Source organism: Camellia sinensis, chromosome 15 (genome assembly GCF_055761805.1).
Source record: "Camellia sinensis isolate YWXY chromosome 15, ASM5576180v1, whole genome shotgun sequence".
In the NCBI taxonomy this organism is placed as follows: Eukaryota; Viridiplantae; Streptophyta; class Magnoliopsida; order Ericales; family Theaceae; genus Camellia; species Camellia sinensis.
The window spans coordinates 11,498,344-11,570,432 of record NC_138975.1 but is presented as its reverse complement, the minus strand read 5'-3'; the positions used below and the strand labels follow the sequence as shown (position 1 = coordinate 11,570,432).

The 72,089-nt window shown below is 34.2% G+C and overlaps 2 protein-coding genes and 1 long non-coding RNA gene across 5 annotated transcripts; 1 reads left to right on the top strand and 2 right to left on the bottom strand.

The window, feature by feature from the left end:
• The first annotated feature begins 13,862 nt into the window (after positions 1-13,862).
• On the top strand, positions 13,863-30,669 carry ALDH7B4 (aldehyde dehydrogenase 7B4). The gene is made up of 15 exons (XM_028252586.2): positions 13,863-14,090; positions 15,044-15,130; positions 15,298-15,429; positions 15,693-15,765; positions 16,229-16,251; positions 16,339-16,402; positions 17,253-17,298; positions 17,532-17,712; positions 18,137-18,313; positions 18,422-18,586; positions 19,552-19,692; positions 19,822-19,919; positions 20,251-20,400; positions 30,139-30,213; positions 30,299-30,669. Exons 1-14 carry the CDS (start codon positions 13,956-13,958, stop codon positions 30,191-30,193), a joined length of 1,527 nt encoding a protein of 508 aa, XP_028108387.1. The 5' UTR covers positions 13,863-13,955; the 3' UTR covers positions 30,194-30,213; positions 30,299-30,669.
• A 4,970-nt stretch (positions 30,670-35,639) lies between these two features.
• Positions 35,640-36,253, bottom strand: LOC145812702 (uncharacterized). Of its 2 annotated transcripts, none has more exons than XR_014356166.1 (2): positions 36,011-36,253; positions 35,640-35,903 (listed from the first exon to the last, which is right to left on the bottom strand). It is a non-coding gene; the product is annotated as an uncharacterized LOC145812702 (long non-coding RNA). The 2 variants fall into 2 exon arrangements; XR_014356165.1 differs by having other exon boundaries at positions 36,007-36,171.
• Positions 36,254-58,184: 21,931 nt separating this feature from the next.
• Positions 58,185-59,158, bottom strand: LOC114262882 (uncharacterized). 2 transcript variants are annotated; one of them, XM_028203310.2, is made up of 2 exons: positions 59,019-59,158; positions 58,185-58,943 (listed from the first exon to the last, which is right to left on the bottom strand). In XM_028203310.2, the coding sequence occupies exon 2, from the start codon at positions 58,913-58,915 to the stop codon at positions 58,388-58,390; it is 528 nt and encodes a 175-aa protein (XP_028059111.2). In that variant the 5' UTR covers positions 58,916-58,943; positions 59,019-59,158; the 3' UTR covers positions 58,185-58,387. The 2 variants fall into 2 exon arrangements, with proteins under 2 accessions (XP_028059111.2, XP_028059110.2); XM_028203309.2 differs by having other exon boundaries at positions 58,185-58,926.
• Between the last annotated feature and the right edge of the window lie 12,931 nt (positions 59,159-72,089).

Here is a 72,089-nt window from a genome sequence, read left to right as displayed (position 1 = left end):
CCAATAGAACTGACGCCAAGTAGAGGTACATGTGATGGAACAAGGATGAGCCCAACCCAAAGGCCCAATGAAAATACTATAAATATGGGATCACCCATCAGAGAGAGGCAGGTGAGAATTGTTGTGCTTAATTTAGAATATAAGTAATCTTGAGCGTAAAGACTGACTGGTCCGTCGGAGTGCTAATTCCGGCACCCCCGACCGGAGTGTTTATTCCTTTTCAGGTGACTATCAGCGGATCACGAGCGTCCCCCAAGATCAGAAGAGTATTTCCAAACCACTTCTCCACAACTGGCGCCGTCTATGGGAATACTCAAGCATATTCATGACGGGCGTGACAGAGGACCCTCCAATAGTCATTGATGAAACCACGCAAAGAGACGACATCACTCCACCAAACAGGCTTGGACCGGACACTATCCTCGTAAGACGCGCTCTGAACTTTGCCTCACCCTCGACTCCAGAGCATGAAGCAATGCAAGCGATCATGGAACAGGCAAAGCAAAACGAACAAAGGTTGGAGAACATGATCGCAGAAAACGAACGTCTTCGTGAAGATTTGGCCTTGGAAGTGGCGAAGTCCAAACAAGCTGTACACCTAAATCCGGAACGATCTCCGAAGGCAGGTGGTCGACAACCTCGAGCCTGACAGGACGACACTGATAGCGACTCTGACTCGTTATCCCCGAAGCCTGGGAAGAAGGGGCGACCTGAAACTACCAGTTCTTCTGAAGAAAGTCCCCATATAAGGCACAAGCGAAGAAGGAACAGTTCGGACGAGGATCAACACGGCCCATTCGTACGACAAATCGCAAAGGCAGTACTACCCAAGAAATTCAAAGCACCGTCATTCACCTTGTACAACGGCAAATCAGATCCCACCGACCACATCCGCCACTACAAGCAAGCCATGACATTGCATGCAGACGACGAGGCCCTCATGTGCCGAATATTTCCCAACAGTTTGGGACCATTGGCTGTCAGGTGGTATTATAAACTGGAGCCGGCTTCGATCAAAACCTTCCACCAATTACAGAAATCCTTCAGGGCCAGATTCATCACTAACGAGGTCCAGCCGAAACAAGCCGACTCTCTCTAGGCAATGCAAATCCTGCCAGGAGAAACACTAAGAGCATCTTCGGCGCGATATTGGGAATGCTTTAATCTTGTTAATGACGCTTGCAACGACTCCATAGCCATCACCGCCTTCAAAATGGGATTATATCCGAATAGTGCCCTCCGCAGTTCCTTGACTAGAAGACCCCCCAAAACGGTCTGGGGGTTGATGAAGAAAGTAGAGGAATATTGCAAAGTAGAAGATGACGCCTTGCGGGTTAAAACCGGACACATGGCTAACAAAACGGCCCCTCCTGAAACTGCTCAGCCAATAAGTTCCGTACCACCTCAGAGCCCCGAACCACGACAACGGGCTAAATGAGACAAGAAACGGGATTCTCGCCGATCAAGCGATCAATGTTCACACCGAGCAAACAAGCAACTTCAAGTTGATAGTAGGCACACAAAGTGCGTCGACAAGAAATATACAGAGCTGTCAGAGCTAATCAGCTCGGTTATGTCCAAAATCCAACATCTTTCGTTCTTCAAATGGCCGTCCAAAATGGTAGGACCTCCCGATACGAGAAGGCGGGATAGGCGGTGTGACTATCACAAAGATCACGGCCATGATACGGACAGTTGCTATGCTTTAAAAGACCACCTTTGAGGAATTGGTGCAAGACGGTCGGCTCCAGCAACATGTCCGAAAGAGCGCAATCAAAACAGTTGCCCTTCGGCAGGATCCACCTCCGCTCGGCGTCATTCATATGATATACAGCCTTCTAACGCCTTTTACCGTACACGCAATTCAGTTAGCCCCCCAGAAGCAACGCGCACCGACGAAATGGCCCCACGAAGCTCCGAGTATTATCTTCGACTATTCTGATCTTATCGGCATCACACTCCTCCATATTGATCCATTGGTCATTAAATTACATGTAAACCGATTTACCGTTGAACGCGTCCTCATAGAGCTGGGGAGCACTTCGAAGGTTATATATTACAAGACCTTCATCAAACTTGACTTTAACGAATCAAACCTGTCTCCGACTCCTCATCCATTATTCGGCTTCAACGCAAATCCAGAGTACTCGTTGGGGAAAATCACACTTCCCGTTCGAGCGGGCTCCCAAACAGTGGATGTGGAATTCGTGGTCGTCAAGCTCCTTTCACCGTATAATCTCATCATGGGGCGAACTTAGTTACATACTATTCAGGCCGTCCCAAGCACCTATCATCAGCTGCTACGCTTCCCGACCGAACACGACATTGAGCAAATCCGTGGTTCCCAACAATCCACACAAGCATGTTATCTCATTCCTGGAAAGACACCAACGGAGTCGCAGGTCAACTCCACTGAAGTGCCGAGTCGCAAGTCAACTCCACTGACGCCACGGAGGCCCTAGGCGATACCAGCAGCAGCTTGCCAAGTCACATAATCAACGCGTTCAGCTGCGTCGCTACACCGGGAGAGTTGATCCTGAAAGCACTTTCGGATGACAAGAAACCGATTGATGGAAAATTGGGTCCTAACTGAGATGGCCATTATCGGATAGATTCCATATCGGCTTAGAAATATATCAGGAAGGAGTCTGCCACGGCCCTAGAACCCGACGCACTTGCAGAAATTATGTCATTAAACCCAACTTGTGGGGAATGATCCTAGTTCTAAATAATTCGCCATGTACACATTCCACTTTTGAAATGCAAGGATTCTTGTTGAAAAGTTGTAATCCCACCCACTGCAAAATATAATTAAAAAGTGCTATGACGGAAAAAAGCCTCCGGATTCGGAGCGCCCTTCGTGGATATTACGATTGGCCAACTAAAGCCTCTGGATTCGGAGCCCCATCGGCGCATGACGTCTTTGGGCCAAAAAAGCCTCCGGATTCGGAGCGCCCTTTGTGGATATCACGATTGGCCAATTAAAGCCTCCGGATTCGAAGCGCCCTTCGTGGATATCACGATTGGCCGACTAAAGTCTCCGGATTCGGAGCCCTATCGGCGCATGACGCATTTGGGCTGAAAAAGCCTCCGGATTCGGAGCACCCTTCGTGGATATCACGATTGGCCGATTAAAACCTTTGAATTCGGAGCGCCTTTCGTGGATATCACGATTGGTCGACTAAAGCCTCCAGATTCGAAGCCCCATCGGTGCATGTCGTCTTTGGGCCAAAAAAGTCTCCGGATTTGGAGCCCCATCGGTGCATGTTGTCTTTGGGCCGAAAAAGCCTCTGGATTCGGAGCGCCCCTCTTAGATATCATGATTGGCCGACTAAAGTATTCGGATTCAGAGCGCTCTTCATGGATATTACGATTGGCCGACTAAAGCCTCCCAATTCGGAGCCCCATCGGTACATGATGTCTTTAGGCCGAAAAAGCCTCCGAATTCGGAGCGCCCTTCGTAGATATCACGATTGGCCGACTAAAGCCTCTCAATTCGGAGCCTGTCACGACCCAAACATGCCTCTATGGGTTTAGCACCGTAACCGGCCAGTAATTCGAGATTACCGAAGGCCTGCTTAACAGTAATACAGAGTACAGGGGCTGGCGGAAGCCAAAACAGTAATTAAAAAATATCCAATGAGTTGTGACAGTCTGTATGCAAAAAGAATTTTCATAACATGTTCACATTCAGAACAAAAACAGTATATACATACATCATTTACAAGCATTCAGGTTAGGGACCAAATCTCCACCACAACAGTAGAGTACAAATATCAATCAGTCTATACATAACTAAGACAGATAGGGTGAATCTAAGACACCCCAAAAGCAGCCTTAGCTTGAACAGATCTGGAACCTCGAAGTGAGGCACAAAGGTTGGCTTGACAAAACAAGGGCTTAGCCTGACGCTTCTAGCAACGGTCCGGTGCCTGAATACCTACATATATATATGAGCAGTGAGCCAATGCCCAGTGAATAACATATGCGTAAAGAGGTTAAGAATGAATGTCCTTTCAGTATTGAAAATAGTCATTTATCAGTATATCAGTCCTTCAGTGTGTGGCTCGTATTTCATGCCATAACAGTCATTCAGAAACTATAATAGTCATATGTGGTACATCCAATAGCAAAACAGTACAGTAAGTCTTAACAGACCGACCAGTCAGTTGATGGCCATCACATCAGTAAACAGTAGTGGTTCCAAACATGGGAACCAACAGAGATCTCTGTGACAGTAGCAGTACAGTACAGTAGCAGTAGATTGCTATGGATGCCACGAATACTGTTCATAAATAGGACAAACATTCATTCAATAAGAAATATCATTTCAGAAAGCAGTACAGTTGTTCATTCAAAAAATATTCATGATTGAACATATCTTTACAACATTGTTACTCATAGAGTTCTGAGGTACAGATAGGCTAGTGAGCATCCTTGGATGCCAACCTTACACTATTACAGAATGAACACACACTAAGTTGTACGCTTGGGAAACAATAACTTAGTCCCTATCTTTACTCGGTGTGGTTCTATAGCATTATCCTCATTAAGATGCCTTAAACTAGGCCTAGGATGGAATGAGGATGCAAAGATACACTTTAAAACACTTTTCAGAATTTTTAGAAAACAGGGGGTCTCGCTCGAGCGTGGCTTTCTACACTCGAGCGGACATGTAGACAAAGGATCTCCGCTCAAGCGTGACTTTCCTCGCTCGAGTGGACTGCAAAAGTACTGGATGCATGAAATTCACGCTCGACGGGCACTCGACCCCCGCTCGAGCGTAAGACACAAGTCCTCGCTCGAGCGTGCATTCCCTCGCTCGAGCGGACTGTAAACACATGCAAAGTACTGGATGCACGCATTTCACGCTTGAGCGTCACTTTACTCGCTCGAGCAGACTGCATGAACTCAGAGTGTACGCTCAAGCGTGGATCCAAAATCTAGAATTTCCAGATTTGTCTCCAAGCATGGAACTCAACATTTAAAGCATCAAATTCGATCCTTTTGGGCTAATTTTCTGGAAAACACTTTAAAACTCATAACATAACATGTTTTGAAGATCAATTTGTAAAATCAAAGCCCAAGGGTGAGTCAATTGAACCCATTTTCAAACAAAACTTCAAGAACATGATGAACATGCAACATGCATGAATTCAATTGAAATCAAAGCTTCCAATACAAGAACAAATGAGTCAAAACTTCCAAAAACATGATGAATTCATAGACCAAAGCTAGAGTATAGACATGCATGAAAGAATTTCCATGAAAACAACCTCAAAACTCAACAATGTGTACATGCATGCATGATTTAAGCTTCAATTTAACATGTTAGAACCATTTCTAGACTCTACTCACCAAACTTCCATGAATCATGCAAGACACAATTTCAATACAAATTCAAGAAGATGATTCTCTTATCTTAGATTCTCAATTTCAAGTCTAGGAGCTCAATTATGCAATCTCTCTTCAAAATCTTCAAGTCTCCAAGCTAAATTTGTTAAAATCAAGTTTTTCCTCTCACTCTCTCTCTCTAGTCGGTTATGGTTCAAGAATGGCTAAAGAAATGTTATAATGCTAGCATATAGAGATCAAATAAAAGGCTCATGAACTAGTCCACTAAGTGGCAAAATGGTAATTAAGCCAACTAATGTAATTCAACATTATTTAATCCAATTTAATTATACCAAATCAAATTTCAATTAAATATACCATAAAATCACATAAATTCCAATTAACATAAAACATTAATCGGTTTCAGATTCGGCCGCCGATAAGGCCTTTAATTTGCAATTTAAAACATAAAACATGAACAGATCATTCAACAGTCAACAGATAGAAATGCTCTTAAGCTATACACTCAATCAATCAGTTCAGGATTTCAGTCAATCAGTCATTTAACATGCTTAATCATAGATTAGCACTAATCAGTGGTGAGGGTTGTCACAGAACCCTATTGGCGTACGGCGTCTTTGGGCCGAAAAAGCCTCCGGATTCGGAGCGCCCTTCGTGGATATCACGATTAGCCAAAAAGCCTCTGGATTCGGAGCCCCATCGGCACATGACATCTTTGGTTGATAAAGCCTCCAAATTCGGCTGACCAAATAAAGTCCCGCCGGGTGACGCTCAAGGGCCGTATGAAAAAAATGCTTAATTAAAGCAGGGATATGCAAGATGAGCCAGCACAACCACATGAATAAAACAAAACGTGCCAACATTCGAGCATTACAACGAGATAAGATGCTTAATCAAAATAAGATGCTTAATTAAGAAAGAGATATATAAACTTTTAAAATAACACATTTTATTCGATTAAACAGTAATTACAAAAACGCAATCCGCGTTCATCCTCACCCTTCTCAAACTTTGAAGGTGAACACCGAATCCGCGTTGGTACAGCGGCAACACCGAATCAGCGCCCGATGCTCAGAGAGCATCCGCAGCTTGAAATGCTTTGATCTGACCACGCTTGAATCCACGATGTTCACACCAGTGAGACAATCACCCTCGAGGTGGAAAGCTTTGACACCATAGACAACGTCAAAGCCAAGATCCAGGACAAGAAAGGGATTCCCCACGAAAACAGTAAAACTCAACGGTCGCGGTGCTACGTCGGCCTCATTTCTCGATCGCGGTCGGGGTGATCTGCTTCGACAACTTGGGGGCTGACGTTTTTCCCGTTCTTTGAACGCCCTACCTCTCGCACAGGTGGGTTCTCTGCTACAATTCATTGCAGCATCAAGCTCAGCCAAAGTTCGAGCTTCTCCTCTGCTGATTGAAGGAAACTCCATTCGACATTCACACTTATCTAACCCCATGCAGCGCAATTGTTTTAAATCGAGTCTAAACACAGTAAGTGAAGTTACTGGCGCAAAGAGTCCAACGCGATTTATCTCTAATCCTTGCAGTGACCCCGAGGCGATTTCATTAAACACTGAACTCCAAATGACGGAAGCCGATCGATATTGGCCACGACCATTCCATGTACTAATTTTCGGTTTTTCGAAGTTAAAATGGCCCAATTATTTAAACGATAACTAAAGATGGGCTGACAGTCTCCGGATTCGGAGCCCCATCGACGCACGACGTCATTAGGCCGAAAAAGCCTCCGGATTCGGAGCACCCTCGGCGCGTGACGTCTCCGAAGTCGAAATACACGCGTGCCGAGTAAAAATTACAATGAAACAAAGTTGAAATAGGCAAAATTGAAATAAATAATGTACTATCCAAATTAGATTGTTCAAGCCGTATAAACGTAATACGTGCACACGTTCAGAATAAAATGTGTACTAATATAAAATGCGTAATAAGTGCATTACAAATTAAGAACTAAACATTTTATTAAAATCAGCTAATAAATACATAATTTCACTTTCAATCTACACAATCATTACAAGGTTTTCTTCGGTACGACGGCTTATTCATCATCACTCTTCTCAATTTCGAAAGCAGAGAAAGGTAAATCATTCTGTTGGTACGACGAAAACTCCGAATCCAACCCTGTCGCCTGGAGATTTTCAGCTTGCCGAAGTGCCTTGATCCAACTGTGCTTAAATCCACGATTTTCACATCGGCAGACTTCTTCGGTGAGTTTCTCCTTGGTCTTCTGAATCCTGACCTTTCGGCCGTCGTGGAAGCCTTTTTCATAGGCCGTAGCCCTCATAGTCTCAATCACGAACATGCTAGCCGTATTACGATCGGCGATCGCATCACTAATCAGCCTTTGAGTAACCCTTTCTTCGACAATCGGGTTGGGGGGGCTGGTTGCTTGGGGCCCGGCAGACTTGATTTCCCTTAGCTCATGCTCGGCCTTCTCGGCGCAAGCTTCTAACTTCCGAATGTGTTCGTCTCTCTGTTCTATGTCGCGGCGAGTGGCGCGGAGACGCATGCCGATCTCATAAGCTGTGTACAATCCCTCACCGCTCTATGAACGCCTTCACGAAACACTTCGAAGTCTGGCCGCCTTACCATCGACTGCTGAACTTCGGGTGGAAAAATCTGTCGAGCAAACTCGACTGCCACATTTGGAACTCGACTGCCACATTTGGATCTCGAATGATCGAATCCGTCTCTATCGAAACTCAATGGGCGAAGAGTCGCGTTAGATTCCCTTCTAGGACAAGGTTGATGAGACTTACGTTGTGGCTATTTGTCCCTCCTAGGCGACCTACTTCGACGACGAGGAGATTGGTGTCCCTCCCCATCCCTCAAAGTCCTACTACTCGTGCATGAAGGTTCACCGCTTCGACTCATGGCACCTCCCAACTCAGTTAGCGTCTTTGCTTCACCTCTACTGTTGAAGAAAAGCTTATTTGACATTCACACTTGTTTAATCTTCTTCCAAAAGCTGGACTAAGTTGCTGACTGAGCACATAAATAGGACTCTCGTTCACGAAGTACACGCCCATTTATTCCCTATGAGGGCAGCACCTCCGAGGCAATCTCATTAATATTGAAGCGTCAACAGCCCAATGCCGACTAAGTCATATGTCCCAATCGCCCCATCCACCACTGATAATCGGCGTTCTACGATCATGAACCAGCTGGGGCAAAGGCAGATTCATTAATCTAGATGGCTTGAGTGCCCCAGCCGTTTCACGAATTGATTCTCTATAAGATTCATACGTAACATGTTAATCAGTGTTTTACGTTCATGAATAAGCTGGGACAAGGGCAGATTCATTAAACTAGATGGCTTGAGTTCCCCAGCCGTTCCACGAATCAATTCTCCAGCACAAGATTCATAAGTAACGTGTTAAGCGGTGTTCTACGATCATGAACCAGCTGGGGCAAGGGTAGATTCATCAATCTAGACGGCTTGAGTGCCCCAGCCGTTCCACGAATTGATTCCCTACAAGATTCATACGTAACGTGTTAATCAGCGTTCTATGTTCATGAACCAGCTGGGGCAAGGGCAGATTCATTAAACTAGACGGCTTGAGTGCCCCAGCCGTTCCATGAATCGATTCTCCAGTACAAGATTCATAAGTAACGTGTTAAGCGGCATTCTACGATCATGAACTAGCTGGGACAAGGGCAGATTCATCAATCTAGACGGCTTGAGTGCCCTAACCGTTCCACGAATCGATTATCTACAAGATTCATACGTAACACGTTAATCGGCGTTTTATGTTCATGAACCAGCTGGGGCAAGGGCAGATTCATTAATCTAGACGGCTTGAGTGCCCCAGTTGTTCCACGAATCGATTTATCTGAACAGTAGTCATAAATTTATTTTGTTTATGATTAAATCAGATCCCTAATTCTAATCGACTGATTAAGTCTGCCGTCTCACGTAAACTTGACATTTTGTCATAACTGTTGATTTTCCTAATTATATACTCATACAACAAACAATACGAGAAATAATGTGAGAGCATATAAAATTTTCATTCACAAATTGGGCACTAGCAGTGGACATTTTACATATGAAAATCCAAAAAACACGGAAGTCAACTAACAAAAAGCATACATTGCAATTGAGTAAAGCCTAACAAATCTAGAATGTCACCCAAATCAAGTCTCAAGATCAGACTCAAGCGGCTCAACGTCCACTTGCTCGTATGGAATTGGCATGGCCAATGTAACTTTAGTGGCAGCAAGGGCTTTGAGTCAATCGTGTCTGAATCCCCGATTCTCAAATTTGGGGACCTCTTCTACGTAGTCAGCAAAAGCGGCGCTCTTCCCAGCCTCGAACGCCGCGGAAGCCTCAGATTCGGCTTTTTTTTTTTGCTTGCTTCAACCCTTCCAACTCGGCCTCCAGTTTTGCAAGCGCCTCTTTGGCTAACTTGAGCGATTCCTTGCTCGCGTTTGCCCTCTCCTCGGCGTCAGACCTGAGTTGATCAGCAGTCGTGGCCCTTTCCTTCTCAGCCTTCGCCCGTGCACTTTCCATTGCGGCCCTTATTGCCTCAAACTCCGCCCTGCTCCTTTGGCCATCAACTTTCGATTGCAAACGGCCAATCCTTTCAACAGCGTCACGCTGGCGTCGGCCTAATTCGGCGATCCTTCCAATTATCTGCAAAACAAAGGATCGTCACATTCCAAGAAACATCGAATGTAAACCAAAAGATCATCACGTTCCAAGGATAAACACTTACCAAAAAGGCCGATTGAGCAGCTAATGCTACCGTTGCCAAGTCCGGCTCGGCACGAAAGGTCGCTATGTCAGCCGGTAAGGAGACCGCGGCAGCCAAGCTCAATGCCATAGCTAGATCTTTCAAAGCCTACACTTCGGAGGAGATCGACATGGTTTTTATCTTTGGTTCAATGATGAAAGGAGCAACCACAATCGACTTCTCTAAGCGTGGCCGCTTATCAATAGGGCCATTTTCGGAGCCGCCCTTGTCCTCGGCGCTTCTTTTTTCGCCTCGATCCTCTAAAATAAACAGCTCTTCTGTAATCAGGCGCTCGACATCCTTTTCCGTCTCGGCGACGACAACCTGGCCCGATTCCTCTACAACAGTAGGTTGAACAGATTCAGTTGGACAAATCCGGAACGGATGGCCTCGGTCTTTTTCAGGCAGCCATGCATTCGACGTTCCTCTTCCGTGCCATCTGCGTAAGATTTTCCCCAGCCATATCTTCAAAGTAATCGCCGAGAAGGTCTCCTAAGTTCGAAAAAATATCTTCGAAGGCATCCCCTCGACCTGATGTAGACGGAGGGTCAGAATAGCTCAATCTGGCTTCCTCAAAGGCCCAATTAATCGCTTCGTCAACTTTCACGGCTGACCGGTCTGAATCCTCAGCGATTAGTTCGGCCACTTATTCTTCCGTGTGTTCAGAATCAGATGACTCTAAACCGATCTACCTCAAGTTTTTGAAGCTGGGGAAGATGAGGGCAGCAAGTTGATTGTCGCCTTGCGCGATCGGAATGTTGTCTGCCGCCGAGAACGTTGTGTAAGTCAGCTCGTACTGCAGGAGAATGTGGGCTGCCCTCCCTTGTTTTCGAAGGTTTGGACGACCGACGAACTGTAGTGCGGTTTTGATTTCTGCGAGCACGACGTCGTCGTCTGAAACCAACACTTTCTTCAAATCCCTGCCTGCACAAAACAAAACAATAAGATGAACATAGTGCCGAATACATATACATGCAAATATGAAGCCCAAAGTGATCTAATCGGCCACCTGGTTCGCCTTTTTTCCTCGACACCGGGTCTAGACGATCTTCACCTTCGCCGAACTCCCAGTTGCCGCGAACAACGACCATCACGTCGTCGACACACTTGCCAGAACTGGCGAGCATAGTCACTATGTGATGATCAGTATCCTTAGTTCTAAGAAAGTAACGCCCTAGCCGGCCAGTAGATTTGGTAAGGGCGTAACAGTGCCGAATGGCAGGAATACCTAAATTGGTCCTAAGATGACGATTTAGTTCTACGATCCCCATTATGATACGAAAGAAATTGACGTTGGGCTGGGAGGGGATCAGACCCCAGTATCTAAGAACGACCCTCAAAAGTGGGTGAAGAGGAAAGCGAACTTCGCCCTCAACAATTGATAAGAAAGTAAAGACGATTGTGCTCTCATTTTCCCTCTGCATATCAGTGATGCTGTCTACCAAAAGTGACAAATGGACATCATCAGGGATGGAGAAATGGCGTCGAAAGCCAGAGATTCGATCCGCCGAAAGGAGCTCTTTTAGATGTTTTGCCATTCTTTTTAAGCCAAACCCAAGGATTACGGAAAGTTAAAAGCCAATAAGGAAGCGGGATCAAAAATGAAGAAGAAGAAGACTTACAGGTGATAAAGCGAGAAACGAGTTGTAGAAGTCGCGAAGAGATAGAGTTGCACTAGAGGGCGAGCAAGATATTTTTTGAACATTCATGACATACACTCGAAGAGGCCATTTCAAATCATATTAAATGGAAGCAATGTACGAAGGGGCGGGAAAGCGTTACGATGACTAAGAAGCGTATGCGCATTCTGACACGCATTGGGAAGAGGGTTAACCGCTGAATTTTTGACTTCTTAGGATAAAAGCCAAACACGCCGACTAACTGATGATAGCAGGGTGCTTGAGAGGCAATTGTGGGAGCCTGATTTTATTAGATCCATAGGGACGGATGAACGTGTCCGGTCAGAAACGTAACCTGTATTCGGCATATACCCCAGCCAGTTAAGGAGCTGAATAAAATAATCAGTATCCCAGCCAATAGAACTGACGCCAAGTAGAGGTATATGTGACGGAACAAGGATGGACCCAGCCCAAAGGCCCAAAGAAAATACTATAAATATGGGATCATTCATCAGAGAGAGACATGTGAGAATTGTTGTGCTAAATTTAGAATATAAGTAATCTTGAACGTAAAGACTGACTGGTCCGTCGGAGTGCTAATTCCGGCATCCCCGACCGGAGTGTTTATTCATTTTCAGGTGACTATCAGCGGATCACGAGCGTCCCCTAAGATCAAAATAGTATTTTCAAACCACTTCTCCATAATATTATATTATATTAGATAGACAAGAGAATAAATTGGACTTTTTAAATCATATCCAAACCTATGAAATATTATATAATAGGGGATGGTGGTATTATATATTCTCCAATTTTAAAAATATACAATCTCATAATATATTATATACTCTTTAAATTTTTTTTGCAAACATAAGATATATAAACCCTATATTATATAATATCCAATTCCCCTATTTATATCTCACCTTTTATGTAGCCTAAGTTTCTCCGCGGAGCCAAACAAATGTGGCTTGAACCATCTTAAGAAACTGACAGATTCATTAGAGTCCTCTGCTTTTACGTCTCTACTGTATATTGGGGGTTAAGAAACTGACAGATTCATTAGAGTCCTCTGCTTTTACGTCTCTACTATATATTGGGGGTGTTTGTAAAGAAAAAAAATAACTTCGTTTAGGTTAAAATTTACAAAATATTAAAATAAATTAAAATAGTTAATAAAACAAAATATTACATCAAATTCATAATCATTTTTTTTTTTTCACAAATATCACATTCAACCACAAAAAAATAAAAAATGCTAGAGGTCCTAAATTTTCTACCAAACAAATGACCAAATGTTTCACATGGGTGTGGGGTCCACAAAATTGCGGACCCCACATCTATGTGAGACATTTGGTCATTTGTTTGGTAGAAAATTTGGTATCCCTAACATTACCCAAAAAAAAAACGAAAATGCTAGAGGTCCTAAATTTTCTACCAAATAAATGACCAAATGTCTCACATCGGTGTGGGGTCCACAAAATTGCGGACCTCACACCCATGTGAGACATTTGGTCATTTGTTTGGTAGAAAATTTGGTATCCCTAACATTATTCCAAAAAAAGGAAAATGCTAGAGGTCCTAAATTTTCTACCAAACAAATGACTAAATGTTTCACATGGGTGTGGGGTCCACAAAATTGCGGACCCCACATACATTTGGTCATTTGTTTGGTAGAAAATTTGGTATCCCTAACATTACCCCAAAAAAACGAAAATGCTAGAGGTCCTAAATTTTCTACCAAATAAATGACCAAATGTGTGTGGGGTCCACAAAATTGCGGACCTCACACCCATGTGAGACATTTGGTCATTTGTTTGGTAGAAAATTTGGTATCCCTAATATTATCCCAAAAAAAGGAAAATGCTAGAGGTCCCAAATTTTCTACTAAATAAATGACCAAATGTCTCACATGGTGTGGGGTCCACAAAATTGCGGACCCCATACCATGTGAGACATTTGGTCATTTATTTAGTAGAAAATTTGGTATTCCTAAAATAAAGAGTACGAATTTCTGAAGGAGCTCAACATAAAAATTTTACCAAATATAAAAATTTTAACCTATTAAAATAGGCAAAAATTAAAATAACCTACCAAAATAGCAATTTCCCAAACGAAGCGATTATTGTATGCAATAATTATATAATTCCCACTCTCCTCTCTCTTTTTCTCTCTCTCCTTTCCACCTCCAAGTTCACTTTACAACTTCGTATACCCAGAGATGAGTTTTTCAAAGAAAGAGTACGAATTTCTGAAGGAGATAGGCGTTGGCCCTAACAACCTCGGATGTTACGTCAATGGCGCTTGGAAGGCAAGCGGTCCTGTCGTTACCTCTATCAATCCCGCCAACAATCAGGTTTGCAATTACATTTTTCCAATTACTTTCAACAATTTGCGATTTCTTTTGTTATTTGATTTTGTGCATTTCGATCGTCTGTATGTTAATTGTTTCATTGTTAAATTATCAAATTGATTGATTGATCTAAAATTGAGAGATGATCCCTGTGTGAAATCAGCTCGCAGATCGTATGTAGTTTTTTTGTTTGTTACTCAACATTAGAAATTGAAGTTTGAGGCTACAATAAAAGTATTATGTTGCGATTGTTCAAGCTTGAAGTGATTTTCTAGATATATTCAAGTGTTGAATTCCGTTTTTGTACAAATTTAAGTTCGGCTCCATTTGTTTCAACCTAAAATATTTTACACAGAAAAATGTTTTTGTTTTTGTTTTTATTTTTTGGCGCTTGGTTAACACATGAAACAAAAATGTTTTAATGGCTAAAAGAGAAATTTTGATTTAATAAAATATTATTTATGAATTTTTAGTGAACTAAGATATTTATTTGAAAAAACTAAATGTGTTGAAAAGGCAGTGAGTGGGAGTCAGTTTGTAAAATTGCCTTATAAAATTTTCAAAAGCAAGTCATTTAAAAAAAATATATATTTTAAATGTTTTACTTGCTTTTTGTTCAACCAAAAAACGAAAAATGTGTAAAATATTTTTGATAAAAACATTTTATGTCAAAACAAACAGAGCCTTAGCGTGTGTCTCTCATGTTGATTTGTGTGAAATCAGCTCGCAGATTGTATATAGGTTTTTTGTTTGTTGCTTTTTCTTACGGTTTTTACCTTAACTAAGCTGAAAATTGCTAGTGCTTGTCACTACATTAGAAATTGAAGTTTGAGGCTACAATACAAGTATTATGTTGCGATTGTTCATGCTTGAAGTGATTTTCTAGATACATCAGGTGTTGGATTGTGATTGTTTGTAAAAATTTGACATAGTGTGCATCTCTCATGTTGTTTTAGGTTATTGCTGAAGTTTCTGAAGCTTCCACTCAAGATTATGAGGAAGCCATGAAAGCTTGCTCTGAAGCCGCAAATATGTGGATGCAAGTGAGTTTGTCAATTCACCGTCGCAATTCAAATTGTTTATTTTTTGGAATTTTCTTGTGATTTTTTTTTAATTGTAAGATTTACTGATCTTAAAAGTGTGAAATAGATTCATATGGTACTGTATGTATCCAGTGAAAAAAATATTCACATTTTCCCCTTTTTGTCAGATTCCCGCACCAAAGAGAGGGGAGATTGTTAGACAGATTGGTGATGCACTGAGAGCCAAACTTCAGCAACTTGGTCGGCTTGTATCACTTGAAATGGGAAAAATACTTCCTGAAGGAATTGGGGAGGTTCAGGTGTGCTATTTTACTTGTAATGTTATGTGAAATAGTTTATCAGTGGTTGATCATCAGCTAATATTGTATTAGCTAAATGAAGGCCATTAGATAGGGAAATTCGATTCCATATACTTCTTTTAGTGATGCAATTGCTTGTAGATAAACCCCTGCTTGTATTTATGTATTATGCGATATCATCACCTTTCATTGAATTTCTTGAAATTGGTTTATGTAAAGAGTGAAGCATGCCTGTTTATAATTAAGAAGCATTCTTACTGCAGGAAATTATTGACATGTGTGATTTTGCTGTGGGGTTAAGCCGGCAACTCAACGGATCAATCATACCTTCAGAACGTGAGCTCAAATATTATTAATCCCCATGTTTGAATATATAAATTAGAAACAAATGCCATCTTCCTTTGGTGGTTCTGAAGTTCTTCGAGTTTTTTGTTTATTATTTTTTGTGTGTTTCCGTAATATACATATATTTAAATTTATTTGTTTTAGTTCAACCAAAAGGGGGTGACCATGGTTTAATGGTAAAACCTTGGCCTAATAATCTTGAGGTTATGGGTTCAAGTCACGGGGCAACCACTTTGTGAATTATGCCAAAGTTTAGGTGTGAACCCAATCTTTTCTCTCCCAAACACACATTAATGTGTACTAATTGACCCTTTTTTTTTTTTTTTTTCCAGTTCAACCAGAATGTGAAGCTTTGCTAGATTATTCTGTCTGAACAATAAACTGATATTTGAAGTTCTTTTCTTCAGTCCTACAGAAATTTATACTGAAATTATGGTTGTTACTTTGTTAACAGGTCCAAATCATGTGATGCTGGAGGTGCGCTGAGTTTTAATATTTTGGAACTTCTGAAAGAATGTATAGACCCATAACAGTTTTTAATGTTTTTCACACTCTTGTTCACAGATGTGGAACCCTCTTGGAATAGTGGGTGTAATTACAGCTTTCAATTTTCCATGTGCTGTTCTTGGTAAGCTTTATTCCCTTTCTTAATTAATTGTCATTTAGTTTTGTGCTGGGTTGCTTCATTTTCTTGTGAAAATGAGATCATAAAAGGTGTCATTGTTTGGGTCTTGATTACTATGGGACCCCCAATAGGGTGGTTTAACTTGTGGAACCCTATCCAGTGGGTTCTTAACCCACTAAGGTGAAGAATAAAGGTCACTGAAACATTTTATCCTAGCTTGAGCATAATCACTGATATACCTCAAATGGTACTCCAGAGCAAGCAAGGTAGGATCATAATTCTGCATGCTATAGGAGACAATACATTTTCTTGGACGCATTTTTCTTTCTGTAACACAAAAAATGCTTCTTCATACCAATATAAGTTGAGTGTCTTCATGAGGGGAGTGTTTATTTATGGCTGAATATCGCTTTGCAGCTTAACAATTGAGAACAAGGATCCACATCTCTCTAATAAAAACATTTTATGACAAATATATACATAGACATATCTTATAGGAACATAAACAGTTATGCCATTGTTTAGATTTTGTAGAGTTTGTGTATGATGCTCTGTTTCAGTGCTGAAGTGTGATGCTTATGTTTGTCATCACTAATTGTAGAAATCTGCCTTTCTTCAAGCCTGTGAGTGTTTTCCTATAGTATGGCACATATTTTAAGGAATTTAATCTTTGGCATTCATGAAATATAGTCGAACTTTGTTTAACCAATAAACTTTCGCATAATAATTTTTTATTTTGGTTTATCTTTCATGATGTCAAATATTGTCACCAATTTATTTTGTCTTGCAATAATTGATTAAATTGTATTTCACCTTTCTATGTTTTGACTTTTATGTGTAATGGGGTTTTTAGGGTGGAATGCTTGCATTGCTCTAGTCTGTGGTAATTGTGTAGTTTGGTAAGTCCATAACCATGACTATTTAATTGTGTCAAAATGTACTACCTGCAATGGGGGTTGCAATGTTTTCTGCTCTTTTCTTTCTAGGATGAGTTTTTCTTTTCCTTCACACATAAAATCAAGTTCTTATAGTCATCGAGTGATCCCTTAGATTGAAGCAAGTTTTAATTCCTGTGTTACCTTGGATTAGTTGTTTACTGCTTGTACTTTTGTTACTTTGTGATGAATTATAGGAAAGGCGCTCCAACAACACCTTTAATTACCATTGCAATGACAAAGATAATTGCTGGGGTTCTAGAAAAGAATAATTTACCAGGTGCCATTTTTACTTCTTTTTGCGGTGGTGCTGAAATTGGTCATGCTATAGCAAATGATACTCGCATACATCTGGTTTCATTCACCGGAAGTTCAAGGGTACTTATCTCCTGTGCCTTCTCTTGAAACTATGTTTTATAGAAGTTGACAACCATCATCATTTGTCTCTTTCTGTTTCTGTACGAATTGATTCTGACCTCAATTTAGAATCACCCATGTTCTCTGTCCTAATCTGGCTACAATCTCAACCTCTTAAGAGATAAATTGATTCTTTTCCCCATGTTAGCCTTCTTTAAGTTAGATGTTCCATGTGAGAATATGTCTTGGATTTTGTTGGTAAAAGAGTTCAGTGGCCCGTTTTTAGTGATAATGAGGTAGTTGAAACAGTTTTTGGTTATACATATTTCACTGAAACTTATTTAAGAAGCTTATGTTGCTTCCTACTTATCACCAATCTGTACTTTTTTATGTCAGTTGGATCTGGCTCTGTAATTAATTTGTCTCTTGATATACTCAACTGTAGGTGGGTCTCAGGGTTCAACAAACAGTAAATGAGAGATTTGGAAAATGCTTGCTTGAATTAAGTGGAAACAATGCTATAATTGTCATGGATGATGCCGACATCCAACTTGCTGTTCGCTCTGTTCTTTTTGCTGCTGTTGGCACAGCTGGTCAGCGTTGCACTACATGCCGTAGACTGGTAATAAATATATTTGATTCTTATGGTAGTTTGCTTTATTCACATTACTCAGAATCAAAGCTCTTAACGTTAATTAACTTTTTTCTTTTCTAAATTCTTGAAATGAAGATACTTCATGAAAGTGTATATCAAACAGTACTTGACCAACTACTCAAAGTATACAAACAAGTTAAAATAGGAGATCCTTTAGAGAAAGGTACCTTGCTTGGGCCACTACATACTCGTACTTCAAGGGAGAAGTTTGAGAAGGGAATGGAGATCATCAAATCTCAGGTATGTGTTGTCTCTTGTAGCCCTTTCTTAAACTATTACCAAAAACTGAGGCACTGTCTTGTCAGCATCGTAATTTTTTTTTTCTTTGATAGTTTATTTTTGTTTGTCAATTAAAAAAAATAGAAGGAAGTAAAGTGCATTGATGCATTTGTACTCAACTTTTAGTAGATATACTAAGGCCTCGTTTGGCATGCGGGTGTTTTAGCTAAAAAGCCAAAAAGTTATTAAAAAAACCAAAAAGCCTATAACTTATACAAAAAAGTCAAAGATTCCCCTTTCTTTCTATTTTTTGCATATCTTTTCATAAAAAATCAAAAAATCATTCCAAACATACTAGTTTCTTTTATCTCATATTTTAGCCAAAAAGTTACTAAAATAACCTGTTTCTAAACGAGGCGTTAGAATTATCACCTTGATTGTTTATATTTTGCTTTGCCTCGTATCCTGATGTCAGCTTCTCCCATCTCTGGGGCAACTTCAATACCCCTCCAAAACAGTCACAAAATAGTCATTTTTATTTTTTTTATTTATCTATATTTGATTGATATATATATATATATATATACACAACTCTATTACAAGATTTAGGATTTTTTATGTTAGCAATTTGTGTAGAAAAAACATGGGTAGTTAGAATGTGTATAGATTTGAGTGTCCAAGTTTCAGAGACAATGTAAAATGTGCTCCAATCTAATCTCAAGTATGATTGCATGAGCATACTGTATTAGTCTTGGGACACAAGGTGGTGTTTTGCAAATGTCACCAAATTGATCCAGAATGACCTATGCTTAGCCATGTGATGTGACCTTATGAAAAATTATAGAAATGGGCTATTTAGGTAAAATATAAGATTCTTGCAGCACTTCCAACTGGTCCTGCAATTGTTGTTCTCCTGACTGTTTTCTGGTCAGATTTCTCAACTGTTGTGGGTGTAAAAATTCACTTCATTGAATGATATTTTGCAGGGTGGGAAGATCCTTACCGGTGGTTCAGTTATAGAGTCTGAAGGAAACTTTGTGCACCCCACAATAGTTGAAATTTCTCCAAATGCTGCTGTAGTGAAAGAAGAACTGTTTGCTCCAGTTCTTTATGTTATGAAATTTCAGGTACCATTTTGAGATGTGGGGTTCAAATTCCGTAATTGGATGAGCTGCTTGAATTTATGTTCCATTCCATGTTAGTGTCACTGGCATTCTTACAAATTTCTCATTTTGCAAACCATACTCTTTGTGCAGACTCTAAAAGAAGCTATTGAAATAAACAACTCAGTACCTCAAGGATTAAGTAGTTCTATATTCACTCGCAAACCTGAAATTCTTTTCAAATGGATTGGGTGAGTATTTTTACCTCATGGACACTAGGTTCAACTTGGTTCTATTTTGCTTGAATAACAAAAATGGTGGTATCGGAGATGCTAATTTCTCAAATAGTGGTTTATTAGGTCGATTTTGAAAATTAAGAGTCCTGTTGATTATGTAATTTTAACATCTGCTAACATAAAAACAAGTTTTTTTCCCTATAAAATTTGATGGGCTGTGAAATTCTGTTAGAAATTTTGACCCTCATATGGTATTTTTCAGACAGCCTAATGCTCTAGACTTGTGTAGTCTCTTCCATAATTGTCTTTTTGGTAGTGAATCCTCACAGGGTTTCAATTGGTGCAGGCCTCTAGGAAGTGATTGTGGTATTGTGAACGTAAATATACCAACAAATGGTGCTGAGATTGGTGGTGCTTTTGGTGGTGAAAAGGCCACAGGTGGTGGCCGTGAAGCAGGGAGCGACTCTTGGAAGCAGTACATGAGACGCTCGACTTGGTAAGTGCAATTAGCTTCTCAAGTTTAGTTGTCCTGTGTATGATTGCTGACACTAAACCTTTTCTTGGAAAGGAAAGAGAAAAGGAAAATGGCATCCTTCTTCAAATTTCCTCCTAGGGTAGTGTCTTTGTAGCTTGGATATCTGAGGGGTTATTTAGAATGATCTACATAAGTATACTTTTTGACATTTTACGAAAAAATGTGTAGAAAAGTAGAGAGGTGATGCGACCCAAACTATGAAGCATGGGTATTTCGAAAAACATGCCGTATTCGTACCGGGTACTTATCGGCATATGGTACTTCGTATGGTACTTCTTAGGAGTGGTCGCGGTTTGGATTTGGGCGGTTTGTGGATCGGTTTGGACCCACCTCACCTATGCGGTTTGGAGAAAAGTCAATCCACAACCGCCCGCAGTGCGGTTTGCGATTTGTGCAAATAGGGTTCGCGGATGTGCGGGCAGTTGCAGACGGTTTTTCAGATTGACTTTTTAAAAAATATATATTTTTGAGCCTTTTTTTTTTTCATTTTGTAAATATTTATTTTGGGCCATTTTCCCCTCCATTTTCTAAAATGTTCCAACATTAATAATTAATGAATTAAAACTTATAAAATTAAAAACACAACAAAATCAATTCCTAACACAAATAAATCATTCAAAATCCTAAATCAAATCATAAACTAACACAAACACATCTTTCAAAATCCTAAATTAGATCATCAATCACATTCACTAGATACTTACTACCCAACAATACAACTAAAGTGAAATCATTCAAAATCCTAAGTTTACCTAAAAGTAATTCTTCATTAGTTTTTACATTCATCCAAAATAAAATGCAATGAGAAAAAAAAAATAAAAAATAAAAGTAATTCTTTATTAATTTTTACATTCATCCAAAATAAAATGCAATAAGAAAATTTTTAAAAAAAAAAATTGTTTTCAAACTTTATTCAATTCAAATCTATAAAATAAAATAAAAACATTTGCAAGATCTCAAACTCCATCATGAATCACATCCAACTTTCAAAAATTTTAACTCCATGCATTTGGCTGATGAACGTTGCACAAAAACAAACTGAAAAATATTAATTTTAATATTCAATCTTCATAATTTCTTTGACAAAAAAAGTCTAAAAGAATAAAGTAATGAAAAGATAAACAAATGTCTATATATTGCATCTCAATATAGTAAGAAAATGTGTTGAGTATATGAAAAATTTACCAATGAGTAAATGGATTAGAGTTCAATTATAACATCAACATTATAAGTTGAACTTGAAGATGAACTTCACTCCAAAGTACCTAATTAGGAGTCAACAAGAGAAGATCAATGAAACTTACATTAGAAAATAAACAATACAAATAAAAATGAAGATAAATAAATTCTCAAATTACCCGAGTCATATTGTTCAAATTCCTTCATATTATCCATCGCCTTTCGAAGAGAAATTGGAACTTGGAAGGTTGCTTCGAAGTCAATTTTGAGTATATACAAGAGCTTCAATCATAGAAGCCCAGAGTGAACTACGAAATGGGTCAATAATATGCCCCCGGTACTAAAAGCGGACTCCGATGCAACGGTAGAAATAGGCATGGCCAACATATCCCTTGCAAGTGGCTATAACACTCTATATTTGGTTGCATTCACCTTCCAATAATTCAAAATCTCAAATGTTTGATTCTTTGCAAAATGTTCAACATCGGACAAATATTGTTCCTACCCCGACTTAATCCACTAGTGCATCGTCCCTCCAAATAGGAATTAAATTGGGAGTCAACCAAAGAATAGAGATCATCATCTTCCACCATATTCATAACTTCACTCACACTTGGAAGTTTTTCATTTGAAGGATAAAGTATGACATAATGGCTATACAAACGACTCAAACAACTTTTGACCTTGTTTACCATATCTTCCACCTTCTTATTATTTTCCAGAAATAAATTTGAAAAGCAAAACTCCAAGTATGCCAATTTTTTAGTAGGATCAAGAACAACCGTAACGGACAATAACAAATTGATCTTACTTCCATCCCCCCAATACATGCTAAACTTTTGTTTCATAGTCTTTGTCATCGTGTTCAAAGTATCATCCTCCTTTAAAATTAATTGATTAATTTTGTTTTCAATAACAAATATTTCTTTGTAAAAAGCATTGGAAGTAACAAAGAGAGACGCTGAAAACTTCTTAGTTGTAAGATAAAATAATTTAAAAACCTCAAAAACAATCTACATTTTTTCCAATCCAACTCATTCGGACTTCTCCTTATGCCACCATCAACATCCTTAAAATAAGTTTCAAAATTGGAACATCCTTAAAATAAGTTTCAAAATTGGAATTCACAAACTTCAAGCAGTTAAAAGCTTTCTCATACTTTTCGGCCGCCTCCAACATCAAATAGGTAGAGTTCCACATAGTTGGTACATCTAGGCATACAAGAGCTTTTGAATCAAGTTTGAGTGTGGCCGCACGCTTCTTAAAAACATCATCGCTATGAGGAGAAGACCTTACATATTTCACCGCAAGTCTAATGTTGGCAATAAAATCGATCATTTCTTTCAACCCATCACTCACAACGAGATTAAGAACACGTGCACAACAACGCATGTGAATAAACTCATGTTGCAAAATAGTCCCCTTTCAATCTTTGATTATCGTTTTCAAATATTGAATGGTAAGACTATTAGAACTAGCATTATCAACTGTTAAGGTGAATATGCTATTAATGTTCTACTCAATCAAACACGACTCAATTTTCCTACCCAATATTTCTCCTTTGTGATCTTCAACTTGTTGAAAATTTATGATTCTTTTTTGAAGTTTCCAGTTATCATTAATGAAATGAGTAGTGAAACACATATAACACAAATTCTGAATAGATGTCCAACTGTCTATAGTAAAGCAAATTCTACGACCCTTAATGGCATTCTTTAACTTATCCCTTTCATTCTTGAATATGTTGAGCACTTCTCTAGATATGGTATGACGTGAGGGAATTGGTGTGAATTTGGATTGCATGACATTACAAAATCTTCTAAACCCAACTCCCTCTACAAATCTAAATGACAACTCATCAATGACAACCATCTCCACAAGAGACCTTTTACAAGCATCAAAATGAAAAGTTGTTGCTACAACCCTAACACCCTCTTTATTTTGTTTCGGTTTAAGATTTAATATTTGTTGACCATTTGTATCCTTATTTGGATATTCTTTACAATTGGGTGTATGACTTTTCAAATTGGTATTCTCATGAAGTTTAGAGTCAGCCAAATCAGTGTTTTTAAAGGCTCAAGACGCACTAAGGCGCTGAAGGTCTCTCGGGCCTAGGTGCAAGGCGAGGCGCGGGCTTTATTGAAGTAAGGCACACAGTCTTCGTAAAAAATAGAAAAATTAGCATAGACTAATCATTCATAGTATTAAGACAATTTTTAAAAAAATAAAAAGTAATCAAGATTCAAGACAAAATATAAAATAATTCTCAAAGCCATGAAAGTGCATATTACATAACATTTCAATTTTCAAAGATTAAATAATCCACATTCAATAAAATAAAAATAAAAACATAAACACTAAACATCCAAAACATAAATATCCAACAAATACTAATATACGTCTTAACATTTAAAAACATCAATATCAAAAGAAAGGGTAGGTTGGGTCGGTGTCAGTCAATCATCATCCTCAACATCAATGGCAACATTTTCTTCTCCATCAGTTGATTTATATCCCTCAACATCTTCCTCTTCTATGTCATCTGAGCCCGCTTCCTCTTCATCTATTAATTGAAGTGGAGTCAATTTTGATGATTTAGATATCATCGGTTGTGCCTTTGAGCGTGAACTTGTTGCTCTACTTGCATGGCTACTTTCTTCTACTCCAGAAGCTCTAGCAACAGTGGCCCACATCAAGCCGTCATCATCATCATCAAACACAGGCTCATTATCTTCATCTGATTCTCCATCCATTCTCCCAAGCAACCACTCATTGCTTTCATTAATATTTTGCAAAGATATGGGATCAAGAGTGTTGCGCATGTCATACCTAAATCTCAATGTTTTATTGTATTTGACAAACACTAAATCATTGAGACGTTGTTCCAATCTATTTCTTTTCTTGCTATGAAGTTGCAAGTATTAAAAAGATATTAAATTCTATATAATGAGAATAAAAAATATTTGAATTGAACAAAAAATTAGTTAGAATGTTAAATACTCACATGTTCGAATACACTCAAATTTCGTTCACAACCCGATGAACTACATGTTAGGCTAAGGACTTTTATGGCAGAAGTTTGCAAGTTTGGAGTATAAGAACCATATGATGCCCACCAATCAGCTGTGATAATCCACTAGTTAGAAATAACTGTTACCAAGTATTGAGTTTTACTAAAAGTATTACTAAAAATAAACTCTATGAGTCTATAATATATTACCTGGTACTCTTGTATTGCTTTGCTTAATCGCAACAGACTTGCCAAAAAGACTTTCAGCCTTCATATAAATACTTATCTCATTAATGATCAAATCTTGAACAGTGACATCTGGGACCAACCTTTGCATGCATTCATAATACCCATTCATCACTTCATGATCTTTTTGCACCTCTAACGCTTTTGGGTAAAAGAATTCTGGGTTAAGAAAATGCGCAGCTGCATGTAAAGGCCGATGCAATTGGACATTCCATCTTTTGTCGATGATTTCGAATATTTCATTATACTTCTCTTCTTTATGATCAAATGAACTTGCAATGCATTCTTTTGCCCTATCCATTGCCTCATAAATGTATCCCATGGGAGGTTTCTTCTCGGTATCAACCAATCTAAGCACTTTGACAAGAGGACCTGAGACCTTAAGGGCAAACACAACAGTATTCCAAAATGAAGGCATCAACAAAGTTTGTGCCATTCTTTTACCCTGTGACTCCTTTGCCCATTTGCTTGAGGTCCAGTCTTCGGAGGTGACCATCTTTCTCAAATTGTTTTTTTGTTTATACATCCTAGACAAAGTCAAAAAGGCGTTTGCAAATCTAGTTTTTGCAGGCTTGATCAAATTCTTCAAATTTGTATAGCGCCTCATCATGTTTAGCAACGTAAGCCGATTGTAAATGTAGCCATGTACTGCAATACCTCTTTCAAATGTCTTTTTCAATCTAGGTATCTTGAAAATATCTTCTAACATCAAGTCCAAACAATGAGCAGCACATGGTGTCCAATACAAGTGTTCATACTTAGCTTCCAAAAACCTCCCTATAATGTAACAATAACGAAGAATTATTATTTTCAAGTTTTTAAATTTTAAATACAAAACAAACTATAAATAAATAATTTTGATGTAAGAAATGAGGAAATATTCTTATCCGCCAACACATTAGCTGCAGCACTATCAGTGATAACGTGCACCACATTCTCTTTTCCAACTTTCTCCACAAACTTGTCTAGTAATTTAAATAGCTTTTGCCCATCCTTTGAATAGCTAGAAGCATCAACCGATTCAATAAACATGGTTCCTCTTGGACAATTAACTAAAAAGTTAATCAATGTCCTTCCTCTCTTATCAGTCCAACCATCAGCCATTATGGAACACCCGTATTTCGCACAATCCTCTTTATGATTCTTCATCAAATATTCAGTATGTTTCACTTCTTTTTTGAGTTGGGTAACCCGCACTTCATGGTAAGTCGGTGGCTTCATACCAGGACCATATTGGCCAATGGCTTCAATCATTGGGTCCAAAACTCTCATAATTTACTGCATTAAAAGGAATACTAGCATCATACATCCACCTTGCAAATCTTTGCACTGCCCGAGCTCTCATTTTTTTTTTGTAATGGTCATTTGCATCAATTTTGATTTGTTTTCCTTTTGCTTTGTCTCTTTGATTTTTCACCACTGATTCAGGATTGGGTGTGAAGTAAACATTCATAGGCCCTTTTCTCTTTGGCATTTTTTATTTGGATTTGGATTTGGATTTGGATGAACCTTGGCTACTACTTGTCAACTTACGGTGTTGATTGACATTGATCTCAACGACATCTTCATCTTCCATGTCCATGTCATCGAAATCAGGCAACATGTTCATTTCTTCTTTTTGTGTCTTTTTTTTTTTGCATGAACTCTCTAATCTCTTCTCTTACATGAGAATGACACTTCGGGCAAGCAGTGACATTCCTATAACCTCCCACAAGGTGTTGTTTCACCCGATAAACACTTCCATTTGATACTTTACCACAAAAATTAGACTCGAACTTGTTTAAATTGTTCCCCTCTACCAAATGGGCATATTGCCACGCCGGATCTTTTCTATTACTTTCCGATGTCATTTTCTACACAACAAATTTAATAAATGGAAAACAAATTTAATCCCTAACAGATAAAGGAAAAAAAAAAGACCAATACCACATTGTATTAATTAATTATATGTGAATAATTAATTATTTGTAATTTTTTTTTCCGTAACAGATAAAAGAAAAAAAATATCAATAGCATATTATAAATAATTAATTATTTGTGAATAATTAATTATTTGTATTTTTTTTTCCCTATCAGATAAAGAAAAAAAAAGATCAATATCATATTACAAATAATTAACATATTACAAATAATTAATTATTTGTGAATAATTAATTATTTGTATTTTTTTTCCCTAACAGATAAATTCTTCTCTTACATATTACAAATAATTTTTTTTTCAATAGCATATTACAAATAATTTTTTTTTCCCCTAATTTTTGTAATTTTTTTTGTAAATTCTTCTCTTACATTTTTTTCCAGAGACTTAACTCAAATAATTGAAAAAAAAGAAAAGAAAAAGAAGCAGCAAAACAGAACACTGAAGAAGGAGAGAAAGGAAGAGTCAAAAGCAAAACAGAGCACTGACGAAGTCGAAGCCCCTCCCCAAAAAAAAAGCAGAACTGAAAGTCAAAGACGAAGAAGAAGGAGAAGGGGAGAGAGAGTCGAAGTCGAACAGACCTGCGAAGCCGAAGTCAAAGTCCAGTGTCGCTGTCGCTGTCGCTGTCGCAGTCGCAGTCGAAGTCCAGCTCCAACGTCTAAGTCGAAGTCGATTGCGAGGCGAAAGAGGAAGACACGACTTCGATTAGGGTTCATCTGAGTCGTATTTGGCTCATATGGTACATGAGTTGTAATCCTCTGTGATTACGAGCCATTCGAACACACCCCTACAACCGTTAGATCAGATCTACCTCTTAAACAATCAGTCGCGCCTAGGCGAGAGCCTTGCGCCTCTCTTGCCTGGTTCAAGTCGCTGCTAAGGCGCGCGCCTAACTAAAAGCGCCTCGCCTGGTACCTGTTTAGTCGCAGGCAGTGTGCCTCGCCTCGCCTCGCCTTGCACCTAGGCGCGCTTTTCACAACACTGAGCCAAATACTCTTTCTTGCAATATTTTCATACGGTTCTACGTTTTCCATCGTCCCTATAACCTTATCAGAATGATCCCAAACTGTGGATGGTGTTCTCCCTCCTCCGCCCTCACTTTCTCTTTAGGGATCTAGGAGGCTTAGGTTTGGGTTCAGCTAAAGGGGGATTCATTTGAAAATTAGAGGATTCTGGAGGTAAAAGATTGATTGCGGGAGATTCAACACTATCCTCCATTTAAACTGGATTACAAAAATTAGAATGAAAATTAAATAAGAAGTAAATGATAAATATAAATAAAAAAGTAACCAATAGATTCAATGTTCTGTACAAGTCTACAAAGAATCTAAACAAATTCAATTTCAGATTCAATTGAATAGAATCTAAACAGATCTAATTAAAATTCAATAACAGATTCGTAAAATTGCCGGAGAATGTTCAATAACAAATTCAATAACAGATTCAATGTTCTGTACAAGTCTATAAAGAATCTAAACAGATTCAATTTCAGATGCAGTTAAACAAAATCTAAACAGATTCAATTTCTCCTCTAAATAACAGATTCAATTTCCCCCAAGTACAAAGATCAAACCCACCCACCACATCACCCTCTAAATAAAATTCAATAATAGAAAACTCTCCAAAAAAAAATTAAAAAAAACAAAAAATCAGAGATTGCCTAAAAAATTAAATTTCAGATTCAGGCCTCGTTTGACAAGTGGCTTTTTAGCCAAAAAGCCAACAACCCATACCAAAAAGTCAAAGATTTTCTTTTCTCTCTACTTTTTACACATCTTTTCGTAAAAAGTCATCCCAAACATACTAGTTTTTTTAGCTCATATTTTAGCCAAATAACCAAAAAGTTACTAAATTAGTCTGTTCCCAAACGAGGCCTCAATTAAACAGAATGTAAACAGATTCAATTTATGTACAAGTTTATGAAGAATCTAAATTGATTCAATTAAACAGAATCTAAACAGATTCAATTAAAATTCAATAACAAATTCATAAAATTGCTGGAGATAGGTTCCTTTGCTAGACATCTAATTGCATAAAAAATAAATACTCAAATCAACTCAGAGATCTATTGCTACATATCTGGTTGCATAAAAAAAAATAAAAATTAAGAGACTGAGGAGAGAGATAGACAGACAAATCTGATTGCCTTAAAAAAACATCAAAGATCGGGGAGTGAGACAGAGACAGAGACAGAGAAACGCTTACCTGAGAGTTGTCGGAGAGAGAGTCAATCTTGCGAAGGTCGATCGGTCGCTCCACTAGTCGCCACACAAGAGAGAGAGAGAGAGAGAGAGAGAGAGAGAGAGAGAGAGAGAGAGAGAAAAAAGAACGAGAGTGAGTGAGATTAGAAGAGAGGCTGCGCACGGAGAGAGAGAGAGAGATCTGATTGCTTAAAAAAAATCACAAATTGGGAAGAGAGAGACAGAGACAAAAACAGAGAGACGCTTACCTGAGAGTTGTCGGAGAGAGAGTCGATCTTGCGAGCTGCTCTTAGATGTTTTGAGAGATCAGGGTTTCGATTGGTTTGTACTTTGGCTGGGCAAAAATATCTACATAGATGGAATATAGATGAACGGTCCAGGTTATTTCAAAAAAAAAGTGTGGGCGGGTTGTGGTGGGTGCGGGTCAAACCCACAACCTGAAAAATTGATAAATTTCAAACCGCATCAGACCTTATTGTGTTTGCGAAACCGCCCATAGGTGTATGGGTTGTGCGGGTCGGATAACCCGATGTTCAGCCCTTGTACTTCTACATACGTACCGGATCAAGTACATGAAATACGTACCCGAACTTTTTCTTTTTAATTTTTGGCGTACCCAGACGTACCTAGCATATACCCAAGCTGTATTGTACATCAGTTGAAACAATTTTTTCTTCTACTACAGATATAAAACTCCTTTCACTAGTTTTTTTTTTTTTTTTTTTTTTAAATTTTATGCTTAGCCTGATTTTAAAATTAAACTATTGTTTGTAAGTTATTTAATATATTGACATTTAATTTTTTTATTTATACTTTTACTTTTAGCATTAAATGTTATAGGTTGGATCTTAACAAATTAAACCATTTAATTAATTTTTGTATTATTCTAAATTAAAAAAAAAAAAAAATTTACAAGCGTACCCAGCTGTTCTCGTATCCTATTTTTTTTTAGATTTTACCTTATTGACGTACCCTTATCATATCAGTACCAGTACTTGTACCTGTACCCATGCTTCATAGGATCCAAATAAGTGCATTTATCTAAATAAGTGTACTTATATCAATCATACCAAACAATCCCTAAATTTCATTAGAACAAATTGTATCTGTTTTTTGTGCTGACCTGGCCATTATATTCCTTGTAGCACAATCAATTATGGGAGTGAATTACCATTGGCACAAGGAATCAGCTTCGGTTAGCCCCTTCGACTTCTGATAATGTATGTTGGTAATTATTTATAATATTGTAGTTTTTTCTTCTATGTATTTTTGGTGCTCATGGTGGATTTCTATTTTTACATGTAGAATCACAAGATTGCAATTGCCAACTTCAACGGTTTGAGCTGATAGGAGAGCTTTGTCAGGTTGGGTATGATTCTGATTGTAGTACCCTGTACCAAAATAAAAAAAATGCAAAAAATTAATAAAGAAAACAATTTATATTGTCATTTTGTGTGGTCCTTGTTCATTCTTGTTGGGGAGCTTTCTGTTTAATTGCAACTTGTTGAACAGTCCTTACTCTTTAATTACCTGTTGCTTGTTCTATACCCGTGTCCATGGGGACAAATTATGGCATAGGAGAGCTTTGTCAGGCTGGGTATGATTCTGATTGTAGTACCCTGTACCAAAATAAAAAAAATGCGAAAGATTAATAAAGAAAACAATTTATATTGTCATTTTGTGTGGTCCTTGTTCATTCTTGTTGGGGAGCTTTCTGTTTAATTGCATCTTGTTGAACAGTCCTCACTCTTTAATTACCTGTTGCTTGTTCTATACCGAGTCCATGGGGCAAATTATGGCATCAAGGGGTGAAGAGATTCCAGTTCGTGGTTAGTGGGTAAGGCCTAGAACCTTAGTTGCACAAATTGGGGGTGGGGGTGGGGGCGGGGGTGGAGTGGGTCATATAGAAGTTTCTAAAGTTATGAATGCCGATGAGAGTGTGTGTATATATATTTTGCTTAGTTGTAATGTGTTAAAAGTATGAAAAATATTAGAAACTGTCTTACTTAAGTATAAATAAATATTATGAGAATATAATCTACTATAATAAGTTAGTTGTTTTTATTTTGGTTTTTTTGAGATTTGTATGTTTTTTTCTATCTTTGTTGGGAGCGAATTTTTTCCACGACGAGAGTTAGTTTCTTACAAGTTTCTTACTTTGGAGTACGGAATCAAGTTTCTGAACAAAAAATGTCACCTCAGTAGGAGTTTCTGTCATGAGCATCCCGTGCGTAATGTTAGACATGAGCAAGCAAGACTAGTATCCTTGTGACCATTTCGTATTTGCTTTTGTTCTGTAACAGTCCTGTGGATCAGGGATTGAATGCCATGGTTTGAAACCAAGTACTTGAATTGGATCAAAAACAGGACATGGCTTTTAGAGGAAATGTTTGCAGAAACTTAAATTATGGAGCTGAAGCCTCAGCTAGGCCATCTCCCTTCTAGTATTTGCCCAGCCCCATAGATCAGTGTGAGTGATGAAAGCTGAGTACTAGATAGATGGAGGGATCCTTCTGAAAAATATGGTAGGAGAGAGAGGGATGACATCCATGCATGGAGAGAAAGGTGGGCCAACTTACTTGAATCAGATGCCAGTGTGAGGACAAAGGAATTGGTAACTTTCCATGTTTTGGCCCCCTACAATTTGGAGGTGAGTGGTGCTAAAAATTTTGGAGGTGAAAACAGTTGCTTTTGTCTCAATTTGAGATTGTCTTCGTCTGAAAATCAATCTTACTTTCCCTCAAAAGTAAACATCTCAATTAATTTTTTTAACTTTAGCCACCAAACTACGAGACTCTTGTGGTGATTCTGCCGGAGATAATGGAATCACTCAAATATCCTATCAATTACGAGTATGCCCTATTCTCAACCTAGTTTAGCATGCTATAATGCATAGGAGAGATACACCGGAGTAGAGAACCCCCCAACTAAGCTGAGGAAGTCCAACCATGTGGTGGTGATTGGAAATTTTGTTTTGAGGGAGGAGGACTGAACTCCTTGGAGATTGTCCCAATCGATAGGAGTTACGTCTATATGACGAGCATGTATAGAGACTGGGATGTGAATGGACGATGGAAGAGATGAAGTGGCATCCACGTGGCTTACCACAGAGTCTACGTCATAGACGGGGACATCTATAGACTGGGATGTGAATGGTCGATGGAAGAGATGAAGTGGCATCCACATGGCTTGTCACATAAGCACGGGCCTATGTATCTATAGTAACGTGTCGGCAACAATCTCTATATAATAAGTTTTCTTTCTTTGATTAAGAGATTGAGAGACAAGAAGGAGGCCAAGTTGAATAGTTAGTCATTGTGGGGGGTTTGTGATTGAATTTTCCTTGAAGTTACTAAAAATATTGATTTTAATGAAACTGAGGGGGTTTTGCCCATTTTAAATCTAATTTTCTTTTTAAATTTTTTCTTTTAAAGTTTTGTGAAGTTACTTGATTAACAAGGGAGAGAAGTGGATATTCTCACCAGCTTGGTTGATATAGACACTATTAGAAAATTTTAACAAAATTAATGATATACAAACATATTTTTTTAATATAGAATTATGTAATTTTTTTGTGATCTTTTCATTTATGATCAAAACACTCGTTATTCTGCTCATAATTCCGAGATTATGATTAACATGCTATTTTTGAAATTTTTTTTTTTTTGTTGGTATAAATTTTATGTTTAGAAATTATTTTTCTTAAAATGGTCATTGATTATATAAATTAAATAGCATCTAAACCAACTTGTTGAAGTTGAAGGTTCGAAGGCGTTTACTTTCTTGCATTTTCCTTGAAAAGTTGTTTTTACCTAATCTAGTAATAAATAAATGCCATTAGTGTGCCCCACATTTGATGTGGCTGATTACTATTCACTTGATAATTTATATGGAAAACAAACAGCAATGACTCGCTCTCTTTTGTCATTTTCTGTATGTCAAGTCAATGCATTCTAATGCGTCACATGTCTCCAATCACACCAACGAATTGCAAAATTGTGAAATCTAGAACATGAATAGAAAGTGGTTACTTTTTTTTTTTTTTAATATTTTTAATGGAAATGCGTGAGACCCCAGTGGGGTGCTGGGGTCATGCCTGATTGGTCAAAAAAAAAAAAAAATAGTTTTTCTTTTTTTTTTGTTTTCATCCATTGCCAGCCCTCCACGTGGAGGGGGATGCTGGGATGCTTTCCTGCTGCGGGTCTCTGGACTCTATTTTTAATTGGGACAAAATTAAGGCTCGGTTTGATAAACTTCTTAAATTATAATTTTACTCATTGATTTAAATGTGATATTTGTTTTGAACTTTTAAATCATAATTCTACATCTATTTCTTAAAATTTAATTCAAAACATAATTATTACTTTTCAAAATTCATAATCAAACACATAATTTAAAATTTTTTTCAGAACTCAATTCAAATCAGTATTTTAATTTTTTTAAATATTTTTAATATTTAAGTAGTTTAAAAATATTTTAATTTTGTTAAGGTTTTAAATATTTAAATATGTTACGATTTTTAAAATTTTTGAATTTTTTGAATATTTTTAAATATTACGATTTTAATTTTTTGAATTTTAAAATATGTTATAAAAATAAATTCAAACTCTATTTTATAAAAATATTTTTAAATATTTTAATTTTTTTGTTATGTATTTGGTTACGATTTGAGTGTAGAGTTGTGAAAGTAGTATGGAGTTTCGAGTTATGTGTTTAGTTATGAGCTTTAAAAATAATTTTTTAATTGAGTTTTGTTTTATGTGTTTGGTTACAATTTGAGTGTAGAGTTGTTTTTAAATTTAAAATATTAAAATTTAAAATTATTTAAATTTTTTGAATATTTAAATTATTTAAATTTTTACGATTTAAATTTTTTGAATATTTATTTTAATTTTTTACTTATTAATTTTTTTAGATTATTTAAATTATTTAAATATTTATGATTTAAATTTTTTGAATATTTATTTTTAAAAAAATTATTTCCTTTGTAGTATTTTTAATTAAAAAAATTGATTAATATTATTTTTTGTTAATAATAAATTTTTTTAATTGAATTTTAAAAAGAGTTTGGTTATGAGTGTTAATCAGAATTTTCAATAGTGTGAAAGTAGTGTGTTTTGTTATGAGTTATAACAATTTGAATTAAGTTTTAAAAACTCTTTTTAAAACTCATAACCAAACAAATTTTCTTACTTCACATGTCAAATCAAACTTTCAAAACTCAATTCCACATACAATTCAAAGCTCAATTCAACGCTTTATTCAAAAATTATAACCAAACAAATTTTTTACACTCAAATCATAATTCCACAACTTACAAACTTAAAATACAACTTATACTCTTAAATTATATTGATAAAATTCTACCAAACACAAGTCATTTTGTGATTTGAGTCATTTACGTTTTACCCCTACACTTAAATAACAAAATACAATGTTGACACTGTTATGGAAGGAAAAGGAGGTGGGAAATGCTGCTACAAGTGTGGGAAAGAGAAGTGGTAGGGAAGGGAGAGGAGGCTACGAAAAGGCGATGGATGTGTCGATGGAGAGAAGGGGATGGCAGCAGCGATTGTATGCCAAGGACCGTAGATGGGCAATAGGAGTGGTGGAAGGGATGGGAGGTGGCAATGACGGTGGCTAATAGGTTAGATTTAGGGTTTAAGATTGGAAAAGATGAGGGTATTTTAGTATTATTAAAAAATTAATTATATGAATTGGAAAAAAAAAATCAATAAATATTATTTTGCTCTTAAGATTATTAATAAATTTTATCAAGTTTCAATATGGATAACTAAGTCTTATTTGTGATAAAAGATTTCCAAAACATTCATTGCTCCATGATGGTATGTCTTATCTCAATTTTACCTTTCCTATTTAATATGAACAATAATGTTATAAATAATTTTAGCTTGATTAAAACTTGAAATTTTAATTGTAAAAATGATTAATCTTATAGTTATAATTTTGTTTATGAAAAATCATTTAATTTAAACAATCAAAAATAATTTAATTATAAAATTTCTGATAAATTAAAATTGCTTATGAAACTTTTTGTGTCAATTGTAATGAAAAAGATAAAATGAAAATAAAATATACTATGAACAATTGAATTTTTTTTTATAACAATTTATAATTAAAAAAATAAGATTTGTTTGTTAATATTGAAACTTGATATAATTCAATAATAATTTTCAAAATGAAATAGAATTTATTGATAATATTTTCATTGTGATTTATGATTTTTTTTAAAATAATTTTCGAAACCAAATATTATTTTATTAAAAATATTTATAAAATTGTTGTTCATATAATGAGGGATAAAATTGAGATAATATCAGCAATGAATTTTTTGGAAATATATTATGAAAAATAGAACTTAATTGTCTATATTAAAATTTGATAGGATTTGATAGTAATTTTAAGAGCAATTTATGACTTATTGGTTATTTTTTCAAAAAAAAATAAAAATAAATTAAATACAGTATGAACAATCTCAATACCCTCTTTCACCCAAAATAAACGGGGCCTTAGATAACAGTCAAACTGTGTAAATAGAAGCACTTTTTTTTTATTTTTTTCCTCAAAGTTAGAGTTTATTGATTGACAAAAACAGATACATGAACACTCGAACAATCAACGACCGTAGCCCGCAACAAACTGCTGACTACCAATTAACAACCGTAAGTCGCGACATACTGTAGCCAACAATCAACAGACACAAACACAACCCTCCATAGAGAAGGAGAAAATCCTCCCCAAAGGAGAGAAAATACACAAAAATAAAATAAAAAAAACACACAAAAAAACACACAGAACAAAAAATCAAATCTGCACAATCCATAGCATAGGACCGAAAAGCAATATTGGTGTCGGCCTCAGATCTGCAACCCACAGAGGTGGTGGAATCCTGAATGATAGAAAGTCTCAGATCTGAGGACAAAATACCAGATCTGAAAAGAAAAGGAAAAAAAGAAAAGAAAAAACAAAGTCGAGAAACAAAAGAAACCTACATACACCGAAAGGAAAAGAAAGAAAACGGGGAATCAAATGTCATCGCCCGCCTCGCCCTGCACGACATCAAAAGAAAACTAAATAAAACCAACCTTTCAATTAGTAGAATTTTAGAGTGGTTATAATTCTAATCACAAAATTGTGTGAAATTGCACTACAATCTTGATTCCATTGATTTATATATATATATATATATATATTTATATAGGTATCTATATACATATAATAATTTTTTGTTAGAAATTCTTTCTCCAGACGTCTCATTTTATGAGGAAATTAATTTAAGAACGTGAAGGGATTGTGAAGAACTCTGTCGGGGTTGTTAACAACTCCGTCGGTCCCAAGTCTGGATTAAGGAGGAGGGTTGTGTGTTAGGTAGCCGACAGTCAACAAGTAAAAAAAGCCTTTTGGATCCCTTATGAAAATAAATTCTACTTTGAATCGTTTAAATGCTAGGTCGTTACCCTCAAGTAACGCGTTGCGCTTGCCTCCGGGTGTTTCGAAAAGTGAGCAAGAGGTGCCGTATCGACGCCTGGGTGCGGTGAAAAATAAAAAAAGGTTTCTGCGTTTTTCTAGACAAGCACGGGTAAAGAAGCTAGTCCAATACTACAGGTTTAGGGTAGCCACTTGGAATATAAGAACATTAACTAGTAAGACGATGGAATTGGTAGATGTTATGATTAGGAGGAGAGTTAATATAGCTTGCGTACAAGAAACTAAATGAACTGGTGAGAAAGCTATGGAAATTGAGGATACCAGTTTTAAATTGTATTATAGTGGTAAAGACAGACGCATGAATGGGGTAGGAATCATAATTGCCAAGGGTCTGGTGGAAAATGTAGTGGCGGTTATTAGGAAAGTGGATAGGATTATGTTAGTTAAACTAGTTATTGGAGGGAATATAATGAACGTTATTAGTGCATACGCCTCACAAGTAGAATTAGATGATCAGACTAAGAGGGATCTTTAAGAGCAAATGGATGAGATCATACAGGAGATGCCCGTAAGCGAGAAACTAGTTATAGGTGGAGATTTTAATGGCCATATAGGCATAGATAAACTAGGCTATGAAAGGATGCATAGTGGATACGGTTTTGGTAACAGAAATGAGGCTGGAGAGAGTATCTTAGATTTTGCGTTGGCTTCTGATCTGGTGGTGGCCAATACTATGTATAAGAAGAGGGAGAAACATTTGATATCTTTTAAGAATGGGTCAGTTAAGAGCCAAATAGATTACTTCTTAGTGAGAAAAGTGGACCGCCTAAAATGCAATAATTGTAAGGTGATCCCTGGAGAGAGCCTGACCTCTCAACATAGGATTTTGGTACTAGATTTATGTTTTAGAGGGCAGTACCAAACTAGGAATGATGGTAGGCGTCATAGGATGAGATGGTGAGACCTAAAAGGGGATAAAATAGATAATGAAGGTACTTGGGACTTGAAAGATGATGCTAACACTGTGGAACTCGATGACCAATTGTATGAGGAGAATCTTAAGGGAAGTGCTTGGAGAGTCGAAAGGGACGGGACCCAACAATAGGGAAACTTGGTGGTGGAGGGAAAAGGTTTAAGCGATAGTTAAGGCAAAAAAAGAGTGCTTTAAAAAGTGACAGAAAGATAGAACTGAGAAAAACCTTAAGAGCTATAGATTGGCTAATAAGGAGGTCAAAAAAGTAGTGAGAGAGGCTAAGTTGAAAGCTTATGATGACCTATACACTAGACTGGATAGTAAAGAAAGAGAGAGGATGATATACAAACTTGCTAAGATACGGGAGAGGAAAACAAATGATTTTAATCAAGTTAAGTGCATCAGAAGTGAGGATTCTAAGGTATTGTTGAAGGATGAAGAGATTAAGAAAAGATGGAAGAACTATTTTGAGAACCTATTAAATGAGGAACATGGAGGTACGACAACAGGGGAAGAAATTGCTAGTAATACAATAAACCAAGACTATAAGTTTTATCGCAGGATTAGGAACTTGGAAGTAGAGATTGCACTTAAGAAGATGAAATCAACTAAGACTTTAGGACCCGATGATATCCCTATTGAAGCTTGAAAGTGCTTGGATAAAAAAGGGGTTGCTTGGTTGACTAGGTTGCTTAGCAAAATTTTGTTGACTAGGAACATGCCAGATGAGTGGAGGAAGAGTATTTTAGTGCTAATATATAAGAATAAAGGAGATGTCTAGAATTGCAACAACTATAGAGGAATCAAGCTAATGTGCCATATAATGAAAGTGTGGGAGAGGGTGATGAAATGCCGATTGCGAGATATAACAGAGGTGTCAGAGAATCAATTTGGGTTTATGCCGGGCAGGTCAACAATGGAAGCGATTTATCTTTTGAGGAGAGTAATAAAAAAGTATAGAGAAAATAAAAGAAACATTCATATGGTGTTTATCGACCTTGAAAAAACATAAAATAGAGTGCCTCGAGATATAATATGGTGGGTGTTAGAGAAGAAATGAGTGACAAAAGGTTACATTGATGTGATTAGCGACATATATGAAGGGGTGGTGACCACTATTAGATCGCTTGCTGGAGAGACAAATGAATTTTCTATCACTGTTGAGTTACACCAAAGATCTACCTTAAGCTCTTATCTTTTTGCTTTAGTTATGGATGAGTTGACGAGAAATATTCAGGATGACGTGCCATGGTGTATGCTTTTTGCAAATGATATTGTGCTAGTGGATGAGACTAGAGAAGGAGTTAATACAAAGTTAGAGATTTGGAGAAAAACTCTTGAATCTAAAGGGTTCCGGATAAGCAGAAGTAAGACAGAGTACATGGAGTGTAAATTTAGTAATAGTAACAATGAAAGCAGAGGAGCAGTAAAGATTGAGAACCAAGAATTGCCTAAGTGTGAACATTTTCGTTATTTAGGGTCGATTATCACAACAGCGGGAGTGATTGATGCAGATGTGGCCCATAGGATTAAGGCGGGATGGTGTAAGTGGAGAAATACATCTGGGGCACTATGCGATAAACAAATACCCACTAGACTAAAAAATAAGTTCTATAGAATGGCTATTAGACCAGCGATGTTGCATAGGACGGAGTGTTGGGCAACCAAGAACCAACATGTAGATAAGATGAGTGTGGCTGAAATGAGGATGCTAAGGTGGATATGTGGCAAGACTAAACAAAACAAGACAAAATTAGGAATGAGTATATTCGGGAATGGGTAAGAATAGCACCGATAAAAGATAAGTTGAGAGAGAATCGATTGAGATGGTTTGGTCACATTAAACGGAGACCAACAGAGGCAGTAGTGACGAGATGCGATACTGTAATGGTAGAGGGGAGTATTAGTGGACGGGATATGCCTAGATTAACGTTGGTTAACGTTGTAAATAGAGATATGGATCTACTTAATTTGACTAACGAAATGGCCTTTGATAGGGCAGCGTGGAGAAGAAGGATTTATGTAGCAGACCTCATTTGATGGGACTTAAGGCTTAGTTTGGTTTGGTTTGGGAAGGGATTGTGAAGGCTCTAAGATTTATAAGTTTCTTCAAATTATACATATTAAAATATAGAAAAATTAGTAAAACATTCATCTTTAATTTTGTGTAGTAAGAGAGGTCTAAGATATATTTTTTTGTATTAGCTAAGGTCCTTCAACATTTTCACAGAGAAAATTCGACTCAGAAAAATTTTGTCCAACTCAAAAAAATTTTACCCGACTCAGAGAAATTTCGGAGTTTCTCTAGAATGATCAAGGAGAAATTTTGAAATTTCTCTATGAAATTTCTCTGAGTCTGGGTGAAATTTGTCTAAGTCAGACAAAATTTCTTAATCAAATTTTCTCTGTAAAAATGTTGAGGGATCTTAATTACTATAAAAATATTGTATATCTTTTATCTTATAATCTTAATATTCCAGATCTTAAAAAACATTCCCCTTAAAATATTTGAAGGAAGATTTGAAATTTTGGTTTCTTCCTAAAACAAAAAATAATGAATTCAATTTATTGTTTGAAACAATTTATTTGGAGGAAGAATAAAAATTTTGATTTCTCACTAAAGTCGATATAAGCGATTGTTTATCAATTGACATTAATAAGGCCTCGTTTGGCAAGAGGCTATTTTAGCCAATTAGCCAAAAAGTTACTAAATTAGCCAAAAAGCCAACAACCCATACCAAAAAGTCAAATATTCTCTTTTCTCTTTACTTTTTGCACATCTTTTCGTAATTAGTCAAAAAGTCATACCAAACATATAAGTTTTTTTTACCTACCTTTTTAGCCAAATAGCCAAAAAGTTACTAAATTAGCCTGTTCCCAAACGAGGCCTTATTATTAAATATCATTTAGGTAGCATAAAAATATAGGGGAAATATAATAAACAAATAAATAATGAAAAGTTGAAAAAAATAATTGCAAACTTTTGAAATTACAAATGTTTTATGCATTTGATCGTATAAATGAGTATTGTGTTTTTATAAATTTGTAATTATTTTTTTTATTTTTAACTTTTTGATATTTTTTCAAAAATATATTTTTTTTTTCAAAATTTTCATTTTCATTTGATTATTTTATTAATTTTTAACATACATCATCGTTAATAATAAATTCTTTATTTTATACTAAGTAGAATTTTATAATTATTCTTGTGATTTGATTCAATCCCACAAATTCTTCCCAACGATATAAACTAGGATCACAATTTGACCCGAGCAGAGAGCGACGCCCACGTGGTGATTATCATACAATTAAAGGAGATTCATGCACTGAGATGAGAACACAGACATAAAAATAAATGAATAATAATCATTGAACACATTTACAAAAGACAAAAATAAATATTTTTATTAATTTGAAAAAAATTGTATGTTAACAAAAAAATATATTTATAAAAAATATAAAAAAAAACTCAGTTTATTTATCTCCTAACTCATTTTGTGTTATTATTATTATTATTATTATTATTGTACATATTCGGTTCTAATGTATAATATCGAAAAAATTTACCTTGTTAAAAATACCAAATATATGGAAAAATTAGAATTTTTCCCCACAAATTAAATTTTATAAAATTAATCTTTATTAGATGAAATTTTCATTAAAAAAATTGATTTTAAGTAAATTTCATCGTTTTAATTTTAAAAAAGAGTGAATTACACTAACAATCCCTATAGTTTGGGGTTTATGTCATTTTGGTCTCTAACTTTTTAATTGTAATACATTTGACTCTGAATTTGAATTTCGTTCGAAATAAGGACAATTGAAAGCATTGTTGCTCCATTTGAAGGGTAAAGTTATCATACAACTTATTTTGTATTGGTTAACTTATAGAGTGCTGCTATTAACACTGCATCAATTATTTTGGATCCTCCATTTTTTTTGAATCCCCACTTATAAATTCAATTGAATGTACACCCACACACCCTATAAAGCTTTTTTTCCAAAAATCCTAACAAAACTCACGAAGGTTATTACTACCTTATCTTCATATACTTGTTCTTGACTTGAGAAAATAAATATTCGATTACCTGTTCCCGAAGAAATAAATAATGTTTGGGTTTGTATTCCCAAATTCGGTCATATATTCAAGAGTTCAGTCTCGAAAAAATGACAAATAATTTTTATTATTTTTGTCATTATTTTCAAGAAACTTATTCTAACAAAGTCAAACTCCTTTGAGTTAAAAATACCATCAAAGTTATAAACTTCCTTTGAACTTTTATTATTGTACTTCTCTAATCTCATGGAGTTGTGGTTGTCGGAAAAGTTTTCACTCATTGTCATTGCTAGGGAAGTGTAGGTAATCAAATGGTTGGATTTTCAAGGTTTTGATGGTTCGGATTTTGGGAAGATGGATGGATGATGATGGAGGTGGGTGCTTTCATAAATCCTAACTCATGATGTAATGAGTATGTGGGTTTAATTGTTAGATGGGGTGTCCCAAAACTATTGATATCATTTTTATTAATTTCATTTAAGGTTATTATTGTAATAAAAAAAAAAGCTAAAAAATGTGGGTCCAAAATAATTAATAGGGTACTAATAACAGCACTCTAACTTATATAATGTAACGACTCTAATTTTTTCGAAAGTTTTTATTTATTTATTATTACTTTATTTTATTTTTGACTTTATTAATTGCGTGGTTATATGAGAATTTAATATGATATTTAATTAATTTAATGTGATGTTTAATTATATATAATTAATTTGAATATTTATATATTTTTATATTTTATATATATATATATATATATAAAAGGTGTTTTATATATATATATTGATCTTATATTTATATTTATATATAGTATATTTATGTTGTATTTATATAATATTGTATAATAGAATGTCAATTAGGTTATATCTATTAAAGGCTGTCACTGAGATAAGAAGAAAACAAAAACCAAAAAAAAGAGAGCAGCAAAGGCCGAGAGAGAGGGAGAGAGAGAGTGTGTGAGGGAGAGAGTGAGTGAGTGAGAGAGTGACGGTGGAAGAAAAAAAAAAAAAAAAAAAAGATAGAGTTTTGTTTTTGTGGCTTCATTAATCTTTTAAATATTTCTTTGATTTTTTAAAAAAAATATAGTGAATACAAAACCCACTTCCTTTGATTTATGTTTAATTCGTTATTTTTATTTATTTATTTGATGTTAGTTTGATTTTGTATTTGTATGTAGATAATGGTTTGATTTTAATTATTTTAATTAGTTATGTATGTAAGGTTTAGGGTTTTGTATGTATTTATTTTATGATTGTAATCACACTCATGAATATATGAAATTAAAATAAATTAGGAATTCATAGATAAATTTTTTATATTCCACCATGACTCCATGAATTGTTATTTTATTTGAGTGATGGTGAGAAAGGATGTATAAGAAAAAAAGTGAGGATTATGAGATTTATTTGAATGTCTTAGACTTGGCATTATTATGTTTGTTCTCATGAGTAGATGAAAGATTATATATATATGTTGTTGCGTGGTTCGCATAAGTAGGCGAGTGCTTTAATTTATAACCGTACGTATATGCTAACCATTCGGGAAGTGTGGGTCAAACTCCGGATGATATTCCCGTGCAAGTTTGGCTTCAAAGCTGTGTTAGGTATACAGGAGGCACATGGGATGTATGTGTAAGCCGGAAGTAAAGGGCCGAAGTGGTGGAGTTAAGGTACAAAGAATTTAATTATGAGTTTATTGGTATAGTGTGAATTGTTTTGATTTGTACATGTTGGAAAATAGTAAATAACCTCAATAAATTACGAAATTTGGGCAGAGGCATATATACATAATTCTAGACAATTTTTGTGTTTTAACTTTTTACTAGAAAGATCGATTAAAACTTGTAATCGGATGATCTTTATTACAATAATTTTTATTTATTTTAATATTGCAGATTTTAGATGCTGTTTTAACCCACGAAACGAGCTTATTTTTATTGGTGTCACGTAAACTGAAGTAAAACATTATTCTGAACACTTTTCGTGTTTTGAACTTTTCCGAAAAAAATAATCATAGGAAAGTTTCTTTTCGTTTTCATCTTCAGATTTGTCGATTGAATTCTGTCTAGATTATTCTATCAAGTTTTTCTCTCAACCTGTTCAGTTTCTACTAAATTCATTTTCTTCGTCTTTTAGGAAATTTGATTCTGTACAACTTTTGTTCTTTAAATTTTGGTCAATTCGAATGATTTAAGCATGAAATGGTGCATTTTTATAATTTTTCAGCAAGCTACTTATGATTAAATTATACTAACGTTATTTTTTTTTCCAGAATGGTGGGTCTTACTAACTTTTTATGCAAGGCTGTCCCACCATATTTTTATTTTTATTTTGTTTATTTTATGCTCAATTTATATTTCGTTGTGTACGGGTAAGAAACTAAATGCCACTGTATTTTGGAAAATTGCCTATTTGTCTCGGTGTGGATGAAACTACTTGTCTTATGCCGTAACAAGAATTAAATATATTTTTGTTTGTGTCTGGTGGACATGTGGATGTCAAATATTTGTACTCATACAAGTATACTTGTATATTGACTCGTTTTGTCTCTTGACATCTCGGGTACGTTCTGTTTGAGAGTAACCGAGCTTCCTTTGCAAGATTAGTTGGGACTACGGTGATGAAGAGAAATAACTATAATTGTTGGACATGTCATTTGGATTTTTTTTTTTTCTTGAGCTTATGGTTGATATTAGTTTATGTATTTATTATTTTTTTTATGACCTTAGTATTTTGATAATTTGGCATGGTTTGTAATCATACATTATTTAAGTTATTTTGACTATTTATTGTTACTTTAATGTTGGAGGTATTGGTTAGTTATGAAACTATGATGGATGATTTGGTTGGTGTTTTGTTAGTTTTTTTTATTCCTTGTAATCTTTTGAGGATGGAAATTTATTTAAACCCTTTGGAGACGTGAACGTTTAGATTTTGTTTCATCCCTAGGATTTGGATGATGGAATATTGATTGGGATTTAGTCATAATTTAATATTTAATTGTCCAAATTTTGGGGCGTGACATATATTGTTTGAAATATAATGTCTTTTTTTAATGAATAGTGTTATAACTTTTTTTGTTATAAAATTTTGTTTGGTTTAGTTTTCAGAATCTATTTTCAAATTTTTTTTCTAAGAAACTAAAATTAAATTGGAGAAGAAAAAAAATTAAAAATACATTATTTTTATATAATTTTATCTTTGGAAAAATTAGTCTAAAGTTCCTCTTCCATTTTCAGTAATGGAAGAGGTCCACAATGCTATTTAATAATGTGTAAAGTCCCTCACTCCCGCTCTCTCTCTTCTCTCTTGTTTCTTCTCGTTCTCGACCTCTACACATCGCCTGTCTAAAACTCTCTCCCTCATCTCTTCCATATCCAGACCTCCTCCTCGCTTCTCTCTCTTCAACCACTCCCATTTCCTTTCTCTTGGTACCGCCAACTAGGGGTGGGCACGGATCGGTTGCGGCCACAAAACCTTCAATCCGCCATCCGTTTGCCAAATTGGCGGATTGGAGAAAATCAATCCGCATCCGTCCTCCAATCCGGCGGATGCGGATTTGGCGGATGGATGCGAATCGGTTTGGCGGTTTGAAATTTTACAAATTTTCGACATACAAAAAAAAAAAAAAAAAAACCTAGACAATGCAATATTTATTCATTCACATCTATTAATCAACTTGGACAGTGCAACCTGGGCAATGCAAAATTCATTACAATGGGCATAATTCAAAATCATTTATTCATTCACATCTATGAAACATGGAAAACATTGTGCATAATTCAACATCTATGAAACCTGCTAGTGCAACTTGGAAAACATGGAAAACATCTATGAAACTTGGAAAACATCTATGAAACCTGCTGCTAGTGCTACTTGGGTTGTAATGGGCATAATTCAATATTGGTTCCAATGGGCATAATTCAATATCACTCAAAACATTGTGCATCCAATATGCATAAATCATCTTACACATAAAATATAAGGAAAACATTGTGCATCCAAGTGACAGTCATCCAAGAGTTTCAAAAATAAAAAGTTACAGTCATCCAATAAACATTGTGCATCCAAAAAAAATAAGTTACAGTCATCCAACAAATATTGTGCATCCAAAAAAAATAAGTTACAGTCATCCAAAAAGTAGCAAAAAAACCATTCATTTCTTTTCACCAAATCATGAGCTTTGTAAACCTGCACAACAAAAAAATGAAATTATTTAATAAAGAAAACACGAAAAATTTTAAACTTAAAACAAGTAAACATATGTTAACAACATTTAACCAAGGGGAAATATTTTACCAATAATATTAAACTTCAATAAAATTAGTCTCCGGACTTGGGCTTGAACATGAACTTGACTCCGAAACAACTACACAAAAAACATAACACAACAAAAATATGTAAAGTAAAGATAATGAATTTTGAATAATACAAAATAAATGAAATGGATAAAAAAAAAAATCATTGTATATATTACCCGAATCATATTGTTGTTCAAATTACTCAACATCCTCCATTGCTTGTCTAAGGCATATTGGAATATTGCTTCGAAGCCAATTTTGTGTACAAACAAGAACCTCTACCATCTTGGGAGCAAGTGAACTACGAAATGGATCAAGTATACGACCTCCTGTACTAAAAGCCAACTTAGAAGCAATAGTGGAAATAGGCATTGCCAACACATCTCGTGCTATAAGTGATAATACTCTATATTTTGTTGCATTAACCTTCCACCACTCCAAAATATCAAATTGAGTTATTCCCACCTTTCTCAATATCACCCAAGTACTTGTCTAATTTCGACATACTCCCACTACTAGAAAATTGCCCCTCAAAAAATGAGTTAAATTAAGAGTTCACAATAGAATGTGAGTTATTTTCATCTATCGCCATATCTACTCTTTCATTTACATTGGAGGCATGCACATTGTTGGCTCAAGTGTGGCATAATAATCATACAATTGGCCCAAACAATTTTTGACCTTGTCTAACATTTCTTTCACTTTCACCGTATCTCCACCAAAAATTGTTGAAAAACAAAATTGCAAGTATGTCATTTTTCTTCGAGGATCAAGCACAACTGCAACATACAAAAGTAGATTGATTTTATCCCCGTTTCTCCAATACTTGTCAAACTCCTCTTTCATTTTCTTTGCCATTGAAGACAAAATAGGATCATTGTTTTTGATTAATTGTCCAATCATATTTTCAATGACAAAAATTTCAGTGTAGAATGTGTTTGAAGTAACAAATAAAGACTCAGAAAATCTCTTTGTGGCATTGTAGAACATTCTAAGAAATTTCAAAAACACCCTACAATTATCTCAATCCTCGGCTGTAGGCATCTCTCTCCTCTCACCCCCTTCATTATCCAAAAAGTAGTGTTTGTAATTGTAGTCCTCCTCACTCATTCTTTGAAAAGCACTCTCAATTTCTGCTGCCTCCAACATAAGATATGTGGAATTCCACCGTGTTGGCACATCTAGGCACAAGAGACTCTTACTCTCAATTTTCAAACTTTCCACATACTTTTTAAAAGTGTCAAGGCGGTTTGGAGAAAACCTCACATACCTCACTGCATGCCTCACATTCGCTATACAAGACTCAAGATCCTTCAATCCATCACTAACAATGAGATTTAGAATATGCGCACAGCAACACATGTGTAAAAATTCATGGCCTAAGATAGTTCCCTTCTACAGTTTTGTAGTTCGTTTCAAGAATATAATGGTTAGATTATTGGAACTCGCATTATCAACATTAAGGTAAAAAGGCCATCAATGTCCCACTCTTTTAAGAGTGCCTCAATTTTTTTACCAAGAGTTTCTCCTTTGTGGTCTTCAACTTGACAAAAATTTATGATCCTCTTTTGTAACTTTCAATCATCATCTATGAAATGTGCAGTTAGACAAATATAACACAAATTTTGTATGGAAGTCCATGTGTCCGTGGTAAAACAAATTCTACGCCCCTTCACAATTTTCTTCAACCTCTCCCTTTCATTGGTGTATATGTCTAGAATGTCCCTAGCAACGGTATATCGAGATGGAATCTTGAACTTGGGTTGCATGACATTACAAAACCTCTTAAAACCAACCCCATCCATAAATCTAAAGGGCAATTCATCTATTACTATCATCTCCGCAAGATGCCTTCTAACAACTTCTACAAAAAATGACGTAGTCACAACATCAACAATACCCTCCCCACCAACTACTCTAGGTTTAAATCCCAATGATTGTTGCCCATGAGTATCTCTATATGGATACTTTGTACAATTTTTCAAATGACATAACAAATTACTTGTTCCATGACTCTTAGAGCCTACCATATATTATTTCTTACAATACTTGCACATAGCTCTATCTTTCCCATCAAGGCCCTTAATCTTTTCAAAATGATCCCAAGCCTTTGATGTTGTTCTCTCACTACTACTACTAGTTTTGGCTAGGGGTGGTCTAGGAGGAGGAGCATTAGGTTGGGTGGGTGGGTCAATAGAAGATGATTGGGGCTCAACAGTAGGACTCACAAAAAAGTTTCATCACTTGAAGGATCCATGACCACAAGATTATCAAATATACTGCCAAAACCAATAAAAATTCATTCAAAATATGTTTTTTAAATCCATGGTCTAACAACAGTTTAACAAAAAAAAAAAAGCTTGAAAGAAAATAAACCATATATTTATTAATCAATGTGTCTCAATAAAACTTGAACAGAATTATGTGTCTCAATAAAACTCATCACAAGACTCCTAACAAAAACAATAATAGTTGCCAGCCATAATAACCAAACCTGATAACCAAACCAACCATAATAATCAAAGTTTGCAAAATTTAATTAACCAATTAACCAATTATCAGTGATGTTCATTTTTAATTAACCAATTATAAAATTCGATACAATCAAATAGAATTAGGTCATAAATTTAACACAGTCAAATACTCAGAAATTCAACATAGTCAGTTATTTTATATCAATGATGTTTATGTTCATTTTCAATTAACTAATTATAAAATTCAATTAACCAATTATTAGTTTCTAAACTCAGGAAGCCAACCTTAACCATGGACTAACACAATCAAATACTCAGGAAAAAAAAAAAAACTCAATACATACATCAAACCCTCAATCAAACATTAGTCTTAAAAAAAACTCAATATATAAATCAAACCCTCAACCTTTAATCAATATATACATCAAACCCTCAACCCTTAATCAATAAATATATACATCAAACCCTCAACCCTCAATCAATATATACATCAGAACTCAATATATACATCAAACCCTCAATCAAAAGGGGAAAAAAAAGCAGCGAGAGGTATCTGTAAATTATATACAGAGAAAGGTATCTGTATACGAAGATATACGAAGATTTTCATACGATTACTCAATATACGAAGATTTTCATACGATCAATGGACTAAATATATATTATATATACAGAGAGAGGTACTGTAAATCTTCTATCTAGAGAGAAAGAGAGATACCTCAGTGTAGTAGATACGATCGTTGTTCAGTGCAAGCAAATCGATTGTCATTTAGTGCAAGCAAATCGTCGTTCAGAAGTGTAGATCGTCCGTCGTTTAGTGTAGATCATCGGCCGGAGGTTACCGTCGGACGGTAGGATAGGATAGGGAAGAGAGAGAGAGAGAGAGAGAGAGAGAGAAAGAATATCAGCGTGTTGGGTCTGTGAAGAAATTAGGGCCAATTCTAAAAAAAGGGGCCTGAGGCGTGTATAAAATTGGGAGGGAAAATGAAGAAAAAAAAAAGGCACAGACGGGTCGGGTTTGCGGGGTAAAATGACGGATCACCCGCCACCTGACCCGAACCGAACCCAAGAAACTTGAAATATTGGGCCCGCACCCGTCCACCACACACCACGCATCCATTCATTTGAGGTCGGGTCGGGCGGTTCTGGCGGGTCGGCAGATCCGCTGCACAGCCCTACTGCCAACCACCACCGCCTTCTCAATCTTCTCCGCCGCGTTGCTCAGCCCCTCTCTCTTCCTCATTTGTCGCAGACCACCGCTTCTATCTGCCTCCTTCGTCGTAGACCACCACCTCGCTCTTTCCTCCGCTGCTTTCTCTCTCTCTTCACCTCCGTCACCGTAATGCCGCCAACTAACCACCATCTCCGCCGTCCCTTTCGTCTTCCTCTCTCATTCTGGATCTATCGCCATGCTTCCTCGCCGTCGAGCCATCGCAGAAGATTTGTAAATCAACCTCAGACCCATAGATCTGCATGTTTATCGTCTTCTTTGTTGTCGTAGCAAGTAGCGATGACACTGAGTGGTTCGTTGAAGAGGATGTTGAGAAAGAAATCATCAATTTCCACCGAATTCTCTGCAGCCAAAATTTAATTTTTGTACTTCAAATGGTGTTGTCAGTGCCACTATATCAAAAGTTCTGGTTCAATGTATCAAATACATTTTGTGCACTACTTTTTAATTAAATTATAGACATGCAAATCATAGAAAATTTGTGAAGAAACTCAGATGGTGGCCAAAGAAAATCACCCATGGGTGAGTATGTGATTTGGTCAAAGAAATTTGGAAATTTCTCTGATTTGGAGAGAATTTCTCTGTGAAGTCACCAGAGAAATTCTCTGTGAATCAGAATTTTCTGTGAAGTCCAGAGAAAATTCGACCAGAGTGAATTTCTCTGAATTGAATTTTCTCTGGTTTGGACCAGAGAATTTCTCTGGATTAAATTGAATTTTCTCTGGTTTTGGACCAAAGAATTTCACTGGATTAAATTTTCTCTGGTTTGACTTGAGGGACCTTAGACATTATGAAAATATTGGATGTCCTTTATGCTATAAAGTCTTAATACTTGGGACCTTAAAAAAAATCCCTTTTATCTTTTGGGAGGTTATAAACAATTTTTTTAAATATTTTTTTTTATATTTATTTTCGTTAAATTAGTTTTATTTTTTTAAAAGTCAAATATGGCGACAACTTTGAAAGACATTATTAAACTAATCCATTAAATCAAAAAATTAAAAACTAAAAACATTTCATATATTAAACATTATACATTAAAAGCTTAATAATCATTTATTAGATGATAAACATAAAAAAATATCTGTTAACAACAAATACAACAATCTATTACATGATAACTATCAAAAAATATCAACAAAAATAACTACTCATTACATGATCACCATCCAAACATATACTACAAATTAATTTGTTAAAAAAATATAAAAATAAAAAAGTAAAAGATTTATCGTTTTCAGATAATTTTATCTTTGGTGAGTAAAAATATTTTTTTAAAATTAAAAAATAATTTTTTGACATTTATTTTTTATCAAACTAGTTTGTATTTTATTAAATTGATGACTTTACCCTTAAAATGAAGTAATAATGTCTTCAATTGTCCTTATTTAAAACGAGATTCAAAATTTAGAGTCAAATGTATCATAATTGAAAAGTCAGGAAGTAAAGTGCCACAAATCTCAAACTACAGAAACAGTTAGTGTAATTCGTCTTTTAAAAAACTATACTCTATTATTATATATATATTTTTACGACTCCAAAATATGTAACAGTTATCTTAAATTAAAGATAAAATATTTATATAAGCTTTGAAATCTATTTGTGCATACTTTTTGTTTTTTTTTTTGGATAGAATTATGCTATAAGAAATTAAAAAAAATGTAATGACATTCTTTGGTAAAATTTTACATGAATTTCATGTTATACAAGTTTGACATTGACCTGATTCGCTTAATATTTATTGGATCAAATCATATTTGTGTTCATATCAAAAAATTAATCAAACTTAACGTGTTAACTCTGTGTATAGTTCGAATCATATAATCATGCCATTTTGAAAATTTACACCCTTATTTTTTGCTAACATCTTGTACTAACACAAACTTAAACATATTTAGAGTAAGTTTGGGATCAACCTAAGAAAGTTAAATATATATATTTTTCAAATTTTTTTGTTTCGAGTTATTATTTGTAAAATTTGTGTTAATTTTTTTAATTTGCAAGTCAATCTAATATACTCATTAAAAAAAAAAGAAAGAAGAAGTCCATCTGATATAGAATGATCTAAAAACTTTTTTTTTTAAAAAATAAATTTAGAAAAAGTTTATTGAAGATTAAAAATATTTTAATTTAAAAATTGTCTCTAGCGGACCTTTTTTTCAAAAAAATTTATAAAAAAAAAAATACTAAAACAAATAAAATTACTAAAAAAACCAACCTCACTTAATTACGGGAGGACATGAAATTGTTGCTATGTCCGTTGTGAGACCGTGGGGCTTTTTTTTGAACTAGTTTTAAGGATTTGAATTATTTATATTATAAAATTTGTTAAATAAATTATTCATAAAAAAATTATATTAATTGAATATCAGTAGTGTTATCACAAAATCACATTTAATTAAAAAAGAAAGTAAATAGCTACCATGATTTAGATAAATTTTTAAAAATAATTAAGAACCGATCATAACTACAAATATTTAATTAATTTAATTATTTTATCAATAATTTATTGAACAAATTCTACGCATAAACCAATCAAATTATTAAAACAACGAGACCCGTTAAAGCCTCACCAAGAAGTTGCTGTGCTGGCTAGTCACAGGAAGTGGCAACGGAAAATTACATGGTGGTATACCTGTGAATGCCTCCCAGGTGAAGTAAGAAAATAATTAAAAAGTCAAAATTTATCATCAAATTTTTTTTTTAAAAAAAGTAAAAAAATTAATTAAAATAATCAATTTCTAAACCAACCCTTAATAGTCATCAGATACTATATACCTTTGTTGTTCCGCATTATTCAACATAAAATTATGGGATTAGGGGTACGTGCTATGTGGCCCTATGGAGACGTATCTTGAGCCAATATTGATGATTCGAACTATTTGTATTATAAAGCCTCCGTTTGGAAAGTGGGTTGGCTTTTTGACTTTTTTGGCTATTTTAGCCTGGACTAAAAAATTTGGTTTGGGAAGGACTTTTTAGCTTTTTGACTTTTTTGACTTTTTTTGTGAGAGAATAGTGTAATGATTATGGGTTGGATGTGATGTTTTGTTTTTTATGGCTAAAATAGCCTATTTTATCTTTTGTGGCTAAAATAGCCAAAAAAGCCCACTTTAATTCTTCCCAAACGGACCCAAAATTTATAAAGCTCATTATCTATAAAAAAAAAAATCAAGTTAATCGGATATGTATAACTTCATGATCAATTCCTAACCGTTTAAAAACAATTATTAAAATTATATCAACCGTTTATTTAAAAAAAAAAAAAAACAAATAAGATCTTATTATAAGGTTATAGATATTTAATTAATATAATTTTTTTTTTATAAATAATCTATTCAATAAATACTACAATATGAGTTATTTGGATCAACAACATCAGTTCAGAACAAGGACCATAGGCCTCCAAAATTATGAGTACTCTTTTTAAATCATCTCCAACATTTACTCAAATCTATCATTAAATTCAAATTTGATAAAAAAATCTTAAAATATAAGTTTCAACATTTTCATTAAAGTGATATGAAATGGAGGGAGAAGTAAATACTTCATCAAATAGAGAGAAATTTGATTTTTCATCAAATTTAAATTGTTACCGTTGGACCAGATGTCTACCTGAATGTCCCCCGGATGTCTATCTAAGACAATTTGACAACTCTTTTTTGTTCATATCCGGACAACCTCTAGGACATCTGCTTAGACATCCTCTTGGACAATCGGAGATGTGAAAAAATCTTATGAAAATTTTAATTTTAGTATTAGAGTGAACGGTATCAAATCAAAATTTTCATTAATTTTTTACTTAAATTTAATTAAAAAATTTATTCAGATGCTCTTACAACACTCTTGAGACACCTCGCGACCATGTTCGAAGACCACCAAATAACTTCTCCATATCAACAATCAAAGGCCCCGTTTGTTTGGCCGCTTCAGCTGCCGGACTGAAGTAAGATTGCTGTGGATGGGACCCACAACATGTTTGGTGTTGTTTGGGAGGGTCGGTTTCATATTCTGGGCAGCTTAGTAATCCCCCTTAGTAAGAGGATTAGTTTGGCTGGAAAACGAATGAGATTAAGAAAATAGTGAGTGGTTTCAATTTGTCTGGTCGTCCGCCCATACGTCCGGTACAGTGCAATTATTTTTATTTTTATTTTTTCCAAACATAGCTGGCTGACCAAAATATAGCTAGGCAGCCAACTTTTTTCTTTTTCTTTTTTTTTTTACCAATCCCTCACCTTTTATTTTAATATTTAATTTAATTTTTTTAATATAGAAATAATTTTTTAATTTATTTTATTTAAAAATAATTTAACAATTCCATTATTAGCCATCTTTCATACTATTATTAAAATAAATACATTTTTACTTAAGGGTTGGTTTGGGATGTCCTAAAAAAGTACACTTTTTGACTTATTGGTGGGTTTGGGTTGGGTTTGATGTGATGTGTTAGAGAGGTGATGTGATTTAAATAAGATGATGTGACTTAAATAAGATAGTGACTTTTTGACTTTTTGGTTTATTTAGTACATGCCAAACTAGCCCTTAATTCCCTCGCTGAAAATCCCTACATTAATAATCTCTTCACTAATCATCCCCTCACTAACAACCCACGGTTGTTTGGGATGTGTTATATAAGTATACTTTTAATTTTTTAGCTAAAAAAGTAAACAAAAAATATATATGTTTAAGATAACTTTTTAATTTTTTACAAAAAGATGTGTAGTAAAATATTATAGTAAAATCAAAATGACAATTTTATCTTTTTTGACTTTTGGATAGTTATATTCAAAAGACAAATAACAATTTTACTGTTTAAATTTCCCTCACAAACTTTTCCAAATAGTATTTTGCTGGGTTACATTTTTCAAAAAAACAGTTTATATAAACTTCTACTTTTTTTTATTTTTGGTATTTTTTTGTTTTTATTGAATTTTTTTAATATTTTAAATAATTTTTTTTACTTTTTAGACGTACTTAAAATAAATATGCCTAAAAAGTAAAAAAATTATGAAATTTTTTTTTAAAAATTTACTAAATAACAAAAATACAAAAAAAAAAGAGAATTCAATATATTTTTTTTATATTTTCATGTATTTATTAATTTTTTAAAATATTTTTTCACAAATTTTTTACTTTTTAGATACATCTAAATAAGGTGCACCTAAAAAAATAAAAAAAAAAATATTTACTAAAAACAAAAAACACAAAAATTAAAAAACTCAATTTTAAAAAAATTTAATTCAAAAAATTCAAATCAAATGCTGATACATTTTTAAAATTTTTTAATTTTTTAACTTTTATAGATCATTCTAACCGAGACCTTAATTTGCCAAATAAACGTCGCCAAAGTTTCTTATTGGAGAGTTATCCTGAGAGACAATGTCAGAAACTTTCTGTCCTGTCAGAACTACAGAGACAGAGTTCTAAAACCCCCGTGACTGCGCTCAGTTTTTACTGAATTAACCCAATCCCACCGAGAAAATATTCATTGGTTCAGGGGCAACTTTATTGATTGAAACGATGAGTCTTAAGTCCCATTTGCCAAGTGATTTTGATAAAAAAAAAATCACTAAAAAAATTTAAAAAATTAACAACTTAAATCAAAAATTAAAAAAAAAAATTCTCTCTATTTTTTTTATATCTTTTTGTAAAAAATTAAAAAATTATCCGAAACATACTAATTTTTTAATATTATATTTTAACTAAAAAATTAAAAAATTACTAAAAAAACTACTCCCAAACAAGGCTTTACTATTTATTTATCCTCTTGAGCAGACAATTAAACGCTTATCTACACATAAATAAAATAGAATAATACTCCAGAAACAATGAATCATTTCTCTAATCACACTTTCCATTCTCCTTCTTCCTAACTACACCCACATGCACTGACACACTCCCAGTCCCAGAAGCACTTTTCGAAGAAAATTCATACAAAACAATTGAATTAGAGTTTAATCTAGCTCAAATAAATGTTTAGACTTAGGTACTTTATGTCGGAAACGATTTTAATATGGAGAATGAGTGAGAGTATTAATTAGTGTTATCATTAATGATGTGACAGTGGATTTTACTATGAATAATTTGATGTTTTGATCTTGATGTTGTATGTTTTTTCTTTTTTTATTGAGTGTCATGTCATTAGTGATCTTTTTAGAGTTTCAAAATTAGTGGTCTCTATCATTGTTGTTTTAATATTATGAATAATTTATTTTTTAATATTAAAGCCTTGTTTGACATAACTTATTTTAATCCATCTTTTTATTTTTTTAGGTCACATCAATCAACATTTTCTCTCTACTTTTTTACATATTTTTTTTATAAAAAATTAAAAAATACACTTATTTAGGACATCTCAAACCATCCTTAATTAAAATAATATTTATATAAAAAATTAAAATAATTAAATATTAATAGTCATATATTTATATTATAAATAATAGATAATTATTTTAAAATAAATATAATTTAAATATATAATTATTAATTTTTTTATATAAATATTTTACCAACGATGTGAAATGAAACAACTTATCTCAATTGGAATAAAGTCGGTCAACCCATCAAATCCAACTACTATCTCAAGTTGGATCATTATCCAATCCTATAGAATTAAGTCTCCGTTTATTTTAACCTGTGTTAAAAAATTTGATTTGAAAAGGATTTTTTATTTTTTTATTTTTTTTATGAGAAAAAATGTAATGATTATGAGTTGAATGTGATATTTTATTTGTGGTAACTAAAATAATCTATTTAATCTTTTGTGACTATTTTAACTATAAAATCATTTGCCAAACACCACCAAAGCCTTCTATCAATGTATGATAAATAAAAAGGGTCATGCACCGGAGCTCTAATTAGAGCTGCAACAGTGCAGCTCTAATGAGCTGTCACCTATATATATATAAAAAAAAAAAAAAACAGTGAAGTAAAAGACAAAAAAGAAAGAAGAAAAAGACAAATTAAAGATGCATTAGAGGTCCTTTTTTTAGTGGTCCAAATCATTTTTGAAATAAAAATTTGATACTTACCCAATCACGTCATTGTGAACCTATTACCAATCTCAATCTACCACCCAAGTAAGGGGTGATTTGACATGGTTTAAATAAATATATTTTTTTATTTTATAAAAAATAAATGTGTAAAAAATAAAAGTGAGTTAAAAAATAAAAAAAAATATTGATAGATGTTAATTAATAAGATCTAAACAAATATATATATACAAAAATATATATTTTTTTAATACATACCAAATAAGCAAGCCTTCTTTTGAATGTCTTAAAAAAGTTAAAAAGTCAAAAAATTACTAAGTCACATTATCTTATTACCACATCACTTAAAACTCAACTTATATTTTATAAAAAGTAAAAAAACACACTTAGGTCTCGTTTGGGAAGCGTCCCATTTAGTTAAAAAACCAAAAAATTACTGAAAAAGTAAAAAAACCAACAACTTATACCAAAAATTTAAAGATTCTATTTTCTTTCTATTTTTTATACATTTTTTCGTAAAAAACCAAAAAATCATTCTAAATATACTAATTTTTTTTAACTTATATTTTAATTAAATAATTAAAAAATTACTAAATTAACCTATTCCGAAACGAGTTCTGTTTAAAATATTTCAAACAACCCCCAAAACTGCAGGTAGTTGTATTTTTAAGATGAAACAACCCACGCCTCATATATTATCAGTTGCCAACGTACAATCTACCTTTGAAAACCTGTACAAACTAATAATAATCTCTACACATGCAAAAACAATACTATAGCAAACTTTGCCAGAGTAGGTTATAAACTCACAATTAAAATTTTTAAATTTATCTATAATGAAATGATAAAAAAGGTAAGTTTTATACAATTAAATATATAATAAATCAACAATTAATTTGTATCAATTGTACCGTTATGAATCAAATTGTGACAAGATTTTTTTATGAGTCTTAAATATATTTCAACTTTGCAAATACAAACCAAATTACTTTTTTTTTTGGGTTCAATTTTGGCACCCACAAAAAGTCCATTGTTTGCTTTAAGAGAAAACACTTTTGCATTGCAAATTGCATGCTCGTCCTATTTTTGGAGAATCTTGCAAAGGAGAACAACCCAAAGTAGGCTTCGCAATACTTTCCCAGGGTTCCATTCTCCGACAGATATGCCTTTGAATAAATTTACAAAAAAAAAAAAAAAAAAAAGAAAGGACAAAACGATGAAAAGACACAGCAACTTGCCAGCGATCTCAATGAGAACACGAGAAGCAGCCGCCATTGCTTTCATTCAAAGTTTCTCAAAAAATTCCACAATTTTCAATCTAAAATCTTCCTTCCAAATCATATTTATTCACAAAGCTTAAAACCATATATTATTTTGATTATAATAAATTGAAAGTGATTTTTTCCTAAAATTTGTAACCAATCGAAGTTCCCTTGGCAAATAATTGATTCTAATTCGGTTTGATTAAAAGCAATCTTTTCTAAAATTTGTGACTAGATAAAGTTTCAATAATTGGTTCTAAATTCGGTGCCAATTGTTGGGTTACATAAGTTCACACTCGTCATAATATTCTACCTTTTTTGTACCGAAAAATAAATAAAATTATTCCATCTTATCCCCCAAAACTTTTTTTTTTAATAATTTTGCAAAGAACCAAAAAAATGAAGAAGAGACACAGTAATAAACAGTAGAGAAGATTCAACGAGATTGTGAAGTAGAAAAAGAAACAATAAAATCCAGTTTCTAATAATAATTGTTTATGCTACATTTTTAAAGTAGTAGATTAACCTTCCAAGATTTTTTTTTTAAAATCTTAATTTTTATTTATTTTTTGCACTTTTTTTTAGCATTTTGAGATGAAACTTACAATTTCCTTTTTATTTTTTTTCCTTCTTCTTTCTTTTTCTGATTCATTCATTCATTCATTGTCTTCTTCCATATTACGATACGGTGATGAATCTCCCAAAGACAGAGTAGCAATACAGCTTTCAGATCGACTCAGCTCCGTTAGATCGATCCCTCCGGCGTTATTCATCGGACTACTAGGCATCGACCTCGACGACCTCGGAGAATCTAGACTTCGCCTGAGAATCTGTCTCATCGCCGAAATCAAATGAACCGTTGGATTCGGCGGTGGTCCGGCCGAGTTGAACTTCTTGCAGAAATTGATATGCCGAGTTAAAGCTTCTTCAGTACTGATCAACCTCTCAGATCTCACAATTTCGTCTTTCACAGCCTCGGCACAGAGTCCGCAGATCCATTTCCCCTGATATCGCTCGCGAATTCGATCGATATACGCGAGCGTACACTCCTCTGTTAATCCACAACAGTCGCATTTCACGAACTCAACTTCGATTTGAACTGCGAGTTTCGTCGCAACAGTTTGTGATTCATTATTTGTCGTCGCAGAGATCACCATCGCATCGCTCATAACTGTTGCAGACATCCCCAAAAACCCTAGGAAAACAACACAGCTAAATTACTTGTGATATTAAATGAAATAAAATCAAACCAAACAATAAATCGAATACTGATTCACCGAGAATTACCAGCAAACAAATCCGATTTCGATGTTTTACGATGTACTTCTGTGTTCACCTCTCTTTTTCCCACTCGCCTTCTTCAGACTTTGCTTCTTCGGGAATGAATCTGCACTTCAAAGACATTTCAGAGAAAAAACTAAACTCTGAAGTTAACTTATGATATAGAGAGAGGTTGAGAGAGAAAAAGAGAATCGAACTTGTGATATCAAATCGAGAATGAAAGAAAGAAAGAAGAGATCTGGATTGATTTTTGTTTCTCGTATACGAAAATTCTCCACTCGGTTTTAGAAGAAGAGAGAGTTGAGTTGAGAGAGAAAGTTCGATGAAGAGAGAGCGAAAGATAGGGCTGAGGGGGAGGAGAGAGAGAGTGGCGTTGGGTATTTAGAGAGAGAGAGAGAGAGAGGGTCCAATGATTGGCGGTTGAGAAGGCGGGGATATATACAAGCCACGTCAGCAATATATGCTGTCTACTATATTGCTATTAAATTCACTAGATTATGAGTAAATTACACTTTGCCTCGTCACAAAGTACCTAATTTCTTACTTTCATCTATCGACAAAAATATATATATATATATATATAAACATTTAATCCTTGAACTATATCACTCCCTTCGTCCCAGATTATTAATATCTTTTGGGGAATCTTTTTTTTTTTTTTAAAAATAAATATAACTTTTTTTATAGTATAATTATTACATTTTAAAAATACTTTTCAAAACTATCCTTTGATTTTTTTTAAGGAATGCCAATTTTTATAATTATACTTTTTGTGTATGAATTGAAATTTATGTTATTTTAGTCTTTAATTTTTGAAAACTGACTAATATTTTAGAACAATAAAAAATAGAATAGGAGACTAATATTTTGAAACGGATTTTGTTAGAGTTGAGTTTCCCTCATGTTGAGATCTCAATCTGAAAGAACTTGAGGGACCCGTGGAGCTTATCATAGCTCTCATTTCAATAATTCGAACTGTTCATTTTTTAGGACTCGTTAGGTAGAATATTCATACAAAAAATTAAGATGATGGAACATTAATTGCTATATATTTGAATCAAATTTATATTATAAAAAAATAGATGATTATTTTTAAAATTATATTTGTCTTCTATTTTTTTTAAAACAAATATGATTCAAATATATAACTACCGATATCCAATCATCATATTTTTTGTATAAATATGCTACTCGATGAGTTTTACAAAATAAACGGTTCAAATGATAACTTGAGAGAAGCCAAACCCTTTTTGTTAATATAACCCCCCTCCCTTATTTTTTTTATTTTTATTTTTGTCAAAGTAGCAATTTTGTTTTTTAAATTTAATCCTTGAACCAATGTTAAATTCAATCTTGAAAACTTTGCTCTTCGTATGCTTTTACGTGGTATAAATATAATAAACATTATATATTATAAGGTTTGGCCAATGACAGTTTTAACTTGTGTTTAGATTATAAATTCAGGTAGCAAATTAAAAAGAGAAAATATATATATATATAAATGAAATGTTAATGAAACAGTTATATTTCACATACATTTGATCCATTTTTTCTTTTCATTTTTTAATTTTTATCCAAATATATTATCAAAACAAAGTCTTAAGAATTATGAATAAGAAATACAAAATGTCAAATTATTTAAATCTAAATATATATTTTTAAAATTGTTTTAGCATTTTCTTATAAAATATATGTGAAAATTTTATTTTCCTTCAAAATTCTATCTTCTCTTATTTCTTTTCTTTTCACTTCTTGTGTAATACATATACTTTTCATCAGCTAGCGAGACAGTAGTTACCGATCACATCAGCGTTCATTTGGAAATTGAATTTTTTATTGATTTTTTAATTTTTAATAATAAAAAAATATATAAAAAAATAAAAATATTGATTTAATAACTTGTAGCATTTTTTGTTTTTTAACTTTTTAACTTAAATTTAAGTTCTCAAGGCCTGGGAAAGATCAAAGAGTTCCCCAGCAATATATATATATATATATATATATCAAATAGTTTAAGGGGTAAATTGAAAAATAAAAATAATTTAGGGGCATAAACAGAAAAACAATCAAATTTTAAGAAGACAAAATGTAATATATCCAAAAAAAATTGATTTTCTCAAACCAATAAGAATATGCCACTCTTCTATTATACACCTATCAAACAAGCAGGAAAACTATTTTGCTCACATAAGTAATAATATATTCAAAACAACATATACCTTTTTTAATTAATTAAAATAATTTAATAAATTTTTATTTAAAATTGTTATGTACCTAAACTCCATTGATTTAAGTTTTATGAAATTATTTTTATATGCAGATAGGATATATGTCTTGTGATATTTTTTATTATTGTGGTTGAATTTAACAATAGAATTCACTACATTATGATGAATATTTAAAAAATATTAAAATATATATATATATATATATATATTTATGACTAGTAGAAAATAATATCACCTATATTCTATTTACATAATAAAAAATTCACAGTTTTATGGGTTTGCTTCTCAATATTAAATTCCTATCGGTAGATTAGGTGGATTGCCAGCTGTACATAAGTGGACCGGTCCAATTTCAACTCGAATTATTTTATATATATCAATTAATATATTAATTAATGTCTTAATAGATAATAAGACATAATTTTAAAAAATTAAATATTTATAATTTATATAATAAATAAAATTAATAATAATATCATAACATATATTAATATATTAATTAATATACTAATGGGTATATATAAATTATAATACAACCGTTTCAGCTCAAACCAAACCAAAACCAAAACCAAAATGAGCTGTTTGGAAAGTATTCCTTGCTTTTTTTGGGTTCTCTTCTGACCAATACTAATACACCACGTGTAAACCATTGACGTGTACGACAAAAAAAATCTGATTTTATTCACATTTTCACACTCAACTTGGTGCATGAACATAACACAAATTTTTATCCATTCAAAGTAATAGAGCTCGATTTGGTATACACATTTGAAAAGTAAGTGAATAAAATATAAGTTTTTATTAGTTTAAAATCATAAATTTTATAACTTTAACTGCAATATAAATAAATTTTAGCCACACAATGTAATTTCAGTGTAGATTTTATATTTTAATTCTATTTACCTAACATTATTATTCTACATGTAGTGGGTGAAGGAAGAGGCCTGGGGTCTGGGAGTATGCTCCTCCTGGAGGTCTCAGGTTCGATTCCTACTCCCCGCAAGGCTGCTGTGTGGGCCACTGGAGGTTGGCCCGGTCGTTAACTTCAAGGCCCTCAGGAGTAGTCCCATGCTTCGGCTGTGGGGATACCTGAGTTATCAAAAAAAAAAAAAATTATTATTCTACATGTGGTCAAAATTTGATATTTTGTTTACAAGCCAAAAAATGTGAATAAATTCATTTTCAAATTAGTGAGATTTACAATTTTTAATGGTGTGAATATATTTTTTTTTAATGAAATTCACAGTTTTGGATCAATTAAAGTGTGTGAATAAATTTATTTTAAATGAAAGATTTATTATTTTGAACCAATAAAAATTTATATTTTGTACACACAGCTTGGATCAAACATGTGATAAGGGAATTTTTTTTGTTCTCTATAAATTGCACTCCAATTTTTTTATCCAAAATACAATTTTATTGATTTTTTTTTTTTAATTTGGAATTAATTACTGTTGTATTGTCGTACTTTGGGAGAGGTTAGTTTCCAAATTAAGCACTAATCACGGCATTTAACCGTTTTGGACAGCTGTTCTTTCCTGTTCTCGAACTTTCTAATTTTAGTCTTCGGCTTATTTTCGGATGGGTCATCAGGACCACTAACAAATTTAAATTTTAAGTTTAAAAAAATTTCATAAAAATATCTTTTATAGCGAAGGGACTTTTTGTGAGCAGTTTTGTTAGAGTTTCAAAACTTTCAACTAATTTTTAAAATTTTTGAATTAAAAAATGCTATTGGCTAACACATTAATGTAATAATTAAAAACTACTGATTATTCTATGATTTATGCTTTTCAAAAGGAAAAATTTGGAAATATGGAAATATTTTCAAAATTGTATTTTAAATTTTGAAAATATTAATATGGTAAGATTTTAGGTGTAGGGTTTCCTTTTTCAAATTAAGAATTATTTACAAATAATACAAAAATAATTATTTTCAAATAATATTGCATTGCAATTATGATAACATAATTTAAGAAAACAATATGAAAAGATTTTAAAAATTGTATTTTAAATCCTTACGCAGAAAGTACATATTAATTAATTATTTTTATTAAAACTACACTTATCAGATTTGTTTGGTTTAATTTTTTTAAATTATTTTTTAGTTTTTGTTTTTTTAACCTTCAATAAACAGTTTTTATTTTTTCATATTTTAGTCAAATACACCAAATAAAGATATTTATGGATTTTTTTTATAAAAAAAAAATTACTAATAAACAAAACACTATGAAAAATGTGTCATTTTTTTGTTTTTATTTTTGACCTTTCCATTTTTAATGATTTTTTTTTCTTCAGTTTTCTTCACAAATTTTACTTTTTAGGTACATTTATGATTAGGGTTATTTACACAAAGACCTCCTAAACTATTGAAAAGTATCACTTTTCTCCCCTAAACTATAAAACCGTACAAATGGACCTCCTAAACTATAATAGCGTAGTTGGACCCCCTAATACACTTTTATAATTTAGGGATCTATTTATACGGTTTTATATTTTAAGGGGCAAAGTGGTACTTTTTAATAGTTTAGGGGGTTATTTGTACTTTTTTATAATTTAAGGGGTCAAAATGATACTTCTCAATAGTTTATGGGGTCTTTGAATAGAGCAAATGTACCATTTATCGAGGGAAATGAGATTAAAGTCTATTACTTAAAAGTCGCCATAATGGCAACCCAACCTAGTTGATTGGAGATCCCAAGATCTAGATTCAAAGGGACAACTGAATTATGGATGACTTCAAGTATCACTAGGGATGTTTACTCCTACCCATTTCTATGATAAGAAGATTGATATCTGCAGCATTAGTAGGATAAGCTTTGCTTTTAATGGTTCTTATAGCTTGGACATCCAAGTGGGGTATAGCAGGATACTCTTAATAAGAAATCACTTATATGAGTGTGAACTCGGCCGGTTCTGTGAGAATTGAGAAGGCTAAATTCTCTAAAACACTCATGAATTACCAGGCGTTGTTCAGGGCCAAAATGAACATAACTGTAAGAACCAAACTGTCTACGGATACACTATATGTAGTCTATTGTATTGGCTTATACAAACAGCTGAACAGTTCAAAGTATCACATCCACTGGTTAGCCAATAAGTCCGATAGGCTTTCACTAGAGGAGGTTCAAAGCCAAAAGCTACCTATCTCGATGTAGTGTATCTTCTTAATGTACTATTTCTTTGTCTGCATCTTGTTGCATGTCTGTTATCGTGAATTCCATTCTTGTAGGGGATTGCTGGAAAATAGATTTTGTATAACCTTATTTTTGCTAACTTTGAGCATTAATTAAGGTGGGACCCGAGCGTTATTTTTAACGTTTCTAATTGAGTTCATGTTTAATGCCGCGTAGTGAATAAATTTGTGTATTTGGTTGCTCAAAGTCATTTCCGGATGAATAAGAATTCAACGCGCGTTTTCGGGTTCATGGAACTAGTTTTTAGTGGATTTCCTATACATTTGTGAAATGTGCTTGTCCCACATTGGAAAGACTTAAGGTTTTGAATGGGTTTATATACCTTAGCTTGGGATACTTGGGATGGGCCCCAAGGGATACCCAAGTTTGTGGAAGGGTGAGGTTATGGGTGAAGTGGGCTAGACTCATTGGACCCAAAACTAAAATCACTCGTGCCGCCGCCGCCTTTCGTTCAGTCTTGGGTGCGAGGTTGGGTTTCTTTTTTATCCAAAAACATTTGTAATTTTTTTTTATTTTGTTTACTAAATTCAAAATAAATTGGTACAGAATTTTTCCTTCACCCAAATAGATCCCTAACGGGTTCAGACCCATCCAAACAAGTTCAACCCGAATTGAATCTGTCCAAACAGATTCAAATCTGTCTGGTGCCTTTCCAATCTGTCCGAATAGGTTTTATACCTGTTCAGAAAAGCCACAAATTCTCCTATTTAAGGCCTGCCTTCCAGCAATTTAGAACATACAATTTTCCCTCAGATTTCCGTCTCTCTTCTCCCCTTTTCGTCTTCCTATTTTCTGCATTTATTCTGCATTTAGTTTAGGAAAAGAAAGAGAGAGTTTCAACAAAGTTTTGGTTCGCCAGATTTAAATTTGTAGTGTTGCAAATTTAAGTGTTAGTCGTTGCATCGTGGGAAGCAGACGCCGATAAAATTCAAAGCACCGGAGCGAGGGCAAAATCTACTTTAAGGAGATTGTGTCCAACACAAGTCTCGACATTATTTTCTGTAAGCTTTTAATTCGGGAAATAATTTATATAATTAGTTTTTTGAATTATTTATTTTATTGTTTATTTAATTTATACATTTAATTTACACACACACACCACTGTGGGTTTAACATAATCCTTAATGAAATTTAACATTCTTTTAATAAGTAAATTGTAATAGTTAGTTTAAAATTATTAAACTATTTTTGTTTTAATAGAAATTGTCTTATAAAATTTAAATAAATACGATAAATTATTTTTATTTTATAATATTTTATATTTAAAATATATATATATATATATATTCCGTACGTAACACGGTTTGTTGCTAGTACTACTTTAAACCATAGTTTTAAAAACCGGACCGGACTGGCCAGTTCGACCGGTTGAACCGTCGACCAGTCGGGGTTCCGGTCTCGATATACCCTCTGAACCGGTCGAAGTCAAAAACCGGTGTATTTAGAGAGAACCGGAAAAACCGGCAGTCGAACCGCCGAACCGGTTCACCGGGTTATTTAGACTGAAAATTTTGAACTTTTTTTGGACATTTTATATATATTTTTAAATCTTTCTTTTCTTTCTTATTATATATATATATATATATATAAGAGAACTTTAATTGGAAACTCTTTTTCAAGGGTCTCCTCTTGTGAGGAATCCCATTAAGAGCTTGAAATTATTGTGAGAGTCTCTACCTATTTATAAGAAAAAAAATCTTTCGAAAAAACTTAAGAAATCCATGTGGGATTCAATCAAATTTATTGGAGGGAGAATTGAAATGTTGATATCCCTCCAAAATTTTAGCTCTTCTTTCAGTTACATTATTTGAATTAAAATCATATGGAGGGAATATTGAATATTTGATTTTCTCTTCCAAAATTAAAATTATTAATATTTTAAAATATATTATTATATTTTTTAGTAAAAAAAATATTACGAGAAATATTTAAGATAATTTAATATTTTATTTTTTGTAATTTTTAATTTTATTACTTATATTTTTATTTAAATATAAATTTGATATATTTATTACGTCACGATTCGATTTCGGTTCAACCCGACAGTTGAATCAGTGACCCATCCACCCAATCTCTTTTCCGATTCGACCACCGGTCCGGTTTTTAAAATATTGCTTTAAAATAAGATGGTACAGTATTTTAGTGCTTTGTTAAAATACGATTAAAGATTTTGGGAACAATTGTTTTGGCTAAAATAAATATAAAGGTTGAAATTTTTTTTTGTTAAAATAGTCAATAAAATAAAATGTCATATCCTATACATTAATCAATCATTTTTTCTCTCATAATCATCTATTCATTATTAAAAAAAATTACAAGTCATTTCAAATACTACTTTTTTTCATCTCATAAAATAACTAAAAAAATCAATTAAAATAGTCAAATTCTCAAAAGAATGATATGAACATTCCATTCCATCTTTATTCAGATGAACCCAACTAAACCTAAAAATTCATAATGTTTGTATTCAACATATGAAGTCATTTTTTGGTGAATCTAAGAGTTGGTTTGGCTTTAAGATCAAGTTGTTAATAGCATTTGGTAATTGTTTTTTTTTTTTTTTAATAAATGGGAAAGTTGAGTGAGACCTAAAGTTTTTTTTCCCTTGTTAACTTTTTCAATTGAAGGCAAACAAATTTTTTTAAAATTTAGTTTCATTAGTCATAAGTAAATAAAAAATAAAGAAGTTCCAAAATCGAACGGAACCTTACTTCCCAATTCCCACAAGATATAAATTTAACTAATAAGAGGTTTACAAGTCACAATTACTAGAATACAGAAATTGAAAATTTTACCCTACCAAAAAGAAAAAAGAAAATTTACAGAGTTTAAAACAAAATATTCAAAAAATTAAAGAAAAATAATAATTAAGTAAAGAATTTTGTCGTTGTACTTACTGACCAATACTTGCCAAGAATTTTGTCGTTGTACTTACTGACCAATACTTGCCAATGGTCCTTTCAAATTTGTTTGTGTAAATCAAGTATAACGCAGCGGGTAAAATTATTAAGATCATACCTTAGGTGATAGAACTTGAAGCGAAGAATCTTACGGGTAAATCACGTGCTTCAAAAATGCGAACAACGAACACCCAATAGTGGAGTAATACCACAATATGAGTATCACCCACACAAGTCACAGTGCAAAAAGCTTGGTCGTTGTTTTCTAATGGGAGAGAGTCAGTATAGGAAAAAACATACATTGTTTCATTATCCCATATCCCATATATCGTATCAGATATATAAGCTAAGTATATCATCTATCCATATCAGTTGATATGATAGTTATAGATATCATGAGTTGGTTATCCAAATAAGTTTTGAATTTGAATTCAAAACTTACATGGATAAGGTTCAAAAGGGTCAGGGGTCATGCCACATGGGCGCCCAATTTCTAACATCTCCTACTAGTACATGAGTTGGCATGACACTGCCACATCTCTATCTCAATCTCCCCAAAAAATGAACAATCTCATACTAGCCAATGCACCGTGCGACCGCTGAGAACACCCGCATGTGGGAGCTCTATACAAGAAACTCCAAAAAGAACCAGCATAGAGACACCAACCCAAAAATAAAAATAATGTCTCATATACCCCAGACCGATCTAATTACACTGGTCCAAAAAACATCTCTAATCCCTCAAAAAAGCATGTTTGACCCACTCAATTCTTGTAATATATTTACATTCAATCCGCCTCTCATACAGAGCGGTATGAGTTGTCGGCAGTGAATATACAACAGTGGTGTACTACTAGATGATCTTCCCTTTGCCCTCATGCCATTTAGTTTAGGATTGACCGCTTTCCTAGTGATGTCCCTTAAAGCCGAATCATACATGACTGCAGGCAACATACTAAAGCAGTAGAACATCAACCCCTTACCTTATAACATAGTCAAAGGTCACAAAATGGTACATAAATGAAAGTCATATCAATAATGACATATAAGACTCACAAGGTGAGGAAACAGGGATTCATTCTCTCACCTCATTACTCGGTCGCCAAGCACATATAGTATGAATACATGTTACGGTGGAGTAACTCTTCCAAAATAGTAACGTCATACTCGATACACCGTACAGATCTTAGTCTAGTCGCTTTCTAGTGCATAACTCGAATTTTCTATTTGCTCGCCTTCCAGGCGCCAAATGAGATCTCACATCTGGTTAATCATAACAAGCACAACATAGAAAGTAGGTACTAGCATCCATGTTTGGTCCTTAACACGACCTCATCTTGGTTGTAACCAAGGCGACATACATAGTGAATAATTTAAGCCTCTTTTGGCTCCAAATAAAAATAAGCCATTAGTCTCATCCTTACTCGCTCCCAAGCGCCAAGGGTGATTGCTCGTGTGAGTGAGTCAATCTTGCCTGCTGACATCATTATTTGCTAATCATTATGACACAAACCATAATAGTGTCAACATCCCACCATCTCACAACAAATAAGTGATCGATTTTAAAAAACATGACCACAGCTTGCACAATTCTAGATTCCAAACATAAGCCTTATCAGCATCTCTTGCGATAAGTATATACAACGGAATCCACCATGTGCGCCTCACATGAAGTGATTCAAGATCACTACCTCTCGCGCAATAACCTCTCTAAAGATATTTTGGTAACCAATTTGCGTTCATTCTGGATGCGCCCAACTAGCTCATTGAATCTTACAATGGGCAAATTTATATACTACTAGTAAAGCATTCTATCTAGGGCTGCAAACGAACCGAGCTGTTCATGAACAAACTCGAGTTCGGCTTGTTAAGGCTCGTTCGAACTCGGCTCGATTAATAAACGAGCCGAGCTCGAGCTTAATATTGCTCAACTCGAATTGGCTCACGAGCTCAAAAATATAAATATTAATTTATATTTTTATATTTTAAATATATATATATATATATTATATTTTAATAAAATATTTATATATTATATTATATTTATTAAATTAAAATACTTTAACTAGTCCATCAATAATGATGATGCTTATTATTTTAATACAAAAAATATTTCAATGTTTGTCTTTGCTTTTCTTTCGTTGATTACTGTGCCAACAATTCACCACTTTATAAGCATTTGGACACAAAAGTGTTTCCTCTCCCAGCGATGTGGGACTCAAAGACTAGACGAAAATGTTGTGCCAAACGACGCCGTTTGGTCCGTTTGTTGGAAGTCCCACATCGATTGCAAAATACATTTTAAGGTGGACAAACTTCTATATAAGTGCAAGTGCAGAGGGTTAGCTTATGGCTTCCATGGTTATTTCTTGATTTAACGAGCCATCACGAGCCAAGCTCGAGTTATATAAATTTTAGTCGAGCCGAGCTCGAGCTGAGATATTGTAGCTCGTTTCTAGCTCGAGCCGAGCTCGAATATTATAGAACTCGGCTCGGCTTGGCTAGGCTCGGCTCGTTTGCGGCCCTAATTCTATTCACAATCTAATGAGCAAGGTCAATGTCTAAACAATTCAGTTGATCATTTACAAAAAATAACACTTATCATGCCGAATACGCCCGCATAGTGTACTTTAGGCTCCCACAACAAAAAAAAAACAAGGAATATAGGTTATCGATTTCTCCCAAAGACAATCCGATGATTCACTCAATAATTAAGACTCTGGTTTTTACCAATAAGTAAGTTAATGGGTTTGCAATTTTGCATCTAGAATCATTCTAGAATATTCCTTATGTAAGTCATCAAAGACAAACCGGAAATTCTCCAAAAATAATCCCTAAGGATCGTACATCCGAGTATATAAATCACATCACCCATATCCATCATATCTAAAACAGAGGACCACTCACCCTAGGTGGCGACAACCTTATAAATTCCTGGCTCATAATGACTAAGTAAGGAAAAACTTCTTTTGGACTATTAATCATGCCTCAGTGGTCTTCATCAATTATCATTGGCCTGTTATGGCTTGACGAAATCTAAGAACCACTATTTGGATAATTGTTTTAGGCTGTAAAAGATTTAATGGAACTAGCAACTTTTTTGCATTCCTAACTTTTCACCATAAAAGCAGAAGGTAAATCCCTACGGATCTACTTATTCAATTCTCCAACGAGAAGTTGGGTCACAATGTCCACAAATCAATATTCCGAACTTATGTCAATCATAGCCTAAGTCGAAATAACCTCACTCCCCAGGAGGAAGTCTTCTCATGGTCTAAACTTTTCTCAATGGTGCGAATTTTCGGTATCTAACGAGCCTTATGCCTCAACAAAGACTATCCAAAATGCGCATAACTTTATAACAGTTTCGCGTCATAATGGAAAGTCAACCAAATTATAGAAATAGTTAATCCTCAAAGACTTTGTCTTCAACTGCATAACATTGATCCACTTTTTAAAAACAGGGGACTAGAGCCTTTGGCATTATCCTAGGCTCTTTATCATCTTGCGGAGCAATCATGAATGTTTACTTCTCAATCACCCAGTGTTGACGTGGAAAATTTTCATATTCGCTACCACGCAACTAAGAATGTAGAGTATTCTTCTCTAATGGAGTAATCCATTAGTAGGCACATCGCTCTCACTGTCCCTAGGATATTGGAAATTTTTTTCCATTCTCAACTAGACTACATAAAGCGCTATACTTAGAATTCTCTATCTTATAAAGTTCCAAAACTCTATTCCCGTCACCTTTACTAAAAAACTTTACATAACTTAATTACACTACCACAAAGCTGTTTATCTATATACACATGACTCGGAGGGTTTACATGACAGCATACAATAATGCGCTATGGAACCCTAGGTCTTAACTTTGCAACCTTATGAGAAGTAAAATAAAGATAAGCTGTTTAATGGTTACAGATCGCCCATAGATGGCTCTCTGCTAACCCATTACTTAAATGGAGTGTAAAATCTGATATGAAGGGCACTTAGTTAGAGATATAGGCAACAAACTAGTGCAATTCCCAATTAGGAAACATTTTGCACCATCATCCACCTAACATTAACAATACTTAATTCCTTATCTCTACTACACCATTGTGTTGTTGAGTACTAGGAATAATCAATTTTCTAAGCATCCATTTCTCTTCATAGAGTTTTCTAAAATAACTCAAATAGATACTCGCCACCTTGGTCAAAACTAAAAGCGCGAAAGCTATTATCTAATTGATCTCAACCTCATATGTACAATGTCAAAAATCATCTCAAAACTTTTGACTTATGAGAGATCAAATAGTCTTGACTCAGATACGTATCGTAATCTATAAATGTGTCGAGATTGAGGCTTAGCTATCATACCCTTACACATATCTAGTCACAAATATCATAGTGGACTAAATGTGCCAATACAAATGACCTTCTATAGCTTTCCTATTTACTTGTGCGCAACCATTGTGAACAAAGTTACACATTCATATGAGAGCAAGATGTCACAAGCGAATGGGTCCGAGATGGCCTACTCGAACCATCCATGTCATCTTTTCATTAATGTGATTAAGTATAGCAAACCACCGGTTTATGTCCAATGTCATAAACTAATTCCAATCATTCTAATGTGTGAGTTCTCGAAGACAAGTTTAAAAGGTTTAGGCCCAATTAGGTAATGACTCACGACTAATTCATATTCACTAGATCATAAAAGGATGTCATGAAGATATCAAGTGCGCCTAAGTCGCAAATTTAACTAGT

What these genes read in the sequence shown, in the direction of transcription:
- ALDH7B4 (XM_028252586.2), top strand. Translation starts at nt 13,956, where the DNA reads ATGAGTTTTTCAAAGAAAGAGTACGAATTTCTGAAGGAGATAGGCGTT. An exon ending in GCACTACATGCCGTAGACTG is followed by an intron (nt 18,314 to 18,421) that starts GTAATAAATATA and finishes CTTGAAATGAAG; the next exon opens with ATACTTCATGAAAGTGTATA. An exon ending in TACATGAGACGCTCGACTTG is followed by an intron (nt 20,401 to 30,138) that starts GTAAGTGCAATT and finishes TATTCCTTGTAG; the next exon opens with CACAATCAATTATGGGAGTG.
- LOC114262882 (XM_028203310.2), bottom strand. Translation starts at nt 58,915, where the DNA reads ATGTCTGCAACAGTTATGAGCGATGCGATGGTGATCTCTGCGACGACA.